General features: G+C 39.6%; 3 protein-coding genes across 3 annotated transcripts; 1 reads left to right on the top strand and 2 right to left on the bottom strand.

The window, feature by feature from the left end:
• Positions 1-51,605: 51,605 nt before the first annotated feature.
• Positions 51,606-53,161, bottom strand: LOC106089792 (protein SEC13 homolog). The gene is made up of 2 exons (XM_013255782.2): positions 52,744-53,161; positions 51,606-52,671 (listed from the first exon to the last, which is right to left on the bottom strand). The coding sequence occupies exons 1-2, from the start codon at positions 53,031-53,033 to the stop codon at positions 52,011-52,013; spliced, it is 951 nt and encodes a 316-aa protein (XP_013111236.1). The 5' UTR covers positions 53,034-53,161; the 3' UTR covers positions 51,606-52,010.
• Positions 53,162-53,857: 696 nt separating this feature from the next.
• Positions 53,858-61,944, top strand: LOC106089795 (phosphatidylglycerophosphatase and protein-tyrosine phosphatase 1). The gene is made up of 5 exons (XM_059362690.1): positions 53,858-53,918; positions 54,029-54,078; positions 54,407-54,550; positions 54,623-54,940; positions 61,707-61,944. The coding sequence occupies exons 2-5, from the start codon at positions 54,067-54,069 to the stop codon at positions 61,830-61,832; spliced, it is 600 nt and encodes a 199-aa protein (XP_059218673.1). The 5' UTR covers positions 53,858-53,918; positions 54,029-54,066; the 3' UTR covers positions 61,833-61,944.
• LOC106089797 (succinate dehydrogenase [ubiquinone] cytochrome b small subunit, mitochondrial-like) lies at positions 61,931-62,821 on the bottom strand. Its single transcript, XM_013255787.2, has 3 exons — positions 62,721-62,821; positions 62,344-62,650; positions 61,931-62,275 (listed from the first exon to the last, which is right to left on the bottom strand). The coding sequence occupies exons 1-3, from the start codon at positions 62,758-62,760 to the stop codon at positions 62,071-62,073; spliced, it is 552 nt and encodes a 183-aa protein (XP_013111241.2). The 5' UTR covers positions 62,761-62,821; the 3' UTR covers positions 61,931-62,070.
• Positions 62,822-72,089: the final 9,268 nt, after the last annotated feature.

Genomic DNA, 72,089 nt, shown 5'->3' with positions numbered 1-72,089 from the left:
CCAATTCGAATAAGAATTGCGCCTTTTAGGGGCTCAAGAATTAAAATGGAGAGATCGGTTTATATGGGAGCTTTATCAGGCTATAGACCGATTCGGACCATATTTGACACGTATGTTGAAGCTTATGAGAGAAGCCGTTGAAGAAGTCAAGATCCCAGATAGCTTTAAATGGCAGCTATATCTGGTTATAGACCGATTTGTATCAAATTTGGCATAGATATTAGAAGTCACAACTAAACACGTCATGAGAAATTTCAGCCAAATCGGATAAGACTTGCGCCCTCTAGTGGCTTAAGAAGTCAAGATTCAAGATCGGTTTATATGGCAGCTATATCACATTATAGACCGATTTAGACCACATTTAACACAGTTGTCATAACATAACACGTCGTGCAAAATTTCAGCCCAATCGGATTGGACTTGCGCTCAAGAAGTCAAGACCCCAGATAGGTTTATATGACAGCTAAATCAGGTTATGGACCGATTTCAACCATATTCAGCACAGTAGTTGGAAATCATTATAAAACACTTCATGCAAAATTCAGCCAAATCGTATAAGAAGTGCGCCCTCTAGTGGCTCAAGAAGTCAACATTCAAGATCTGTTAATGTGGCAGCTATATCAAAACATGAATCGATAAGGCCCATTTAGAATGCCAACCAACCTACACTAATAAGAAGTATTTGTGCTAAATTTCAAGCCGCTAGCTTTACTCCTTCGAAAGTTAGCATGCTTTTGACAGACAGACGGACGGACATGGCTATCCATATCTGGACCGATCTGGGCCAAAATGAAGAAGAAAGTCGAGTGACGTAACATATTGGGGTCTCCGAACCAATTTCTGCTAAATCAGACAATAAATGTCGCTTTAAAGATCTAAAACCTTAAATCGGCGGATCGGTCTATGTGGCAGCTTATCTAAATATAGTCCGATCTGAACCCTATTTTTGTCGGATTTTGGAAGGCCTAAAACTACTCACTGTTTCAATTTCAGCACAATCTGATAACAAATAAAGCTTTCATGGGCTTCAGACCATTTTTCGGGAAATCGGTCTATATGGCAGCTATATCTAAATATAGTCCGATCTGAACCACATTTGAGTCGGATTTAGGGAGGCCTTAAGTTACTCACTGTTTCAACTTTCAGCACAATCGGATAAAAAATAAAGCTTTTATGGGCTTCAGACACATCATCAGGAGATCGGTCATGCAGCTTTATTCAAATGTAGTCCGATCTAAACCATATTTGGATCGGATGTTGGGAGGCCTAAAATACTCACTGCTGTAAATTTCAGCGAGATCGGATAAAAAATAATGCCAGACCCTTTATCGGCAGATCGGTCTATATAGTAGCTATATCCAAATATGGTCCGATTTGGCCCGTTCAAGAACTTAACCAGCGAGCATCAAAAAGACGTATCTGTGCCAAACTTCAGCGCAATAACTAAATTTTTGAAGGCTGTAGAGTTATTACAACAGACGGACCGACAGACACACGGACATCGTTAAATCATCTTAAAATTTTACAACCGATCCGAAATATATATACTTTGTAGGGTATTTTGATATTTCGATGTGTTGCAAACGAAATGACTAAAAGAATGTACCCCCTATCCTATGGTGGTGGGTATTAAAATGGCATTATCATAAAAAAAAATTGATCATAAAAAATTGTTTTTTATACCCACCACCATAGGATGGGGGTATACTTATCTAGTCATTCCGTTTGTAACACCTCGAAATATTCCTCTAATATCCCATAAAGTATATGTATTCTTGATCGTCTCTGAGTAGATCTATCCATATCCGTCTGTCGAAATCACGAAAGCGGTCGGACGCGTTAAGCTAGCAGCATGAACTTTTGCATAGGTGCTTAATATTGATGTAGGTCATTGGGGATTATAAATGGGCTATATCGGTTCAGATTTAGATATAGCGCCCATATAAACCGATCTTCCAATTTGGCTTCTTGAGCTCCTGGATGCTGCAATTTTTGTCCGATTTGGCTCAAAGTTTGCACGTAGTCTTCTGTTATGACTTTCAATAACTGTGCTAAGTACGGTTCAAATACCTCTCAAATAAACCGATCTTATGATTTGATTTCTTGAGCCCTTACAAGACGCAATTTTGTCCGATTTGACTGAAATTTTGCATGCGAAGCTCTGTTACGTGCCAAATACGGTCCAGGTCGGTCTATAATCTGATATTGCTGCCATATAAACCGGTCGCTCGATCATCCTTCCTATCGGTTCCTAGAAGCTTTAATTTTTGCTGATTTGACAAAAGTTTGGTATGTATTTTGTATTCATTTTTAGCAGAATCCATGAAATCCACGGACGAACTTAGCACGCTTTTGTTTGTTTATATCTCCTACTATTTGTCGGTTGATCTAACGGCTATATTTCTATGCGCCCATCCGGTTGGTATTGTACGGGAAAGAATAAATTTAAATTCGAATTTTACTGAAATCGGCCACAATTTTAAATATCCGATTCGTACCATACTACAAAATACCTTTGATTTTAGTTCCATATTGTAATGTTCGGGCTCGTTACGATTTTTAAGTCTGGGGTTTCTGAGCAATGGCGTTCTTCTAAGGTGCTTGACCCCAAATCTACATATAAACCAGTAATGAAAGGCAAAAGTCGGACGGTGCATACTAAATATACCCTACACCACCTAGTGTATGTATTACTTTTTAAATGTAGAACTTATTTCGAAATCTAGTAAGACTTTAACTTGGATACCAATTGAAATAGCAATTTAGTACCTTGTAAGATTTTCCTACCATAGGACAAATGATTTGAATTCCCATATCTTTAAATGGCCATATCGGATAAAAGATTATTTGGGAGTTATATCGAAACCTGTGCCAATTTTATTGAGACATACTGGGACATGTAAAAGATACTTCTCACGCCCTTTATTATAGAGATGTGACCAAAATTGTGGATTTTACTGCCTTAAAAGTCCAAATCGGATGAAAAATACACATTGTAGCTTTAACTAAATTAGAACCGATTTTAATGAAATTTTCCGCACGTTTTGGAATGTCAATTTAAACGTCGCATGCAAAATCGGACGAAAATGTTGGATTCTACAGCCTTAAAAGGCCATATCGGGTGAAAGATATATATGGGAGCTATATCTTAATCTGAAATTTTGCACACATATGAGGATGTTAAATAAAACACCCCATGTTAAATTTTGTAAAGATCGGACGAAAATTGTGGCTTCTACAGCCTTAAAAGGGCATATCGGATGAAAGATATATATAGGAGCTATATCTAATCAATAGCGTTTGTCCTTGGGCCAATTGGGCAAATTTTAATACCATATTTGTTTTCTGGTCTTTAATACCTTTCATTTGGTACCCTTATTGTGCCCATCGGACCACTTCCGGATATGGGTGGTATTTTTGGGGTAAGGGGGAGGGTCCGCTTCCACCCGATATCTAAAATTATATAGCCTATGTTTCCTTCCGGACAAACGTACACAATCTATGAGAATTTTAAGATAATCGGTTCAGCCATATATCGTATAGTAGTAATGGGTCTAATGGCGTTTTTGAGGGTAGCGTGACCCCCTATACTTCGATCTAATTTTGTATGCCAGATTCGAAATCTACTCCCGAATACCTTTCATTTGAGCCACATATTGAAATAAACGTCCAATATGTGTGTTTGGGGGAGTTTTCGGGCTAGGGCCCGATGGGTACTTAGACTCAAATTTTGAAACCATATTCGTATTCTACAAATGCAAATTTTGCCCATGAACATTTCACTAAGGAACAGGGGCAAACTTCTCACATATCAATAACGTCCAATAAGTCTGTTTGGGGGAGTTTTGGGGTTGGGTCGGTCCGATGGGCACTTGGACTCAACTTTTAATACCATATTCGTATTTTGCAAATTTTGCCCATGCACATTCCACTAAGGAACAGGGGCAAACTTCTCACATATCAATGAGTGCAGTCCGATTCAAGTTTAAGCTCAATGATAGGGGGCCTCCTTTTTATAGCCGAGTCCGAACGGCGTGCCGCAGTGCGACATCTCTTTGGAGAGAAGTTTTACATGGCATAGTACCTAACAAATGTTGCCAGCAATAGGAGGGGAAAACCACCGATGAAAATTTGTTCTGATGGTCTCGCCCGGATTTGAATCCAGGCATTCAGCGTCATGCGGACAAACTAACCTCTGCGCTACGGTGGCCTCGTCTTCGTATTGTACTCTCCAATACCTTTCATTTGATACCTATATTGTCCCGATCGATCCGCTTTTGATTGTGAGTTGTGTTTTGGGCATAAGGGGGAGGGTCCGTCCCCCTTCCGATTTCGAAAAAATATATAGCCTATGTTTCCTTCCAGACCAATCTACACAATATGCGAAAAATTCGAGAAAATCGGTGAGGCCGTTTTTATGTCTATACGGAACAAACAAACTGAGTCCCTGAGCACTAAGTTATAAAGTTGTAATACCCTGAACCACAGTAGTGGTATAGGCTATAATTAAGGCTTTTAGGGACTCTAAAAATGTAATCCGAGAGTCGCTTTAGACCCATTCGGATCATACTTGGCACGGATGTTTGAAGTCAGAAGTCTTTGTGTCAAATTTCAGCCAAATCAGATGAAAATTGAGGCCTCTATGGGCTGAAGATGTCAAAACTGGGGATCGGTTTATATGGGGGCTATTGGGCTATCTCCAACGGCCTACATCGATAAGAAGTATCAGTGCAAAATTTCAAGTGGTTAGCATTATAAGTTCGAACCCTATCGTAATATCGACAGATGGACATGGTTAGATCGATGCAGAATGCCAATACGACCAAGAATACATAGGGCCTCACCTCAATATTTCGAGGTGTTAGTATATCTCCCATCCTATGATGGTGGCTACAACAACCAATATCATTAATTCTGAGTCATACCAAAGAATCACTTCATCCAATCGAAAATCTGTTTCCCACTATGAATTCATACATATTTTTAAGCCAAAGAAACCGTTCAATTTATGTGACAAAATTAGAGATACGAGTGTTCCATAGAACTAGGTCACCCGTTGCGTATACGCATTATTGTACCATTTATTGTTATGTATATGCTTATGTGTACAATCGAATGACCATTAAGATCGTATACGAGCACCTATGCCCGTGGGCATAGACGGTTGCCTCGTTATCGATCATCCCAATATTTAAAGTGTTGCATATAGAACACCAATATTAATATGCCTCCATACCGCTCGAACGTTGACAAAAGCTACACAAAAATCAAAAACCCAAAAAAAACAGAAAACACAAATTAAACTCAAATCAGCAACAATAAATAATTATTTCAAATTCTCACGACATTTAACAGTGTGGTTTCCGCTTTAGCTTTTCCTCCATTTAAATGGAAACGAGTTTTTTTTTTGCATTCCTCTGCCTTGTTACCCGCCCGCAGTTAAGTGAAGGAATCATATTTGCTTGATTAATTGGGTCTGCAGTAATAAACATCGGCCAGTTTATTTAAGGTGTCCACACTCACACACACACACACACACATCTTCACTGACTCATATCCTTTTCCTCCGAATTTGGAGAAGAGTGTATAAAATTGGTGAATATATGTTCGAATGCTCGCAGGTGTTTCATATTCGTTTAAATATAGGCCCACGGGTATAGTATTTTAACATGAACCATAATTAAAGGAATTTCTGTTTTTAGACTCTTTTGAAAATGAAGTGGTAGCTTAAGATTAATCGCTTTTGTGTAACCATTAATTCCGGCAAATTTTTGCCTGCAGCAATTGATATCTGAAATCCTATACGGACAATATATTTTTAGCTTTTGTGGTGAAATTTGACCCCTTAACACTTGTACAAAACAAAATGAGTGGGTAGAAAAGAACAAGGTCATGTCGATGGAGTCTTTCTGGTCTTCTATACCCACTAAAAGATTGGGTATAGAAGAAAAAGTCCATATTTATGGAGTCTTTCTACAGGAATTCCCTTAAACTTAGAAGGGTGAGTAGTGTTAGACCTCTTGACACTAAATGAGGTCAAAGGATCATATTTCCAGAATCCTAACATATCGACCTCACCTCACAATCTCAACATTATACACCATTGAATGAGGGCATTTTAGTTTAGCCAACACATCTAAATATTCCCCTCCGACCCTACAAAGTATAAGACGATTATGCAATGGTCGCTTGTTTGTTCGTCTGACCTTTTCTCTGTCCTTCGTTTATAATCCCACTACAGTCTGGTTGTACAAATAACCTTCCATCTATGCCAAATACTATCCATATCAGTCTATTTATAGTTGACACATGGGCAGATTTCCGCTTTAGTTTCATGAGCCCTACTGACTCGTCTTGAAATTGAAACAAGTAAAAGTGCGTTAAGTTCAGCTGGGTCGAATCTTATGTACCCTCCACCATGGAAAACGTTATATGTTCTTTGAATGGCTTTTTCAAATATAGAGTAGATACATCAAGGTATAGACCGATATGGATTATACTTGTTATGACAATTAGAAGTCCTGCAAAAATACTATATTTGAAATTTCAGCCAAATCGGGTAATAATCGCGCCCTCTAGAGTCTCAAGAAGTCAAATCGTGCTATCGGTTTATATGGGCGCTTCATTAGGCTTCAGGCAAATCGGATAAGAATTGCGCTTCTTAGAGGTTCAAAAAGTCAAAATCCGAGATCCACTGCCATATAAACCGGCAGCTATTTTAAAACATTGGGCGATTTGGTCCATTTACAATTCCAATCGACCTACACTAATAGGAAGTATTTTTGCAAAATTGCAAGCGCCTACCTTTTACCTATTCGAAAATTTGCATGCTTCGACAGAATAAAAGACAGACAGACGGACAGACAGACGGACAGACAGACGGACAGACAGACGGACAGACAGACAGACGGACAGACAGACGGACAGACAAACGGACAGACAGACGGACAGACAGACAGACGGACAGACAGACGGACAAACAGACGGACGTACACGGCTAAATCGACTTAGAATGTCAAGACTATACTTTTTTGGTTCTCACATCACTTTTTCGATGTATTACAAACGGAATCAAAATACCAGTATACCCCCATCCTATGCAAATGCAAATTTGCTCATTAACATTCCATTAAGGAACTAGGGCAAACTTCTCACATATCAATGAGTGCTTCCAATTCAAGTTAAAGTTCAATGAGGAGAGGCCTCCTTTTAATTGCCGAGTCCAAAGGACGTAGCGCAATTCGATACCTCTTTGGGGAGAAATTTTTAGATGGCATAGTACCTCACTAATTTCGCCAGAGGGTATAAAAAATTGGTCTGTTAACTTTTTAGGAAGGCTCACAGATGTTGGACACTTTATGGACGGGATTCTGGTGAGCCTCAATCCGAGGATAATACTAACTTACGCGTTGGTAGTTTGGTGGCTGGCGATGGAGTAGAGATTCAACGTAAGGACATTTCAACAAAGGTTTTAGATCGGACACCTGAGAGAACAAAAATGTGCTGTTGTAGCCACATTTTTATGTGGTGGTGACGATCCTCATCCAACTCCTGTGTAAGCAACATTGATAACGTTTAATAGACCTATCGCCGCGGGAACAAGGTGACCATTTGTCATTTAAAGGCGATAACTCGCCTTGTCATATCGAGCATAATAGTCACTCAGTATTTGTGCAAGAGCCGGTGCCACCTGGCCTCTCACTGAGACTCTCCGCTCGATATCGCCGATTGTCCGTTGCAGATACTTCGTATGGAGCATTCCACTATCCGCAACCTGTGGACGCGTTCGGTAGCTCGCAGCTAAGCTTCTACTGACAGCAATGAACACCACACAGATCCGACCTTAATATTCCATCCTGTGTGGTGCTTACAGCTATCCGGTGCTGGCGCTAGGTTTGACCAATCGCTGATAGTACATGCTACACGAATGAAAGCTAGAAGGGAGAAGAAGTCTGGGAGACTTTTTTAAGTACCATGAAACTTAGTTTTGTTTCTGGCTGTCTTACCATAACACTGTCCTGCAGGCGGAAATCCAGTATTTATGGAATGCCTGAGATTGTACAGGGTCAACGCATGGACGTCGAGTGTGAACAGAACGAGTGGTCTTGGACTGTAAGAAGGAGAAAAATGCCTTCTATGAGAATGCAACAATCTTCATCATCTGGGTCCTTAGCCATAGCGGAGTTTAGGCGAATAAGAAGGCTGACGAATTATCAATGAGGAAACAGTTGTAGTTAATGGCATTGGCAACGAACGCTCATGTGTCACTGTGGAACAGTTAACAGGTGGGAAGAGCGACGAAAATACTATTAGAAGATCCGGATCGTGCCACAACGAGACAAATTCTGAGATTAAGTAAGAAATACTCGTACATCAATATGGCTTTAATAATTTGCATAATTACAGGTCTCATTGGTCTAGGGGTACATTGTACAGAATAGATGTGACAAGTACTAGCGTGTGTAAGGCAAGTTAAGAAGAAAACGAGACGTTGCACGATGGGAGAAAATAGATAAAAATACTAAAAAAAGTAAGAACAGTAAAGATATCTCTATGGATGGTTAGAGCTGAGGTGTAAGCGAGATCGTGTGCAAAAATTAATGGCACTAGGTTGTCCGGGCGTCTTTTGGCAGGCCCTGAAAGTTGGTCACCTTGGTATTTAGAAATTGGTTGGGGCTGCCAAATCTTTGTTTGTGATTCGATTTCCAATTTTTTGCTGGATGGTGCTACAAAAACGGGAAAACTGTAATTTTCTGATACAGATTGCAAAAATTCTAAGCAAACAAGAAATAGAGATATCTCCACAACTTTTTTGAGTTTTGTAGACAAAAAAAAATTGGATAATTTATGCACCCAAATTCGGCACGGATATTGAGTGGTCTTATAAATATAAGTCACTGTTGAATTTTGTATTTAAAATTTCAACAAAATCGGGGAATAAATAAAGCTTTTATGAGATTCAGACCCTTAACCGGCACATTGGTCTATATGACAGCTACATCTAAATACGGTCCTATTATTACCATATTTGGGTTGGATGGTGGGTGGAATAAAACTACTCACTGTTTCAAATTTCAGTGAAATTGGATAAAAAATAATGCTTTTATGGGCTTCAGAGCCTTTATCGGGAAATCGGTCTATATGACAGCTTTATCTAAATATAGTCCGATCGAAACCATATTTGGGGCGGATGGCGAGAGACCTAAATTTACCCACTTTTTCAAATTTCAGTGAAATCGGTTAAAAAATAGAGCTTTCATGGGCTTCTGACCCTTTATCGGCAGATCGATCTATATGGCAACTATATCGAAATATAGTCCGATCTGAACCATATTTGGATCAGATGTTGGTAAACCTAAAACTATTCACTGTTTCAAATTTCAGTGAAATCGGTTAAAAAATAAAGCTTTTATGCGCTTCAGATACTTTAACGAGAGATCGGTCTATATGACAGCTATATCTAAATAGAGTCCAATCTGAACCATACTTAAGCCAGTTCTCTGAAGGCTTAAAATAACAAACTGTTTCAAATTTAAGTGAAATTGGGTGATAATTAAAGCTTTCATGGGCTTTAGACCTTTTATCGGCAGATCGGTCTATTAGGCAGCTATATATAAATATAGTCCGATATGAACCATATTGGGGTCGGATGTTGGTAAGCCTAAAACTTGAAACAGTGAGTACACTGTTTCAAATTTCAGCGAAATCGGCTAAAAAATAAACCTTTTATGGGCTTCAGACCCTTTATCGGGAGATCGGTCTATATGGCAGTTATATCGAAATATAGTCCGATCTAAACCATACTTAGGTCAGATGTCGGGAGGCTTAAAATAACTCACTGTTTCAAATTTCAGCGAAATTGGGCAATAAAAAAGCGTTTATGGTCTTCAGACCCTTTATCGGCAGATCGGTCTATATGGCCGCTATATCGAAATATAGTCCGATCTGTACCAAATTTGGGTCTGATGTCGGGAGTAGGAGACTACTCGCTGTTTAAAATTTAAGTTTTTATGGGCATTAGACCCTTTATCAGAAAATCGGTCTATATTGCATCTATATTCAAATATGGTCCGATTTGGCCCGTTCAAGTACTTAACTAGCGTGCATCAAAAAGACGTATCTGTGCCAAATTTCGGCTCAATATCTAAATTTTTTAAGCCTGTAGAGTGATTACTGATTACAACAGACGGACGGACAGGTGGATAGACGGACAGACTGACAAACACACGGACATCGTAAAATCGTCTTAGAATTTTACGACGATCCGAAATATATATACTTTGTACTATCGGAAATTGATATTTCGATGTGTTGCAAACAGAATGACTAAATGAATATACCCCCTATCCTGCGGTGGTGGGTATAAAAAAGGAAAACTGCAATTTTTTGATACAGATTGGAAAATTTTAAACAAAAGACGAATAAAGATATCTCAATAATTTTTTTGGAGTTTTGCAAACAAAAGTGTCCTTAAAAAACAAACATAAATACTGCCCATAATTTTTCAGAGAAATACCCCTTTAGGGCAAAAATGGTTTCAAAATCTGCATTTTTTAGTAAATTTTGCTCTGGAGGCTACAAATATTGTTAGGTTAGGTGGTTAACTTGAGTTTAGGGGACATATGGAGTAAAAAAACATCAACTCAAATGGGGGATCTGGTCCTTGGAATTTGAGAACTCGAGGGATTATTCCAATTTTTTAATAAAAATTCCCTATTTGAAGTGCATATAGCACCCGTTTCGAGTTGACATATCTTCTTCACAATTCACTAAAAATACATCTGCAATATGTCGCATGCTGAGTTCGGCCGGAATCTTGTATACCCTCCGCCATGGATCGCATTTGTCGAGTTCTTTGCCCAGTATCTCTTTACAGGCAAACAAAGGATAATGGATAAGAATTGCTAAGCAATTGTAGCTATATCAAGTTATGGTGTGACTCGGATCATAATTAAACTGATAGTTGAAGACCATAACAGAAGTTATTCTGTAAAATGTCAGCCAATTCGGATATGAATTTCACCCTTTAGGGGCTCAGGAAGTAAAATCGAGAGATCGCTTTATATGGGAGCTGTAGCAGGCTATAAACCGATGCAGACCATTTTTGACACGTATTTTGAAGGTCATTGGGGAAGCCATATACAAATCAGCCAAATCAGATAAGAATTGTGCCCTCTAGAGACTTAAGAAGTATAATCGGGAGACCGAATTATAATGGAGCTATATCAGGTTATGCATCGTTTTGAACCATACTAAGCAAAGTTGTTGGAAGTTAAAAAAAAAACTTCATGCTAAACTTCAGCCAAAATTGGATAAGAATTGCGCTCTTTAGTGGCTCAAGAAGTCAAGATCCAAGATCGGTTTATATGACAGCTATATCAGGTTATGCATCGATTTAAAATATGCTTGTCGCAGATGTTGAAAATCACAACAAAACACTTCATGCCAAATTTCAGCTAAATCGGATAAGAGTTACGCCCTCTAGTGGCTCAAGAACTCAAGATCCAAGGTCGGTTTATATGGTAGCTAAATCAAAACATGGGCCGATATGGCCCATTTACAAACCGACCTACACTAATAAGAAATATTTGTGCAAGAAATATTTGTACACCTATCTTTACTCCTTCGAAAGTTAGCATGCTTTCGACTGACAATCGGACGGATGGACACACCGACGGACATGGTCAGATCGTCTTAAAGTGTCATGACAATCAAGAATATATGTTCCCTATGGGGTCTTAGACGAATATTTCGAGGTGTAGTAAACAGAATGACGAAATTAGTGGTTGAGGGTATAATTAAGGTATTTAAGCAATTTTTTCAATATCCAAAAAAATGCAAAAAAATAGTCCTTTTTAAATCTTTTGACTTCCAAGCTGTATAACTGTATTTGGTACAGTTGTCGGAAGCCACGATAAAACACCATGTGAGAAATTTCAACCGAATCGGACAAAAATTGCGGCTTCCAGGGGCTCAAAAAGTCAAATCGAGAGAACGGTTTAAATGGGATCTATTTATATCAGGTCATAGAACGATTTAAACTATACTTGGCACAGTTGTTGCTAGTCATAACAGAACTCTATGTACACAATTTCAGCCAAATCGGACAAAAATTGCGGCTTCCAGGGGCTCAAGAAGTGAAATCGGGAGAAGGGTTTATATGGAAGTTATATCAGGGGTTTGAGAGAACACTTTGCGAAAAATTTCAGACAAATCGGACAAGAATTGTAAAATGGCTCTGTAATTGCATTCTTTCTTCTGTCAGTTATCAGCTGTTACTTTTAGCTTGCTTTAGAAAAAAAGTGTAAAAATAGTATATTTGATTAAAGTTCATTCTAAGTTTTATTAAAAATTCATTTAATTTCTTTTAAAAAGTCCGCAATTACTTTTTGGGCAACCCAATATATCTAAATCAAAAATGATGATTGATGATGAACTAATTTGATCGCTGAAATTGAAAAATCTTATGATGAACAACCGAGTCGAAAGCCTTTGAATGATCTAGTTCAACGAGAAAAGTAACATTTCCATCAACAATTTCACTTTTAATTGATTCCAAAACTTCAATTAATGCACTAACGCAACTATGATGACAACGAAACCCGCATTGTCTATTGGACAACAAAGATTCATGATGGAGATATTCGAACATTTGTATATGCAAAATCTTCTCGAAAACTTTCGAAAGGTAACATAATATAGAAATCGCATGGAAATCACTATTCGATTTAGGGATTGGGATTATCTTTGATCTTTTCCAAATAGTCCGCACTGGTGATTAGAATTGAATTAAGGAGATGAGTACAATAAGGTAGAAGGCAAGGAACTAATATTGTAATGAATTTTGGGTCAATGTTATCAAGACCAATAGCATTTAACTTGACTCATCTACGACAATGTAAAACTTCGTCGTGCGAAATACATCTAAACTCAAAACTGCAATCAACATTTGTGCTTTCCGAAAGCCTATTAGTGCCTTGGTAAAAAGTCGAGAAAATATATAAGGTCGGAATATTAACAAAAGTTTCATTCAATTCATTTATATCACCATGGTAATTAAAAATTGCCTTGGATTTTCCAATTCCGATATCGTTTATAACCTTCCACTTGCCTTTCACAGATTTTCTGCTGTTTCAGCAAACATTTTTGCTGTTTTTACTAACAAATTTCTATGAGTGTATACCCCCATCCTATGGTGGTGGGTATAATAAAATCGAACTACAATCGAACGTTAATACAATGCAAAATACAAAGCACGGTGATTTTTTTCTTTGGAGCATTTCCTTTGCCATTGCTCAACTTTCGGTACTAACGGCTACCAATACTAAGGTATTGATTCTATACCAGATTTGAGCCAACTTAGGGGAGTAGAATAGAAAACAATTATCTTGTTGTCACTTAGAGTGCAAAACAAGCCTACTACTGGCTTTGGTATGGGTCGGGTAGACATACCCAACCTCTTGCCAACCTAACTTAACCTAGTTGTCGTACTTTGTCATTTTTCAAGGATGCCTTTACAGCAGTCAACCTCTCATTCCAACAGCAATCTGTCTCGAAAATTATATATAATTTTTCTATCCACATTTAAAAAAAATTTTAATTTTAAAATTTAAGTTCAACGAAAATATTTGTGCCATATTTTACAATAAATTTCTAATTTTCTTTCATAGCGAAAATCGAATCCAATTTCCTGAACGCTCTTTGCTAATTACCGAAAAGAAATGGCTACACTGCTCCTTCACACACTAGACGAACGAAGGGACGGACACACTGAACCAAAAACACTACATCACTGTGCCACTGAGTAGGTTACATGTTGAAATCATGTAAAGCGAATAGCATTGCATTGCCATAATATTTTTCGATGAAAGAACATTCCTGCCGAGACATGCTTAGAATTTTAATAATTGCTCATATGAACTTGTTGGATATTTTCCTACTTTGCCTTCGTGCAGTTACGTGTTTTATTCTTTGGATTGTTTTTTTTTTTGCTGTTGTGTTGCTCCTTCTAATTTCATGCATTAGTTTTTGGTTTTTTCTAAGGACTAATTACTTCCTTGCACTTGTGATGCGCTTCGAGCACAACAACAACTGCAACGACAAAGGCATGTAAAAAAATTGCCAAGAAATGGCCAAATCAAATGAGCAACCATATTCGCGTGTGGCAAGGTGGAAACTCTACCACACCCTACTTGAGCTCTTGACATTTGTTTGCAAATATCTGCAATTAGGTCAACGAGATTTTGCTAATATTTGCGATAGCGATATTCTTTGTTGTGAATAAGAGAAGACAATAAAAAATGGAAAGTAAATCAAACTCCCACGTTTATATGTCATTAGCTGACCCAGGCCTTCTTTTACTTATATGGAACAAAGGTTTTCTTGGAATATTTATTTTCGACAATAAAGAGCTTTTAGTGAAATGCCATGCTACGAAAATAGTACATTTAACAATATTGATACCTTGTTGTGAATCCCATATGATCTTTATTGGTCTACGAATTTAAGTTTGGATGTAAGGAGATCTCCATTCTTAAAATACTTTATTTCAGCCCGATATTCTCAAAATAACTGATTTGGGGGTGTTTTCGGGGTTTTGGGGAGTGGTTCCCCAGACACTTGGCCCTGAAAAAATATCAGCATCGCGCTCTTCTATCAAATACCATTTATTTAAATCCCATATTGCCATTGGTTTTGAGGTGGAGTTTACAGGATGAGGCGTCCCCCAAACACATGGCCAGAAAATAGGTTATCAAATTCGCTTTCTAATCTCATCTGAGCCACATATTGGCATGGTCGACATATTTGAACCCTTAGGTGGTTTTTTGGGGAAGGGGTGATGCCCTAAATACATGGTCTTACATTTGGATATCAAATTCGCATTCTACTCCCAAATAGCTTTATTTGAGCCCCATATTGTGATGGTCAGTTGCTGTTTGTGGGGTATATTGGGAAAGGGGTAGACCCCCAGAAAACTGGTGCCGAAAGTGGGTACAAGTTCTTGGTCTACCCCCCAATACCTTTCAATTAAACTCCACAATGACATGGTCGGAAAATATGCCCGATTAAGGGGTGTTTTGGGGATTGGGGTGGTCCCCCAAACACTAAGCCCGGAAAATATATCAGCAACGTGCTCTATTCTCTTATAACTATATATAATTTATTTGATCCCCATATTCCCATTGGCCTCGAAATTGGATATCAAATTCTTTTTCTAATCTCATTTAAACTCCTTATTGTAAAAGTCAGCATATATGTCCGGTTTGGGGTATTGGCCCTAAAAACTAAAAACTTTGAACCCAGGCGTTCAGCGTCATAGGCGGACATGCTAACCTCTGCGCTGCGGTGGCCTGTTAGGACGATCAATAATATATGTACTAACTAGGAACTCTGATGTATGTATCGAAGTGTTACAAACGTATTGACGGAATTAGTATACCCCCGTTCTATGGCGGTGGGCATAACAATGGATGCCTGTAATAAAGTGTCATTAAATATTGAATCTTGTAGCGGAATTTCCTACTTACCTACCTATTTTCTGTTGCTTTTCTTTTTTTTTCAAAATTAATTTTGCTTTTTTCCACATTCCTCAAAAGGCTCTTTGTCCTCGTTAAGAATGTTTGAGCGAAAACTTTCCTTTCATTGACCATTGCAATTGTTTTTCACTACAACAAAATGCAATTTCATGTTCTGCTTCATTTAGGCCATAAAGTCCAAACTCAAAAGGAAACAAATATGGTGCACCATGGCCAAGGCACAAACTCCACATGAGGTATTTCCTTCGTCTTTTATCTTAAATTTTAACTTGAACCTTTCTCCTTTTAAGTTCAATGAAATTTGATTAATTACCCCTTGGGGCCTAACCCGAAGCTAATGCCATGGGCTTGTTCGCTGACGAATGTAGCTGTATTCCTTTAATTGCAATTGTGGTCCTTTTTCGAGGGCAAGGATTGCCCAGAGTGAATTAGACCACGAAATGGAGTCCGAAACAATTTAATTGCCTTTGTCATGCATTGAGATAACGCCGCGCCACAAACACGTTTAGGCACGTCATGGAAAATATTTCATAAGCCAAGATGGCATGAAATGCTTGAGCATGTTTGAAAATTATCAACACGTTCTCAAATTAATGCGGATGACTTTTAACGGCCATCAAACATATCATAACTAAAAACGTTTCCTTGGCATTTTCACCGAGGACATGTTAGATGGCAATCGAGATTTGAATTCATGTAAAGAAGGTGTTTTATTTTAGAAATGCCATTTGATTATGAAGATAAGGAAATGCTAATGCAAATACATGAACATTCTTTTTATCTCAATGTCCTTTGTGAATCATTGAAGCCTTTCAGGAAGGCTCTGAAAAAATGCATGTGCTTTTTGTAATGCATTGAAAAAATCATATCCGACTCCAGAACTAATTCCAGAAAGTCTGAAAATGGAATCTATGTCGTTCTTTCTGAAATTGCAAACAAGGGAGTAAAAGCTCTAATTAAAAATAATTAAAAAACAAGTAAAAGCGTGCTAAGTTCGGCCGGGCCGAATCTTATATACCCTCCACCATGGATCGCATTTGTCGAGTTCTTTTCCCGGCATCTCTTCTTAGGCAAAAAAGGATATAAGAAAATATTTGCTCTGCTATTTAGAATCGGGCGATATCAAGATATGGTCCGGTTTGGACCACAAATAATTTATATGTTGGACACCTGTGTAAAATGTCAGCCAATTCGAATAAGAATTGCGTACTTTGGGGGCTCAAGAAGTACAATAAAATAGAGAGATCGATTTATATGGGAGCTGTATCGGGCTATAGACCGATTCAGACCATAATAAACACGTATGTTGATGGTCATGAGAGGATCTGTCGTACAAAATTTCAGGAAAATCGGATAATAATTGCGACCTCTAGAGGCTCAAGAAGTCAAGATCCCAGATCGGCTTATATGGCAGCTATATCAGGTTATTAACCGATTTGAACCTTATTTGACACAGTTGTTGAAAGTAAGAATAAAATACGTCATGCAAAAATTGAGACAAATCGGTTAGGAATTGAGCCCTCTAGAAGCTCAAGAAATCAAGTCTCAAGATCTATTTATATGACAGCTGTATCAGGTTATGGACCGATTTGAACCATACTTGGCACGGTTGATAAATATCATAACAAAACACATCCTGAAAAATTCCATTTAAATCAGATAAGAATTGCGCACTGTAAAGGCTCAAGAAGTCAATACCCAAGATCGGTTTATATGGCAGCTATATAAGGTTATGAACCGATTTAAACCATACTTGGCAAAGTTGTTGGATATCATAACAAAATACTTCGTGCAAAATTCCATTCAAATCGGATAAGAATTGCGCACTGTAGAGGCTCAAGACGTCAAATCCCCAGATCGGTTTATATGGCAGCTATATCAGGTTATAAACCGATTTGAACCATACTTGGCACAGTTGATAAATATCATAACAAAACACGTTCTGCAAAATTCCATTCAAATCGGATAAGAATTGCGCACTGTAGAGGCTCAAGAAGTCAAGACCCAAGATTGGTTTATATGACAGCTATATCAAAACATGGACCGATATGGCCCATTTACAATACCGACCTACACTAATAAGAAGTATTTGTGCAAAATTTCAGGCGGCTAGCTTTACTCCTTCGAAAGTTAGCGTGCTTTCGACAGACAGACGGACTGGCTGACGGACGGACAGACGGACGGACGGACGGACTTGGCTAGATCGACATAAAATGTCGCGACGATCAAGAATATATCTACTTTATGGGGTCTCAGACGAATATTTCGAGTAGTTACAAACAGAATGACGAAATTAGTTAACCCCCCATTCTATGGTGGAGGGTATAACAATAAAAAATGTTCGCCCGTGACTTCACCATAGATCGCATTTGTCAAGTTCTTTTACCGGTATCTGTTTTTACTCAAACAAAGGATAAAAGAAAATATGCTATGCTATTGGAGCTATATTAAGTTATGGTCCGATTCGGACCATAATTGAATCGAATGTTGAAGACCATAGTGTAAAATTTCAGCTAATTTCCATCGGCCTTTGGTCTTCCCGGTTTGCGTTTACCACCGTGTTTGCCTTCAAAAGACTTCTTTGCTGGAGCTTCTTCATCCATTGTGACAACATGACCTAGACAATGCAGCCGTTGTATTTTGATGCATGTAACTATGCTATCGTCGTCATACAGCTCGTGGTTCATACGTCGCCTATATTCTCCATTATCGCAAACTGGTCCATATATTTTGTGAAGAATCTTTCTCTCAAACACTGCCTTATCTGCTTTCACAAGTACCCATGCCTCACAACCATATAACAACACGGGTAGTATCAGTGTCTAGTATAGTGTAATCTTCACTAAATAAGGTTACTGACTGTCTCAAAGTTGTGGTTTCCAACTTTCTCCATGTTCTTTATCTGCTCGGTTGTGCAAGGATTTTTGGGAGTTGAAACCATCCATTTCGTCTTATCTCCATTTGCTGCCAGACCCATTTTCACTGACTCTCTTTCGATTCTACTACTTCCGGTGACCGACCTATGATGTCGATGTCGTCGACATAGGCGAGTAGCATGTGCTCTCTTGTGATTAATGTGCCATATTTATTCACATCTGCATCTCGTATATGTTAAAGAGATCACACGATAGGCTGTCTCTCATTGTCTGAAAGCTCGTTTGGTATTGAATGGTTCGGAGAGATTTTTTCCTATTCTTACTGAGAAACGCGTATCAGCCAGTGTCATCTTGCAGTGTCTTATTAATTTTGCAGGGATACCAAACTCAGATCGTACCGAAGGCGGCTTTGTAGTCAGCAAAGAGATGGTGGGTGTTGATTTGTCCTTCTCGGGTCTTTTCCAGGATTTGGCGCAGTGTGAATATCTGGTCCAGGGTGGATTTACCAGGTCTAAAGCCGCATTGATAGGGCCCAATTATCTCATTGACTTAGGTTTTAATATTTCACACAGTATGCTCAAGAGTAGCTTGTATGCGATGGGGAGGAGACTTATTTTCCTGTAGTTGGCACATTCCGTCTTGTCTTCTTTCTTGTGCACGGCACATATTATGCTGAGTTACCAATCATCGGGTATGCCTTCTTCCAGCCAGATTGCGCAGATAAGCTGATGCATTCGCCTTTCTCAGCGTGTCGCCTCCGATCTTAAATAGTTCAACGGGTAACCCGTCGGCTCCTGCTACCTTGTTGTTCTTTAGTCGCGTCACTGCTACTTGGACCTCATTCTGAGTAGGAGGTAAACATTCTATACCATCATCAGGGATTGGTTCTGCGGTATCCTCTTCGCCGCCCACATCGGACACTAGCAGTTGGGTAAAATGTTATTTCCATATCCTCCTGTGTCTTTTACCAGATTTCCTTCTTTGTCTCTGCAGGAGGATGTGCTTACACCAAAGCCATCGGTGTGATGTTTAATTCTTTGATAGAATTTCCGGACTTCATTCTGACTCCTGTACATCTCAATTCGCTCACACTCACGTCATTCCAGTTCCTTTATCTTTCTGCGGAATAGAAGTTTCTCCTCTCCGATTTTCTCCCGATACCTTTCCCTGCAGGATTGCTCTATATGCCGCATTCTTGGCTTCAGTAGCATCTCCGGCTTCCGGTACCCAAGTACGGATTTCGCGGCATTTTCCATAGAGTGGGCAATAGTTTGCCACTGCGCCATTATATCAACAGAACAAGGAGTGGTTTCATCAAGCAACAGGTGTTTGCAGCTTTGTCCAGCTTCCTTGCAGTTGCTGATCCTACTTTCCTCACCATGTTCAAACGGGGGCGAACTTTTACTGCAACAAGGTAATGATCCGTATTCAGTTTCGCTCTACGGATCGATCGTACATCTAACACGCTGGATGAATGCCTTCCATCTATCACAACGTGATCATTTATTTCCTCATGTTTTGATCGGGTGACAGCCATTTGGCTTTGTGAAAAATTTTATGGTGAAATCTGGTGCTGCTAACTACCATGTTTTTGCCGCGGCAAAATCTATCAGCCTCAACCCATAACTGGACGTTATCTCGTGAAGGCTAAACTTTCGGACTGACCGAGATCGATCTATAGGCAACTATATCCAAATCTGAAACGATCTAGGTCAAATTGAAGAAATATATCGAAGGGCCTAACACAACTCACTGTCCCAAATGTTGGCAAAATCGTACTGTTAATGCGCCTTTTATGGGTGCAAGACCCTAAATCGAGACATCGGTCTATATGGCAGCTATATCCAAATCTGGACCGATCTGGGCCAAATTTAAGAAGTATGTCGAATGGCCTAACACAACTCCCTGTCTCAAATTTCATAAAAAACCGGATAATAAATATGGCTTTTATTGGCCTCAGACCTTAAATCGGCAGATCGATCCTTATGGGTGCTATAACAAGATATAGCCCATCTTTGAGCTTAACCTATCTATGGAAAAAACAAGAATCTGTGCAAAGTTTTGCAAATTTGCATTTGGAAATATTCCTATGGCTTTCAGAAGCTATTTTAAAGGATATTTAATTGTGGTCACATTTTCTTTTTGTCAATAATAAGTAAAAAAGGAACTCTAACAGGACGGCGGCTAAACCAACAACTCCAATTATAAGAAAATTAATCATTAATTCGATGGCGACGTAGAAGGGCCATGGCGAAATATCCTTCATGAAAGAACTAAGGAACAAAAAAAAAACCAAAAGAACTCCCCAAATATGTGATGGTGGTGTAGCTCTAAAATTATACAATTATTGATTGCATGAAAAGCTTACATTCTTGGCTCCAAATGGGCCTAAACTATAGCAAATGTGCTCCAAAAGAGGAACAAGTGACCCAGTGCGAGCTCACAGCAAGTTGGCCAAATACAAAAAAAAAAACAACACTATTTGGTGATTATGGGTTAGAAGCAAAACACCAACACATCACCAAATAGCTTTGCATACAGAAAAAAAACTACCAAAAAATGCCCATACACACTTTCCAGAGAGTTAATTTTGTTGTTGCTTTCTGGGAGTAGGTTTACCAAATTCCTTAAGATTATTCACACCCCCCTCAAACTCCGAGGACACGCATTGGAAGTAGCCTAGTGGGTGGATTGACTCCAGAGGCAAGTTTTTTTGCAAACTCCAACCAAATAACAAATTCTCTTTTCTAGTCACACAGATTCAAACTTTCGCTCACTCGCCAAAGTTCAAGACACCCAAAGTATGAAAAAAAGAACAACAACAGAAAAGGACTTTGGAAAACTGATGACGGCGTTCTAACATGCAATCCATGACATCATCAATTTCGTACTTTGGCCACAAAGACCCCCAGCAGAGAGTTTTTCTTCTAAATGTTGAGGTTGTTGCTGGTGTTACACGAAAGTGTCCGTCCGTCTGTCCGTCCATCCACCTTGGCGCTGGTTATCAAGGAAAATGGTGGTAGGTCGTGAGTTACTTTTTGAATGCAGAGAAATTATTCGTTTTTTATTTATTTATGATTAGCATGCATATAAAAAAATACACAAAGTTTTGGACGACCAAACATTTTGTCTTCAAAGTTGATTGGTGTTTTCACATACGCACATCCACCTGTTTTTCCAAAAGCCACTTTATTTTGCATGAAAATTTTCAATTTGTTCTTTGGGAGTTTTGTTGTTGAAGAGAGCGAGAGAGAGAGAGTGAGAGAGAGAAGACATTGAGGAAGTCTGACTTTTTCATAATTTAATTGACTTCGCACTCTGTAAAACACATTCATCGAACAATTAAAGAGACATTGACGACAGAGGTCTGAAATTAAAGTCACGTATATCACACTTGAATTTTATTGCAACACAAGATGATAAGAATTGTTGGTCATTAAATATACTTATGTCGTATCTTTAACCGGGAGATAGGAAAGGAGTTTCAACTTGATGGTTAAATAAAACATGCTCTCAGTTATACCCCCGAGTTCCTTGGTTTAGGGAAGAAAAGGTAATTATTACTACTCTGAGATAAGGTACGTCATTACTTTAGTCACACAACGGCAACTCTGTTGCACATACATACTCTCTGTATCAGATTACCATCTTCATCTTTACAGAAGGGTGTACCTGTAGCAGAACCATCATCCGTCTAATGGTTTTATTTGTTAGTGCAATTTTACTTCTTTCGAAGTAAACGTTTTTCCTCTTTCCTATCTTTCTTGTTTGCTTAAAACTCTGGAATGACTATTAGAACTGATGATGAGGAAGGAACTGACACTGGAGAACTGCAGAACTGATACCGGAGAACGATGCCTGTACACCGGTAGAGACAATCTCCGTCAAAAGGCGGATGACAAGGGAAAAGCTTCAAATATTCTCTGGAAACTGGTGATAAATGAAGTCCTATTGATCTCAACAGGAATGTCACGAATTTAATAGCAATGGCAGCGCCTTTTGTGGGACCAAGACTTTAAATCGAGATATCGGTCTTTATGAGAGCTATATCCAAATCTGGACCAATTTGGGCCAAGTTTCAGAAAAATGTCGAAGAGTCCAACAAAACTCACTGTCTCAAATGTCGACGAAATCGGCAATAAATACGCCCTTACGGGCTCAAAATCCTAAATCAAGAGATCGGCCTATATGGCAGCTATATTCAAACCTGGACCGACTTGACCAAATTGAAGAATAATGTCGATGGGCCTAACACAACTCACCGTCCCAAATTTCGGCGACATCGGACAATAAATGCGCCTTTTGTGGGCCCAAAACCGTAAATCGAGAGATGGATCTATATGGCATCTATATCCAAATCTGGACCGATCTGTGCCATATTGCAGCAGTATGTCGAGGGACTTAACTCACTGTCCCAAATTTCGGCGACATCGGACAATAAATGTGCCTTTTATGGCCCAAAACCTTAGATGGAGATATCGGTCTATATGGCATCTATATCCAAATCTTGACCGATATGGGCCAAATTGAAGAAGGATGTCGAAGGGCCTAATACAACTCAAAATGCAAATTTTGCCCATGAACATTCCACTAAGGAACAGTGGCAAATTTCTCACATATCAATGAATGCAGTCCGATTTAAGTTTTAAGCTCAATGATAAGGGACCTCCTTTTTATAGCCGAGTCCGAACGGCGTGCCGCAGTGCGACACCTCTTTGGAGAAAGTTTTACATGGCATAGTACCTCACAAATGTTGCCAACATTTGCAGAGAAAAACCACCGCTGAAAATTGTTTCTGATGGTCTCGCCAGGATTTGAACCCAGGCGTTCAGCGTCATAGGCGGACATGCTAACCTCTGCGCTACGGTGGCCTCCTCCTAACACAACTCACTGTCCCAAATTTCAGTGAAATCGTTTAATAAAAATGGTTTTTATGGGCCTAAGACTCTAAATCGGAGGATCGGTCTATATGGTAGCTATATCGAAATCTGAACCGATCTGGACCAATTTGAAGAAAAAGGTCGAAGGGCCTAACACAACTCACTGTTCCAAATTTCAGCAAAATCGGATAATAAATGTGGCTTTTATGGGCCTAAGACCCCAAATCGGCGGATCGGTCTATATGGGGGCTATATCAAGATATAGTCCGCTATAGCCCATCTTCGAACTTATAGACAAAAAAACAATATGTGCAAAGTTTCAGCTCAATAACTCTATTTTTAAAGACTGAAGCGTGATTTCAACAGACAGAAGGTCAAACGGAGGGACATGGCTAGAGCCTCTTAGATTTTTACGCTGATCAAGAATATAAATACTTTATAGGGTCGGAAATAGATACTTCGACCACCAACATCCTTCGGTGGTGGGTATAAAAAGGAATACGGAGGAAAGAAACCGAAAGGCTCTGTGTGCATTTTAACCAGCAGGATGATTCACTGAATCTACACTGCTGTTAGGATTCGAAAAACTTGACTGTATCACTGAAACGTTAAGGTGCACATCGCACCGATTTTTTTGTTAATGTCTATGTACGGTATAACTTTGCTGGCATAATACCAAGGCCTAGGTCTCTATTCAAAACGTTCCTGAAAAAGGAATACGGAGGATAGAAACCGAAAGACTCTGTGTGCATTTTAACCAGCAGGATGATTCTCTGGATCTACACAATCGATATCGGCTGTCAAGATTCCAAAAACTTGACGGCGTTGTAATCACGTAAGCGTTAAGATTCATACCGCTTACCATACGGGCAGGTTTGAGAGGTATATAAAATATGCAAACTTTTGTAATATTTGTAGCTGTAAAGCCAAGGATCCGCTCAAGCTAAGAAAGTTCGGCCTGCTGAAGGAGGACGGCTACGACCACTTTCTGGGTGTAGATACTATTGACGCGGAAGGTATATTGAGGAATGTCTCAGACTGCCAGGCACCAAAACCGATTATCAAAAGGATCTTTAGGATTCGCTGTCACAAAAGAGAGAATTGAACGGCAAATGCTTTGTTAGAGGACGATGGGATCTAGGTTTTGACTTAAGGCTCCAAGTTGAAGTCAGGGACGGAATTTAGGGGTCTCCTCCAATGCAATCGATATCAGACCTGCTGAAGGAGGCCACTTTTACTGTGTAGATACTATTTACGCGGAAGGTATACTGAGGAATGTTTCGAACTGCCAGGCACCAAAACCGCTTTCCCAAAAGAGAGAATTGAGCTCCGGAGGTTTTTTTAGGATGATGGGAACTAGGTTTTGACTTAAGGCTCCAAGTTGAAGTCAGGGTCGGAATTGGGGGTCTCCTCCAATGCAGTCGATATCGTTATGTTACTTAGACTGCTGGACGAGTGTAAATACCTTCCGGCAGAGGTTGTTGTTGTCGTTGTAGCAGTGTGTTGTATACTGGGGCAGCAGCCCTTGCCAATAAAAGACGCCATCAGGTCAATCCGGTATGTACAACCGGCTGCCATGGTAGGTGATATCCGCATGTGAAAATGTGGGAAGTGATTTAAAAGTATCAAAAAAAGTATGGCGGCGTTCAAGGCTTTGGATTCGAGGACAGTGAAGTCGAAGTGGGTGGTGGAGTATTAAGAATCCCTGAACAAATTGTTCCTCAAAACGATGATATTTCGAAAAATCATAATCAGACCTAATGAACATATTGTAGTAGGAGTGGAGGCCAGAACGGAGTTAGTGTTGAGGTGGGAACCTATACATGTATACCGGATTGTCGGGACTCTCTGGCTTACTTCCACTGAAGGAGGACGAATAGGTAGCTGGCTTTCGGTTAGATGTCATTGAGCACTATGCCAGTAGTCATAACCGTAACTGTGCCAGAAGTTATACGGAGGAAAACATAGAAATACCGCATAATTATTAACGTATATCTTGTCTTGATGAGGATGAGTACAAGACGATCCTTTTTTCTTTATGTCTACAGGGACACAGGCTTTCCATCCTCTGAAATCGGGAATGATCCTGCAAAAGCATCTCTACCAAGTCTTCTCAAAAAGTAAAGCCAAAGATCCTGATGGCACCGTAGCGCAGAGGTTAGCATGTCTGCCTATGACGTTAAACGCATGGATTCGAATCCTGGCGAAAACATGAGAAATAATGTCATATTCCCCTTCTAATGCTTGCGACATTTGTGAGGTACTATGCCATGTAAAAACTTCTCTCCAAAGAGGTGTCGCCTTGCGGTACGCCGTTCGGACTCGGCTATAAAAAGAAGGTCATTAATCTTTTGAATCGGACAGCACTCAGAGATATGTGAGTAGTTTTGTTTTAGAGCCATAGATCCTTCTCAGATGGCACCGTAACGCAGTGGTTAGCATATCTGTTTATGTAGCTGAACGCCTGCGTTCGAATCCTGGCGAAAGCATCAGAAAAAATTTTCAGCAGTAGTTATCCCCTCCTAATGCTGGCGACATTTATGATGTAATGTGCCTTTAAAAAACTTCTCCCCAAAGTGGTGTCGCCTTGAGGCACATCGTTCGGACTCTGCTATAAAAAGAGGTCCCGTATCATTGAGCATAAATTTGAATCGGATAGCACTCATTGATATGTAAGTAGTTTGCCTCTGTTCCTCAATGGAATGTTCAAGGGCAAAATATGCAAATATTTTAGATCCTTCTCAGATACAGTATTTTTTAAATACCGCAGGTTCTTGATGGATCAAACTTATGCCAAATTACGATAAATGAATCGCAACCCACCCAACGTCCTTTCATTTGAATTCAATATTGTCCCGGTCAGCCAATATATCCGTTTGAGGGACTTTTTTGGCGGAATCCTAAATTCGGATTTCACATTAGTATTTTAGCCAGAAAGTTCCTTCTTCCTAGTCAAAAACTGTACTTTGAATGGCCTTTCATTTGCATCCCATTTGTCTCGATCGGTTGTTTAGGGGTTGGTGCAGACCTTACACACTTGGCCTAAATTTGCTATCTACTCCCAAGTTCCAGTTCCATTTGTGGGGTTTTGGGTGGTTGAAAAGATTTATGGGAGAAGGGAGGTCTCCTGAGACTTAGTGGATATTTTTTGTATCAAATTCGTATTCTATCTCTAAAATACCTTTAGTTTGAATCCCACATTGGCCCAATCGAACTAATTTACGTTTAAGGGCTTTTTTAGGTTAAGATGCCCTCTGAGACTTGATGCCAAACTTTGATATTTGATTCGTGTCCTTCTTCTGAATTTCTTTCATTTGAGTCTAATATTGTGGCGATCGGTGTACATGTCCTTTTTAGAGGTTTTAAGAATTGGGCTGCCTCCCAAAGACTTCACCTGAAATCTTGATATAATATTCGTATTCTACGACTGAATACCTTTCATTTAAGTTCCTTATTGTCCCGAATGGTCTATTTCCCATTTGACCCAACCCAACAACTTGCGAATATTCACATCGTGAGTTGAGACAGGTTCTAAATGAAATGAGAACCTAAAGTGGAACTCTTTCTGACTTCCAGTGTGGGATACATACACAGATGAGGTTCTATATTCTCTTCTTCCTCGACATCCTCACAGCTTCGGCAAAAGTCGTTACATGCAAACTTCGGCATCTTTACCAATTAAACAGTGACTTGTCACGACGGACACAGTCATCACCGGACACAGCAAAGCGTAGACCTTTTCAAGTCTAGATTGCGCCACATAATTTTGAAGTATTCACAATCCACATCACGTGACCATCTGTCATTCGTTAACTTTCGGGCTTAGCTTACATGTTGCCAGGGGCATACCCGCAGATTACAGTTCCACTGGATTGTGTTAAGTAGTTACTAGTCTCGCAAACTCGTCTATTCTACTAATCCCTGGGATATCTACGGAGCCCACAGTGGCACTGAGGTTAGCGAGTCCGCCTATGACGCTGAACGCCTGGGTTCAAATCTTGGCGGGACCATCAGAAAAAATTTGGTTTCCAGTCCGAATTTTCCAGCATTCGTGAGACACTAAGCCATCTAAAAATTTTTTTTCCAAAGAGGTCGCCGTTCGGACTCGCCTATAAAAAAGAGGCCCCTTATCATTGAGCTTAAACTTCAAGCGGACTGCTCTTATTGATATGTGAAAAGTTTGCCCCTGTTCCTTAATGGAATATTTATGGGCAAAATTTGCATTTGTATCTCTGTGTCCCGGCACTCAGAACAGGGGAAAGCTTGGAACTGTTCAGCCATCTAGTTAAGAGATTCGCGCCAGTCGAGCGTGATTTTTTGAATTCAAAAATAAGTTTTTGTGGAATTTAATAGCTACCTGCCTGCCTGAAATGATATTTATGCCAATCCAGTTTGGAAGTCTATGTAACTTCTATTACCAGGGATACTGTAGATCCAGTTTGTTCTATCAAGAATAGTGGTACAGTCCTTTTTATCAAAAAGCGGCAAAGTCAATGTGTAATGCACGCTGCCTGGAACATCGAGTATTGTATCAAGGATAACATAGCGTCCGTAGCCGCCACATGACCAAGGAGAAAGCTCCCTTAGACTCATAGCAGCAGTCGCAGCAATGTGTCTAGCCATAATGTCCAGAGGCACTAGGTGAAGCATTAAACTCAGTGCATCAGATGGTGTCGTCCTCAATGCGTCTGTCTTACACAAACAAGCCATACTTTGTTCAGTAGATGAACTTTGAAGCGCCGTCCACCAGACCACAACACCATAAAAGTCTTACAACTGCAGTATATACCCAGTGCATGCCACGCGGCTTAAGCCCAAACTTTAGCCCATATCCCAAACTTTCGGTAGCCCATTTCGCCGCCGCAGTAGAGGAAGTTGCTCCCCCTTGTTCAGCCGATTTTAAGTTAATACGGAATAAAAAAAAAACGCATATTTTTATATATAGGATTGAGATTAATAAAATCAAGACCATAATGTTTCCTAAAACGCTGAGTTGTCTTTGTATCTATGTGTTTAGTATTGCTCTCCGATTAGATACCTATGAAGGTTACATATAATTTTTTTAAAGTCAACCACTGTGCGCAATTTATGAAAGCAGCACAAAATAAAAATTGCCATGTTGATACGATGAGTAGGAGAGCTCTTACCCAAGGAGCATAGCTTAACGCGTGTCCGCTTGGTCTATTTAGTTTATGACTGTAATTCGTGTGAATTATTGAAGCTAATGCGCTCGTATATGAGAGTTGAAGAAAACTTATTACAAAACTAAAATGAAACAGTGGCCCTATTAACTATACAAACACGAGCCAAACACAAATACTTGCACAAAAATAAAATGTCCGTTTGTCACAAAGAGGAATTTCTTTTTATGCAATTGTTAAACATTAGGGTTACCTTTTATTAAGTGGCTTCTTGTGAAAACCAATCAAACCGCCTAATTTAATAAAGGCCAAGATGGATTACCTTTTACATAATCAGTCTGTGTGAGAAATGCTGGGTATGTCTATGGTAATGGTCCAGTAGAAAAAGAGATGCCATAATTTTCGTAACCGCCATGATTTGACGATTTGATATTGCATATAATTATTGCCAAGCATTTTGATATGGAACAATGAGCGAGCAAGGTGGCGTATGGCGTATGATATATTTATTGTACATATATCATACGCACCCATGTCCCCAATAGGATTTGGATGAAAAGTTTTAAATTATAGAAATTCATCTTGAAAGTTAGATAGAGTTAGGACATGGAAGCCATTGAACAGCCAGCGGTCAGTCGGGTGGGGGGATTGGGTCCTGCTGTAACTAATTCATTTCCCATTACAAACAAGTTTTAGTTTTAGAAACTATGTAATTTGTAAAAAAACCATGGTTAAAGTAATTTTTTGTTGTCCCATAAATTAACTTTAAGATAACTTTCGTATTCAAAGACAATAAAAATAAAAAGTAAAAGCGTGCTAAGTTCGGCCGGGCCGAATCTTATTTACCCTCCACCATGGATCGCATTTGTCGAGTTCTTTTCCCGGCATCTCTCCTTAGGCAAAACAAGTAATAAGGCGTTAAGTTCGGCCGGGCCGAACTTTGGATACCCACCACCTCGGATATAAATGTAAACCACCTTTCGTCAAAATCCGGTGCAAAACTCATACCTTATACCCCATAGCAGCTATATGAATATATGTTCCGATTTGGACCAAATACTAATTAGTACACGTCATTGTTCAATTGTATATAACAAAATATTGGTCTTTTAGTAGTTATATCTAAAAATAAACCGATCTGAACTATATATGACACGGATGTCAAAAAGTATAACATAAGTCAGTGTGTAAAATTGGATTATAAATGCGCCTTTTTTGGGGCCAAGACTGTACAAATCCGAGAGTGGATTCTGTAATGGACTGTATATCTTTAAGTGTTTGACTCCCAGAAAAGTATTTCCAAATAGTAGATCCGTATTCAAATAGAAATAGAAACAAAAAATGAAACAAAGGTACAGGTTCAGTTTGATGTGTTTGAACAGTTTTATTAGAGATTACTCCTTACCGCCTCCTGTCAATGATGCTGCACAAGTGAGTTCTATGAGGCTAAGTCAGCATAAAGCTGGGTTCATAATAGTTAATTTCAGCTATTAGGTGAAAGTTGGAGTGAGACAAATAGGCTTATAGTACTAAATGAAAGCTTTTATCTGCGCTGCAGGCTAAAGCAATGAGTTGCCATATTCTAGCATTAATCATACAAATATGTAGGGGAAATTCAATACAGTATAATAATTCATTTGACTTCATTTAAATTCATTTAAGATAATAATGGTGTTGAACTGGTTTCAACATGCCGGCCGCCTTGCATGAATGCAACATTAGTAGCGACAAGCTCCAGAAATTGTCCAGCCGAATATTGTGCTCTGGGCTATAGGCATACTTGAGGAAGTCTGGATCATCCCAGCTCGCAATATTCTTGGTATTTGGTCATTAGCCAGCAAAATTTCGACGTTGCACGGATTGTGGAAGTTCGGATCTGCTAGATCGGTAATGTGGTCGTATATGGCACGCAGCTTTGGTTCGCTGATTGGTTTGGGGAGAGTTGTTCGGAACTTTTTTTGGACCATACCTATGATCTGGATTTTTGCTAAAGGATCTTGGTATGATTCCAAATTCAATGTGCAGTACTCCTTGTTATCCTTTCTGGTTGTGCGAAGATGCAGTCGCTCGACTAGGGTTTGAAGAATCATTGTTTGAACCTCACCGGAATTCATGAGAATTCTCGTTTTTGCTGGGCCATCGGGTGTTGGGATCCTAGCTAGCAATGTTGGAAGAAAAACGTGCTGTCTTGTCCGATGGCTTAGCCGTTCTCTGAAGTGTAGGTGCGGTTCCTGATCTTGAGCTTTGGATTTTGCACGGTGCTGAGTGCTGTTGGGTTTGCGACTGTTGCACGAACGGCCATTTTTTTCGATCTTGCGTGTAGTGTTTTGGGAGTGTTGATGCATATGTTGAAGAGTGGCTTTAGGAGTTGAGGATTGGTCCACATGTACCATTGTATGGTGGTTGAGTTGACATACCATGCACTTATTTCGTGATGGACACCAATTCCGGGTATGAGCGGTACAGAGGCAATTAAAGCAAAATCCCTTTTCTCTGATTACCTCTCGTCTCCTTACCACAGACATTCCTTGGAAGGCGGGACAATGTTTGAGGAAATGTCGATCCTTGCAAATTCGACATTTGGGTGTGCTAAAGGTTAAGTTAAAAATGTAAGAATTATTGTATGTGTGAACGGAATAGGCTAAGGCTAACGTCTAGGCATTGGGTAGGATACATAGTTTCACCAAAGGACGAATCAATGTTCCGTTTTGTGTGCGGATTTCCGCTACACGTACATTGGAATCTTTACCAGCAATGCAAATCTAGTTAGGTTTGGGCCTATTTCTCGAGATTTATACCAACAATTTTCCTAACTGTTATAAACCTGCATGAGGAAAATATTTAACAGATACAGTTTATTGTCCGAATATTATGGGATCGGCTTCTACATGCAATTTTCCTTATTTAAGCAACTTTTTTGCGCAATTAAAAAAAAAACGATGGACCATGTACAAATCCGAGAGTGGATTCTGTAATGGACTGTATATCTTTAAGTGTTTGACTCCCAGAAAAGTATTTCCAAATAGTAGATCCGTATTCAAATAGAAATAGAAACAAAAAATGAAACAAAGGTACAGGTTCAGTTTGATGTGTTTGAACAGTTTTATTAGAGATTACTCCTTACCGCCTCCTGTCAATGATGCTGCACAAGTGAGTTCTATGAGGCTAAGTCAGCATAAAGCTGGGTTCATAATAGTTAATTTCAGCTATTAGGTGAAAGTTGGAGTGAGACAAATAGGCTTATAGTACTAAATGAAAGCTTTTATCTGCGCTGCAGGCTAAAGCAATGAGTTGCCATATTCTAGCATTAATCATACAAATATGTAGGGGAAATTCAATACAGTATAATAATTCATTTGACTTCATTTAAATTCATTTAAGATAATAATGGTGTTGAACTGGTTTCAACAAAGACTTTAAATCGAGATATCGTTCTATATGGCAGCTATATACAAATGGTGATCGATCAAGACCAAATTGCAAAAATATGTGGAGAGGCTTAGCTTAACTCTCTGTCCTAAATTTCGGCAACATCGGAAAATAAATAAATGGGCCTTTTATGGCCCCAAAACATAAAACCGAGAAATCGGTCTATATGCCTGCTATAACCAAATCTGAACCGATCTGTGCCATGTTGCAGAAGTATATCAAGGGGTTTAACTTAACTCACTGTCCCAAATTTCGGCGACATCGGATAATAAATGCGCCTTTTATGGGCCTAAGATCCTAAATCGGAGGTTCGGTCTATATGGCAGCTATATCCAAATCTGGACCGATCTGAGCCCAATTAATGAAAGATTTCGAAGGGCCTAACACAACTTACTATCCCAAATTTCAGCAAAATCGGATAATAATTGTGGCTTTATGGGCCTAATACCCTAAATCGGAGGATCCAAATCTGGACCGATCTGAGCCAAATTGACTAAGGATGTCGAAGGGCCTAACACAACTCACTTTCCTAAATTTCAGCAAAATCGGATAATAAATGTGGCTTTTATGGGCCTAAGACCCTAAATCGGAGGTTCGGTCCATATGGCAGCTATATCCAAATCTGGATCGATCTGAGCCAAATTGACGAAGGATGTCGGAGGGCCTAACACAACTCACTGACCTAAATTTCAGCAAAATCGGATAATAAATGTAGATTTTATGGGCCTAAGACTCTAAATCGGTGGATCGGTCTATATGGGGGCTATATTAAGATGTATTCCGATATCGACCATCTTCGAACTTAACCTGCTTATGGACAAAAAAGAATCTGTGCAAAGTTTCAGCTCAATATCTCTATTTTTGAAGACTGTAGCATGATTTCAACAGACAGACGGACGGACATGTCTAGATCGTCTTAGATTTTTACGCTGATCAGGAATATATATACTTTAAAGGGTCGGAAATGGATATTTCGATGTGTTGCAAACGGAATGACAAAATGAATATACCCCTATCCTTCGGTGGTGGCTATAAAAGGAGAGGCCATAATTTTCGTAACCGCCATGATTTAGCGATTTGACCGACCGACTTGAACGAGCATGGTGACGTGTGGCGTATGATGTATTCATCGTATATTTATCATACACACCCAAACACAAAATTTCAATAAAGTTTTTTTAAACAAAATTTCATTGCAATTGTCTCTAAAGACAAAATTTTAATGACATATTTCAAAGACAAACTTTTAATGAAATTTCTTCTTAAGACAAAATTTTAATAAAATTTTTTAATGTTTTTGTTTTTCAATTCAAGCACGGAGACTTTCAGTTATATCGTCATTCTGTGCCCACGAACATTCTATTAAGGAACAGGGGCAAACTTCTTACTCAATCAATGAGTGCTGTCCGATTCTAGTTTTTAAGCTCAATGATAAGAGGTGTTTTTTTATAGCCGAGTCCGAATGGCGAACCGCAGTGCAACACCTCTTTGGGAGAAGTTTCTACATGGCTGCCATACCATTTTTATACCCACCACCGAAGAATGGGAGTATATTCATTTTGCCATTCCGTTTGCAATACAACGAATTATCCATTACCGGCCGTATAAAGTAAATACATTCTTGATCGTCGTAAAACTCTAAGACGATCTAGCCATGTCCGTCCGTCTGTCTGTCCGTTGTGGAAATCACGCTACAGTCTTTAAAAATAGAGATATTGAGCTGAAACTTTGCACAGATTCTTTTTTTGTCCATAGGCAGGTCAAGTTCGAAAATGGGCTTTTTCTTGATATAGTCCCCATATTGACCGATCTGCCGATTTAAGGTCTTAGGTCCTTAAAAGCCACATTTATTGTCCGATTTCGCTGAATTTAGGGCAGAGAGTTGTGTTAGGTCACTAAACAACTTTTTTCAATTTGGCCCAGATCGCTTTAGATTTGGATATAGCTACCAATCTCTCGATTTAAAGTCTTTGGCCGATAACGGATGCATCAGCCGAAATTTGGGACATCCTTCTTTAATATGACCCGTATTGGTTCGGATTTGGATATAGTTGCCATATAGACCGATTTTAGATCTTGTGCCCATAAAAGGAGCATTTATAGTATGATTTCGCCAAAAATTGTGGGATAGTGAGTTGTGTTAGGCCCTTCGACACCTTTTTTATACCCAACATCGAAGGACGGGGGTATATTCAATTTGTCATTTCATTTGCAACCCATCGAAATAACCATTTTCGACCCTGTATAGCATATAGTTTCTTGAACCTCGTAAAAATCTAAGACGATTTAGCCATGTCTGTCCGTCCGTCCGTCCGTCTGTCCGTCTGTCCGTCTGTCCGTCTGTCCGTCCGTCCGTCCGTCCGTCCGTCCGTCTGTCCGTCCGTCTGTCCGTCCGTCTGTCCGTCCGTCTGTCCGTCCGTCTGTCCGTCCGTCTGTCCGTCCGTCTGTCCGTCCGTCTGTCCGTCTGTTCGTCCGTCTGTCCGTCCGTCCGTCTGTCTGTTGAAATCGCGGCTTCTTCTTGCACGGATTCTTTTTTTGTCCATTGACAGGTTATGTTCGAAGATTGGCTATATCGCACTGTATATAGACCGAACTGCCAATTTAGGGTCTTAGGCCTCAGATCGGTTTAGATTTGGATATAGCTGCGATATAGACCGATCTTTCGAATTAAGCTTAAGGCATCATAGAGGGACATGCTAACCTCTGCGCTACGTTGGCCTCCTCGTCCTGGCATTTGGTCAAGTCCTAGCTCTGTGTAGTGTAGGTCGGATGTCTTATTAGTGTGGGTCAATTGGTATTGTTGTCATATAAAGCGATATCGGATCTTGACTTCTTGAGCCTCTATAAGGCGCAATTCTTATACGACTCGGCTAAAATCTTGTATAAGGTGTTTTGCTATGACTTCCATTAACTGCGCTAAGTATGGTTCGAATCGGTTTACAACCTGATATAGCTCACATATAAAACGATCTCCCGATTTTTCTTCTTGAGGCTCTAGAACAAATCTGATTATCTGATTTTGCTGAAATTTTGTTTAGTTGTTTCTCCCATGACCTCCAATATACATGCTAAATAAGGCCTGAATCGGTCCCAAACCTAATTTAGCTCCCATATAAACTGACCTCCCGATTTTATGTCTTGAGCCTTTATAGGGCGAAATTTTTAACAATGACATCTACTATGGTCTCCATCATCCAAGTATGGCCCGATATATTGTAGCTCCAATAGCAAAGCAATTCTTATCCATCATCCTTTGTTCACCTAAAAAGAAATACCGTGCAAAGATCCCTGACAAATGCTAACCAAAAATTAAAGCTTCTGGGAACTGAACAAATCGGACAAAATTGCGGCTTGTAACGACTCAAGAAGTCAAGTCGGGATTTTAGTTTATATGGGAGCCCTATCAGGTTAAAGACCGATTAATTTATTGAAAGTCATAAAAAAGCTCTACATGCTCAAAACTTGGGGCTTGTAAGGGCTCAAGAAATCAAATCGGAAGATCAGTTTATATTGGAGCTATATCAGGTTATAAACCGATTCGGACAGCAATTGCCACAATTATTGGAAGTGATAGCAGAACACTATATGCAATTTCCAATGGGCCATATTGGTTCAGTTTTGGATATAGCTCCCATATAAACCGATTTCCCAATTTGACTTCTTGGGCCCATGGAAACCACAACCTTTGTCCGATTAGGCTGAAATTTTGTGCATGGTGTTCTGTTATGTCTTCCAACGACTGTTCTAAGCCCCTGAAAGTCTGAATATTCATTCGATTTGGCTGAAATATTGCACAAAATATTCCGTTATGACTCCTAACAACGGAGCCAAGTACGGTTCAAATCGGTCTATAGCCTGATATAGCACCCATATAAACCGATCTCACGATTTGACTTCCTGAGCCCCTGGAAGACACAATTTTTGTCCGATTTGGCTGAAATTTTGCATATAGTGTTCTATATAGACTTCCAACTACTGTGCCAAGTACGGCTAAAATCTGTGTATAACCTGATATAGATCCCATATAAACCGATCTCCCGATTTGACTTCTTGAGCACCTGGAAGCCGCAATTTTGGAATCCGATTTGGCTGAAATTTTGTGCATGGTGTTCTGTTATGACTCTCAACAACTGCGCCAAATACGGTCCAATTCGGTCTATAACTAGATATATGGTGGTGGGTTCCCAAGATTCTGCCCGGCCGAACTTAGCACGCTTTTACTTGTTGAGCACTCAAAACATCGATTTCATGAGTCATCCGCCGTATAGTCCTGACTTGGCACCGAATAAAATGCAAATGCAAATTTTGCCAACGAACATTCCACTAAGGGGCGAACTTCTCACATATCAATGAGTGCAGTCCGATTCAAGTTTGAGCTCAATGATAAGGGACCTCCATTTTTTTAGCCGAGTCCGAATGGCGTGCACAGTGCGACACCTCTTTGGAGGGAAGTTTTACATGGCATAGTAACTCACAAATGTTGCCAGCATTTGGAGGGGAAAACCACCGCTGAAGATTTTTCTGATGGTCTCGCCAGGATTCGAACCAAGGCGTTCAGCGTCATAGGCGGACATGCTTACCTCTACGCTACGGTGGCCTCCCTTGGCACGGAATGACTTCTTTTTATTCCCGTGCGTTAAACATAAAATGAGAGGTCAACGTTTTTCGACACCTGAAAAAGCGGTTGATGCGTTCAGAATGCATGTTTTGGAGATACCTCAATCAGAGTGGCAAAAGTGCTTTGACAATTGGTTCAAACGCAAGCAAAAGTGTATAAGTCTTAATGGGGATGATTAATATCTGTTTTTGTTCTCTAATCCCGAAATATAAAAGGCAACCCGTACCTTAGCTCCTGCTGTATCTGTGGCTCCTCCGATTTAACTTCCTCAGGACACATAAGGTGTATTTTTCATATCTATTGAAAATACAAAATGTTCAGTCAGATTACACATTAAAGGCGTCAATGGCAAGACAAACAAGTAAAATCGTGCTAAGTTCAGCAGGGAAATTTAGTTGAAGGGCATAATTTTATTCTACATACCAAACTTCTTTCAAAACGGCAAAATTAAAGCTTCTTGGGACCGAACCGAGGCTTCCAGGAGTTCAAAAAATCAAATCGGGGGATCGGTTTATATGAGAGCTATACCAGGTTACAGACAGATTTGGACCTTACATGACACAGTTTTTGGAGGAAAAAGGAATGAAAGTTGTGGCTTCCAGGGGCTCAAGAAGTCAAATCGGGAGATCGGTTTATATGGGAGCTATATCAGGTTATAGACCGATTTGAACCGCTCTTGATACAAATGTTGGAGGTCATAACAGAATACTATGTGCAAAATTGTAGTCAAATCGAATGAAAATTGCGGCTTCCATGGGCTCAAGAAGTCAAATCGGGAGATCGGTTTATATGGCAGCTATACCAGGTTATAGACCGATTTGAACCGCACTTGACACAGTTGTTAGAAGTCATAGGAGAATACTATGTGCAAAATTTCAGCCAAATTGTGGCTTCCAGAGGCTCAAGAAGTCAAATTGGGAGATCGGTTTATATAAGAGCTATACCAAGTTATAGACCCACCACCCCATCCTATGGTGGTGGGTATAAAAATTAAGTTTTTGATAGACGAGCTATCTTCTTATTAAATTTCGATGGAGTTTTTTTTATGTGTCATATAAACGAATCTAATAATTTGATATCCAAATAAGTTTTGTGAAAAGACCATTGTTTGGGTATGCAAAAACAATCTGCTTTTACTATTTTATACCAATTTTTTGAAGATTTTAACTTAACCCTAATATACCACCGCTTTCGCCCACACAATATTCGCGTACTTTCAAAGAAAAACTCTTTGGTAGATTTTTGTTTTGATTAAATATTAATTGTTGGCGTCGTTATTTAAGTTGTTCGTCGCAAACTACGCCGCTCTACTTAAGGCAAAAATTGTTTTAGACCCTTTTCCAATTCTTCTTTTTTTCTTTCTTGTTATTCTTACTAGTGAGGTTTCTTAAATCAGAAAACATAGTGCTAAACTCTTTTCGTGAGGGCCACCAAATGGTGCGTTGTTGTTCGCTGTCAAAGGTTAATGGAAAATACGTCCAATGTTTAAGGCGCATAGGGTAAGCTTTTCAACATATACACGTTATATGAATGACATTGTGTTTAAAGCTGGAATTAATTAGAAAAGCTCCATCGTTGACAAGGACATGAGTTGGATATAACATTTATTTGTAAAATGCACTTGATTTAGAACAGGAAATTTGCAAGGATCTAATGCCTGAAAGCAAACACACTGATACATTTTCAACATACACTGAAAAAAAAAATGTCACTAGCAGAATGCTACCAATTCCAATATCAAGGCCCTAGTAGTGAAAATCGGGCCACACATAAGTATGGAAGCTAGGAGTAGTTATGAACCGTTGAATGGTGCGGACGTTTTGTTATCTCACTCCGCAAGAATATTCTGTAATAGGTAGTTATTTTCGGGAAAACAGGTTAAGCCACTCAAGGATAGCTAAAATTGCAAATTTTGCCCATGAACATTCCACTAAGGAACAGGGGCAAACTTCTCACATATCAATGAGTGCAGTCCGATTCAAGTTTAAACTCAATGATAAGGGGCCTTCTTTCTATAGCCGAGTCCGACAGTGCGACACCTCTTTAGAGAGAAGTTTTACATGGCATAGTACCTCACAAATGTGGCCAGCATTAGAAGGGGAAAACCACCGCTGAAAATTTTTTTTGATGGTCTCGCCAGGATTCGAACCCAGACGTTCAGCGTCATAGGCAGACAGTCTAACCTCTGCGCTACGATGGCCTGCAAGGATAGCTACGATAGTGTTATCCATTAGGCGGTTGATGATCTGTGTCTGTTTCTAGTCGAACGACATATCTAGAGCCCGGGAGTAGGCTTAAAAAGGACTTCAAAGGCCGCATCATGGTGTCCGCTATTGAGACTGGTAGAGCGGCTGTGCCAGGCTACAGACGACTGGCCTTTTGACTAAGACACCTAACTCAAGTCTTAAAGACATGGCCGAACCTATTTTACCTACGCATGCCTGGACCATCGGCCTTTTCTGGCAAATCAATATGCTCTTTAAGAGGTTGGAATAATAAAAGGAGCATGGCTCTCAGATTTTTTGAGAGGTTTGGTGCGAATGATCCAAAAACTCTCCCTTCATTGGACTCGAAGATTCGCTACGCAGACTAACCCAAAGGCTACACGTCTAGATTTGGAAACAGCCCAGCAGTCAGCCAAAAGGGTGCGATCACCTGGAGCCCATCCCATGCCTAAAAGAACTAGGGCGAACAATAGACGGGTCCAAGAACCGTTGCTAATGTCGCTAGGGATAGTTTGGTGATGGCGGTTGTCGAGAAGGGAGAAGAAGAGGGCTGCATAACTAGAAAGAATTGGAATGGTATCTTGCAGAATTGGAGTGGTATCTTGCGGAATTTCCTGGGACTCCTCCAGTTTGTGACGATGCAGACTGGTATCGGGGCCGATTCAGACTAATTGCCTTCGGAGATCAACGCTCAATTGAAATGTATCGTTGCGCCAAAGATTGGTGAGATCTGGCCAGGTGCAGCACTGGATTTAGTCAAGTAGGAAGATATTCCTTCTCGACCCATGGCACACGCTTGGATACCAAGGATTGCCTCAGATCCTGAATTCATACTTAGGAGACTAAGGGACTGTAATCCTAATCTTTCAACCACTGACTGGAAGATTTGTAGATTGAATGAGGCTGTTGATGACCGGAGACAATATACGTACAAAACTCCGGTAAGCCTGAAGGAATTGTATCCTAAGGATTCAACAAGTGGAAACTGAAGGCGTATAAAAGCGGGATGGAGATCCTGAATCCATACTGCTGTCTCGCAGACCTCAACAAGTCTGTAGGAGTTGTATCTTTCGGATTCAACAAGTTGAAACTGAAGGTGTATAGAAACGGGTTAAAGATCCTGAATCCATACTTTGGGAGACTATGGGACTGTAATCCTAATCTTTCAACCACTGACTGGTAGATTGAATGAGGCTGATGGTGATCGGAGACATGCAGTATTCGTACAAAACTCCGACTGTCTCGCAGACCTCAACAAGACTGAGTTGTATCCTAAGGGTTCAACAAGTTGAAACTGAAGGTTGGGGACTCCGAAGGCGACTCAGCAGTTGTTACTGAACTATCGACCACATATGGCGGACTGCAGGAGACTGAAAATCCGGTTGACATGTATAAACAGGAGGGCAAGGCTTCGAAACGGCACCCAATAAGCTATAAGTGGATGGGTCATCCGTTGGGATTGGGCTCAAGGTGTGCACCTGCGGAGCAGGACGGAACTCAAAAAGGTAAAGGGTGATTTTTTTGAGGTTAGGATTTTCATGCATTAGTATTTGACAAATCACGTGGGATTTCAGACATGGTGTCAAAGAGAAAGATGCTCAGTATGCTTTGACATTTCATCATGAATAGACTTACTAACGAGCAACGCTTGCAAATCATTGAATTTTATTACCAAAATCAGTGTTCGGTTCGAAATGTGTTCAAATTTTGACAAATTTTGTTCAGCGATGAGGCTCATTTCTGGTTGAATGGCTACGTAAATAAGCAAAATTGCCGCATTTGGAGTGAAGAGCAACCAGAAGCCGTTCAAGAACTGCCCATGCATCCCGAAAAATGCACTGTTTGGTGTGGTTTGTACGCTGGTGGAATCATTGGACCGTATTTTTTCAAAGATGCTGTTGGACGCAACGTTACGGTGAATGAACACATTTCGAACCGAACACTGATTTTGGTAATAAAATTCAATGATTTGCAAGCGTTGCTCGTTAGTAAGTCTATTCATGATGAAATGTCAAAGCATACTGAGCATCTTTCTCTTTGACACCATGTCTGAAATCCCACGTGATCTGTCAAATACTAATGCATGAAAATCCTAACCTCAAAAAAATCACCCTTTACTTCAATAGCAGCAGCTAGTGTGGTTGTAGCAGTGTGCTGCGTTCTATTTTTCATCTGGGTATTCAGATTCAGGAACTCTGCGACTAAGATGAGTCACATCCAGAGGGATCTGGGTCTAAGTCGAATGGGTCTGGCTGGGCAGTTAAACAGGTGACGTGTATCGTGTGGAGCAGGACGGAACTCAAAAAGGCACTCCAACAGCAGCAGCTATAGTGTGGTTGTAGCAGTGTGCTGCGTTCTACTTTTCATCTGGGTATCAAGATACAGGAACTCTGCGACTAAGATTAGGTGAGTCCAGAGGGATCTGGGTCTGAGTCGAATGGGTCTGGCTGGGCAGTTAAACAGGTGGCATGTATCATGTGGTCCCTGGTCACAATCGGAACATACATCCTGCACGTCGGCATCAAATTTTGCTCTGTAGGAGTTGATGGGGCTGCATCTGCCGGATCGTAATTGAGCTAGAACTACACTGTTTTGCCGGGTGCAATCTAAGGCGGTCGTTCTCCAATGACCACATTCATCCGGTAGCTATTCACTGCATCTGCTGCCGTGCCTGCATGAATATTGTCCAAACCCGCTGGATATGCCGCTTAACCTAGAGGTTGTCTCTTGTAGCGCTGAACCTAACGCTCTAGATCATGTAGATATACCTTAAGGCTTCCGGGCAGTGGATACCTTCGGGTGGGATCTTTGTCTTCGCACGGGTACGATCTTTGTCGATCTACCTTAAGGCTTCTGGGCTGTGGATAGTTTTGGGTAAAATCTTTGTCTTCGTACGGGCAGGATCTTTGGACCACATAAAGACTGAGGAATCGTTCCCACCGCAAGTGTCCAGTGTGCTAAGGATGAATGTTTCCATTGCATTCTCAATTGCCCCTGGATGAGTAAAGAAACTCATCATGACAACATTGAACGAATCTTGTGAGGATGAACTCCTGGCGGACTCAGAAGACGAGGCTGACGCAACAGTGGTGAAAATTCTGAATTCCGACTATAGTCCGGTTTCTGCAGGTAAATCTCTACCATTGTAAAGCCGCTTTGACGGCACTAAAGGTCCTTCTGATGGCAGGAGGATTTGACCCTGTTCTTATCCAGGAACCATGGGTGTGTGGAGGAATGGTTCTTGGACTAAGAATTCCTAGGTTTAAACTACTCAAGGGTACGGGAAATGGGAGACACAGTGCTTGTATTCTTGCGAAGTGTAGTCTAAACGTTTTTTTCCTTCCGTCACTAAGCACAGAAGATTCAATAGAAACCAGCCTTGAAATAAACAAATCTCATTACTGGCTGGCTTCCTTATATATGGGACACGATTCAGAGATGCCGCCTTCAAGACTTAAGTTGCAGGGATAAAGAGCCTCATTGTAGTGATGTTAATGCAGAAATGGGGAAGTTCGGATATAAGCGAAAGGGGTGAGCAGCGAATATGTCATAAATTGCAATCTGGCGATTTAGGATAAAGGAAATAAACCAAGATTTATTACCAGAGACAAGCAGGAGGATATAAGTGGATGACCACAGCTTCTCTGATCATCGTTATATTAATTTAAGCACAGGAGAAAATGCTGCAAAAGTGGTCCCCCGGCTTAACAGAAGAAAGGCGGAATTTGATATATTTCGCACACACTCTGTACGACTATCCCTTCTAAACCAGAAAAGAAAGTGGAAACTACGGAGGACATAGACATTGCGGTAAAGTGGATCATGAAGGCCCTAAATAACTCGCTTGTATCAGCATGTCCTAGAGCCAAGTTAAGGGCAAACTGCGACCGCCATGGTGGACCCCAGAACTGGTTTGTCTAAGGAAGGGCTGCAGAAAACTCTTTAACAGTGTGAAAGCCACAAGGACACCTCACGATTGGGACGTCCATAAGGGTGAGCTAAGAAAATACAAGGTCAAGCTGAAAAAAGGCTCCGTGGAGGATACATCTGAAGCCACTAGGCTAAGGAGGATCCTATTCTCGAAATCTATAACGGTGGGATGTGCACACTGTCTAGTGATACACAGAACTACTCGTTGATACACATTTCCCGGGAAACTCTCCAACGGGCTACGTGCCGCCTAAAGAAGTTGTCGCTGATAAGCATTAGTCGGTGTCCAAGTCGAAAATACTTTGGGCCATAAAAAGTTTAGTTGCCAGGCCCTGATGATGTGTCACCATTTGAATTACATGCTGTGTCTGATAGACTGGTTCCCTGGCTTTGGGAGATATACTCTGCCTACATCAGAATGTCATATATACCTGTGGGATGGAGGGACACGTTAGTCATTTTCATTCCGAAGGCAGAAAAACCCTACCACACGAAGGCGAAAAATTGTCGTCTTATTAGTCTGTCATTTTTTATGCTGAAGACTTTTAAAAGGTTTATAGAAACATATCTTAGGTCAAAACTCCCTGGAGATCGCCTGTTGCGGCAACAGCATGCATATAGTAAAGACAAATCCACTGAAACAGCCCTTCACGACCTAATCGGCTACATAGAGGGTTCTCTCGCTGTCAAGGAATACACAATGGTAGCATTTCTTGACATTGAAGGTTTTTTCAATAATGCAAAACCGACATCAATCATGAAGGAGTTGGAGTTTCTAGGCATCAACTCTACCGTAAGAAAGTTGATTAATAACTTACTTACTGAAAGATGTATTACCGCAGGCTTGGGATCTGTGGATCTAAAAAGATGGGTCAGTAGAAGAACATCTTAAGGTAGTGTACAGTCTCTTTTACTTTGGAATATAGCCATAAAAGCCATAAAGTGGTCGCATATGCTGATGACGTGGCAATTGCGGTTAGGGGAAAGTTTCCCAACAATCTAAGAGATATACTTCAGGAAGCTCTACGTGCAACAGCACAGTGGTCTGCCGAAGGTGATCTAGGAATAAATCCGTGTCAGACAGAAGTAGTTCTTTTCAGCAGGAGATACAAGTTGCCTACAGTGAAACCTGTCTCCTTGGGAGGAGAGAATGTTCCATTTACAGAAAGCTCAAAATACCTGGGTGTTTTGCTGGACAGGAAATTGAAATTCAAATCCAAAATTTTTGAAGTCAACTCTTGTCCTACACACCTTCAAGAGAGCCATTGGCAAATGTTGGGGATTTAGACCTCGTGTCAGGCATTGGGTATATACTGCAGTTGTCAAACCTATAATGATATATGGTGTTGTGGTCTTGTGGACGGTGCTTCAATCAACAAACAATGTCCGATGTTTCAGACAGAGTAGATGAGCCGCTTTTTGACAAAAGATACTGTACCACTATTCCTGATATAATCGATTGGAACTACGATGTCCCTGGTAACAGAAGTTACATAGACTTCTATACGGATGGTTCCAAACTAAACGGCCAGGTGGATTTTTGGGTGTAATCTAAAGATCTAGACCTGGTCATATCGAAAAGGTTATACAACTACTGCAGTATGTATCAAGCGGAGATCCTCGCAATTAAGGAAGTGGTCGAATAGCTAAGATATAATGTCATTACGACAATTGGCATAAATATCTTCTCAGACAGCCAGACAGCCATTCCCTGGAGAACGTATTTCTGAACGCAAAAACCGCCCTCGACTGTCACAGATCTCTCAACGAGATGGCTGAACAGTTCAAAATGCACCTGTTCTCGATGCCGGGCCACAGAGATATCCCAGGGAATTGTAAAGCAGACGAGCTTGAGAGACAAGGAACTTCCTACCGTCTACCGCTTTGCTGTCATTGGCTAGTACCAACGTCTTAGTCATTGTGTCCGTCATGACAGGTCACTGTCTTATCGGAAAACATGCTGACAGACTGAAGGTTGCCTGCAACGACTTTTGCAGAAGCTGTGAGGACATCGAAGAAGAAGAGACTATAGAACACCTTCTGTGTGTGTCCCGCTCAAGCAGTCAGAAGGAGTTCCACTTTAGATTCTCATTCCTTTGAGGACCTGTCTGATTTAGCTGATGTGAACATTCGCAAGTTATTGGGCTTTTTAAAGCGATGTGATTGGTTCAACGGTAGGAACTAGAAGGTATCTTCCTTCTTCCTCTGGTGTGGTATCACAGACTGCCACTTAAACCTAACCTAACCTACTCGGTCAAGAAAAGTGTTACACTCATAGAAAAAAGTTTGCTGAAAATAGCGATCACTGCCTGCTGAATATTAGTAGTTAGTGAATATTAGTAGTTGTAGCAGTGATTCTGCTATTACAGCAGTAGTACTGCAATTTCAGAGTAGCAGGCTTACTGCTGAAAAATCTGTTGTTTGCTGAAAATGACTGCTGCTTAATTATGAAGGGGATGTTAAAAGAAACAAGTTAAAAGGCGTAAAGTTTGGCCGGGCCGAACTTTAGATACCCACCACCTCGGGTATATATGTAAACCATTTATACCGTTCGGATTATAAATGCGCCTTTTATGGGGTCATGTTTTAAATCGAGAAATCAGTCCATATGGCAGCTACTTCCAAATCTGGACTGATTTAGGCCAAGTGTCAGAAAAATGTCGAAGAGCCTTACACAACTCACTGTCCCAAATTTCGCAAATTCGGACAATAAATGCGTCTTTTATGGCCCCAAAATCTTAAATCGAGAGCAGCTATATCCAAATCTAGATCGATCTATGCCATATTGCAGAAGTATGTTGAGGAGCTTAACCTAACTCACTGTCCCAAATTTAGGCGACATCGGACAATAAATGCGCATTTTATGGCCCAAAACCTTAAATCGAGAGATCGGTCTATATGGCAGCTATATCCAAATCTGGACCGATTTAGGCGAAGTTGCAGAAAAATGTCGGAGAGTCTTACACAACTCACTGTCCCAAATTTTGACGAAATGGGACAATAAATGCGTCTTTTATGGCCCCAAAACCTTAAATCGAGGGATCAGTCTATATGGCAGCTATATCCAATTCTGGACCGATCTGAGCTAAATTGAAGAAGAATGTCGAAGGACCCACCACAACTCACCGTCCCAAATTTAGGCGACATCGGACAATAAATGCGCCTTTTATGGGCCCAAAACCTTAAATCGAGAGTTCGGTCTATATGGCAGCTATATCCAAATCTAGACCGATTTGTGCCATATTGCAGAAATATATTGAGGAGCTTAACCTAACTCACAGTCTCAAATTTCGGCGACATCTAACAATAAATGCGCCTTTTATGGGCCCAAAGCCTTAAATCGAGAGATCGGTCTATATGGCAACTTTATCCAAATCTGGATCGATCTGGGCCAAATTGAAGAAAGATGTCGAAGGGCCTAACTCAACTCACTATCCTAAATTTCAGCAGAATCGGTTAATAAATGTGGCTTTTATGGGCCTAAAACCCTGAATCGGCGGATCGGTCTATATGGGGGATATAATCCGATATAGCCTATCTTCGATTTTAACCTGCTTATGGACAAAAAAAGAATCCGTGCAAAGTTTCAGCTCAATATCTCTATTTTTCAAGACTGTAGGATGATTTCAACAGACAGACGGACGGACATGGCTAGACGGTCTTAGATTTTTACGCTGATCAAGAATATATATACTTTCGGAAATGGATATTTCGATGTGTTGCAAACGGAATGACAAAATGAAAATACACCCATCCTTAGTTGGTGAGTCACATTTCGAATGTATACCAACGGATAGATCAGGTAGCTTCTTTACGATAATATTCCACAAATTAAAATCATATCTTCCAACAAAATTTCTAAAAAAATGCCTAAAGTATTCAGAACATCAGATTTTGTTAGTTGAAATAGCAGTAAGAAATGCTTGCTAATACAGCAACTCTATGTTTGCTGAAACAGCAGTAATGTCTGCTTTGCCATTTTCAGCAGACAAAAACTGCTGTTTTAGCAAACATTTTTGCTATTTTGAATAACAAATTTGGTTGAGTGTACATCAACGTACCCATTATTCAGCTCGCAACACCCTAAGGCACTTCAAACCAACTAGAAAAATGTTTGTATTGCAATAAAAAATGCCAAATATTTCCATTCCTCCGAGGTAAACTTTTATTTATTGACCATTACGACCTTTGACCTTTTTCCATTAATTCTTAATTTCTTAGCACTCAGCGCAGGCAAACAAAACAACAAACCAGAAAACAACCATCAATAGTTTTAACGATAAAAGTCATTACTTTACCGAAACTAATTTCAAGTTCCTCAGGTTCCCCATGAGCCTGCCGCAGGCAAATGGGGGATATTTAAAAGAAATTGCAGATGATTAGCGCTATAATGTTAACTCAATTTGGAGTGCAAGTGTGGAACACTTGTTAATACAAAGTATGAATATTTCCTGTTCCCTTTTTGCACAAGAATTTGTGGTACTGGTACTAGTGAAATATCCTGCACGAGTTACTACGTAGCGCTACAAGGCTATTACCGACCTAACACTGGCATCAAGAGCGCGCGACGAAATAGTTTGGTAAATAAGAACTAGCTTTAATTATATCTAACGAGGAAAATGTGCGTTGAAACAAAGGTAGAAAAAATCTTTTGAAAATTTTGTTCACCGCACAGTGGGGAATAAACCTATAATGATTAAGAAATATATAGTGATCAGTGTTGCCATTCAAGAAAAATATTTCCTGCCAAAATTTAAGAAAACGTATTTGTTTTTCTTAAATTTTGGCGTTAAGTGTGGCCGGGCCGAACTTTGGATACCCACCACCTCGGGTATATATGTAAACCACCTTTCATCAAATTCCGGTGAAAAATGCATACCTTGCCCCATAGCAGCTATATCGAAATATGTTGCGATTTAAACTAAATACTTATAAGTACAAGTCATTGTTCAATTGTGTATAACAAAATATTGGTGTTTTTAGTAGTTTTAGTGTTTTTATTAACCGATCTGAACCATATACGAGACGAATATCGAGAAGCCTAATATAAGTCACTGTGTCAAATTTCAGTGAAATCGGATTATAAATGCACCTCTTATGGGGCCAAGACTTTAAATCGAGATATCGGTTTTCATGGGAGCTATATCCAAATCTGGACCAATTTGCGCAAAGTTTCAGAAAAATGTCAAAGAGCCTAACACAACTCACTGTCTCAAATTTCGGCGAAATCGGACAATAAATGTGCCGTTTGTGGGCCCAAAACCTTAAATCGAGAGATCGGTCTATGTGGCAGCTACATCCAAATCTGGACCGATCTGGGATAAATTGAAGAAGAATGTCAGTTGTGTTAGACTCACAACTGTCTCAAATTTCGGCGAAATCGGACAAAATGCGCCTTTTGTGGGCCCAAAACCTTAAATCGCGAGATCGGTCTATATGGGAGCTATATCCAAATCTGGACCGATCTGTGCCATATTGCAGAAGTATGTCGAGGGGCTTAACTTAACTCACTGTCCCAAATTTCGGCGACATTGGACAATAAATGCGCCTTTTATGGGCCCAAAACTATAATTCGAGAGATCGGTCTATGTGGCAGCTATATCCAAATCTGGGCCGATCTGGGCCAAATTGAAGAAAAATGTCGAAGGGCCTAACACAACTCACTGTCCTAAATTTAGGCAAAATCGGATATAAGAAAAGATTTGCTCTGTGATTAGAGCGATATTAAGATATGGTCCGGTTTGGACCACAATTAAATTATATTTATGTTGGAGACCTGTGTAAAATGTCAGCCAATTCGAATAAGAATTGCGCTCTTTGTGGGCTCAAGAAGTAAAATAGAGAGATCGATTTATATGGGAGCTGTATCGGGCTATAGACCGATTCAGATCATAATAAACACGTATGTTAATGGTCATGAAAGAATCCGTCGTGCAAAATTTCAGGCAAATCGGATAATAATTGCGACCTCTGGAGGCTCAAGAAATCAAGATCCCAGATCGGTTTATATGGCAGCTATATCAGGTTATGGACCGATTGGTACCATACTTGGCACAGTTGTTGGATATAATAACGAAACACGTCATGCAAAATTTCATTCCAATCGGATAAGAATTGCGCACTCTAGAGGCTGAAGAAGTCAAGACCCTAGACTTCAAGACAGGTTATGAACCGATTTGAACCATACTTGGCACAGTTGTTGGATATCAGAACAAAACACGTCGTGCAAAATTTCATCCCAATCGGATAAGAATTACGCACTCTAGAGGCTCAAGAAGTCAAGACCCAAGATCGGTTTATATGGCAGCTATATCAAAACATGGACCGATATGGCCCATTTACAATACCAACCGAACTACACTAATAAGAAGTATTTGTGCAAAATTTCAAACGGCTAGCTTTAGTCCTTCGGAAGTTAGCGTGCTTTCGACAGACAGACGGACGGACGGAAGGACGGACAGACGGACGGACATGGTTAGATCGACATAAAATTTCACGACGATCAAGAATATATATACTTTATGGGGTCTAAGACGAATATTTCGAGTAGTTACAATCAGAATGACGAAATTAGTATACCCCCCATCTTATGGTGGAGGGTATAAAAATCTGTGAAAAGTTTCAGCTCAATATCTCTATTTTTAAAGACTGCATCGTGATTTCAACAGTCAGACGAGCAGACGGACGGACATGGCTAGATCGTCTTAGATTTTTACGCTGATCAAGAATATATATACTTTATAGGGTCGGAAATGGATATTTCGATGTGTTGCATATGAAATGATAAAAGGAATGTACACCCATCCTTCGGTAGTGGGTATAATACTCCAAATCCGTTTACAAGTTTTCATACCCACCACCGAAGAGTGGGTCATTTTGCCATTCCATTTGCAACACATCAAATTATACAATTTCAAGGCTACAAAGTACTAGATCGTCGTTTTATTTAAATAAACGATTTAAAGGTATCCGTCAGTCAGTTTGTTGAAATCACTCTGCAGCCTAAAGTTCAAAAATGGCCTATATCTTGATATGAAACTCTTTATACCGATATCCCCATAAGAAATCTTAAGTTCCTAAAGTCGTAGTTTTGCCCCGATTTTAACGACAAATGTGTCGAATTTGAATAAAGCTATCTCCCGATTTAAGTGTTTGAGCCGAGAAATGAATTTTTTCCCCCCATTTTCGGCATTACAGTGAGTTGCACGGACCCCTCATCATATGAGTGTGGACCAGATCTGACCATATTTTATGCATCCGCCACATAGCCCTTTCTCCGATAGAATGCATAGAACACACAAAAGGTATTACCCAGACCTCTGCTACCCGTGGCACGGAGGTTAGCATATCCGCCTATTACTCTGAACGGCTGGGTTCAAATCCCGGCGTGAACATCATTACATTTTTCAGAGGTTGGTTCCCCTTACTAGTTTAGGTTAGGTTAAAGTGGCCCTTTTTTATACCCTCCACCATAGGATGGGGGTACTCTAATTTCGTCATTCTGTTTGTAACACCTCGAAATATGCGTCTGAGACTCCATAAAGTATATATTGGGTTGCCCAAAAAGTAATTGCGGATTTTTTAAAAGAAAGTAAATGCATTTTTAATAAAAATTTGAATGAACTTTAATCAAATATACTTTTTTACACTTTTTTTCTAAAGCAAGCTAAAAGTAACAGCTGATAACTGACAGAAGAAAGAATGCAATTACAGAGTCACAAGCTGTGAAAAAATTTGTCAACGCCGACTATATAAAAAATCCGCAAGTACTTTTTGGGCAACTCAATATATTCTTGATCGTCATGTCATTTTAAGTCGATCTAGCCATGTCTGTATGTCCGTCTGTCTATCGAAAGCACGCTAACTTTCGAAGGAGTAAAGCTAGCCGCTTGAAATTTTGCACAAATACTTTTTGTTAGTGTAGGTCGGTTGGGATTGTAATTGGGCCAAATTGGTCCATGTTTCGATATAGCTGCCATATAAACCGTCATTAACTGGGTCACACCTACCAACTGGCGGTATGTACAAGTTGTATAGCTCTATCTCAGCAGTACCGGACATGACTGCTATCCCCATACACTCCATACTACACGGAATGGTATATCACGAAGGCCAATCCCCCACCTCCATTCCTAAAGCGATCCTTAGGTTGCACAATGCATCCGTGACAACTGTGCAGGCTGCAGGTGTTGGTCAGCTTTTTCACTATCTCGTTGATCAAGCCCCGCAGACCATTGCAATTCAATTGCAAGAAGGATATACACTGGCCCGACAATATTGGGGTTAGGGTACTGCTGTTGCCTAGATTGCCGTATGGGAGAGGTCGAAGGGGTCACAAAGTCCGACGATCTGTCAGAATGCCGCTCTACGAACTGCGACGGACTGTTTCCTCAGTTCTCACCCGCACCACCTCCATCAGGAGAGAAAGATCCCACCCGTGCGAAGACATAACACATGCTGTCTAAGCAATACCTTCTGAGCTGAGCTTATCACAAATCATCATTTTGAGGATAAGTATCCACGGCCCAAAAGTCTTAAGCCATTTGTGACCAGGGACCACACGACACGCGTCATCTGTTTAACTTCCCTGCCAGACCGACTCGACTCAGACCTCAATCCTTCTAAACGCACCTCATCGAGTGGAGTCTCAGTGAAAGGTCGGGTGGCACCGGCTCTTGCACAAATACTGCGTGCCGACGATGCTCGATATGACAAGACGAGTTTTTGGGGCTTTTATATAACCAATGCCACCCTGTTCCCGAGGCAATCGGTCCATTGGAACGAGCTTGCTCGCCTACAGGATCTTGACGTAGATCGCCACCGCCACATGAAAATGTGGTTACAACAACAACAACACGATTATAATTACAAAAAAGTCCCATGTCAGCCGGTTGTACGTACCGTATTGACCCATTTCCAAACGCTGCGGCCTCAGCGTACACTGCTACAATAACAACAGCATCATAAATAAAAAATACAAAACCGAAAATTCTTTTAATACAAGAGAAAATATGTTTTTTATATATAAAGACTTTTATTTGTAAGGTTGTCCTGACCATATAGTAGTTTCGTTTCGATTAAATATACATGTGTAACTTACTAATTAACAAACTCTAGAAATGTTTCCATCACTACTGAAAGAAATGCGGCAAAGAGAAAAACATACAATCTGTCTTTCTTAGCACATACATATGTGACAAATACATGGAAATATTTAAAGCAACTTCTTATCAAATTTTTATGATGGAACTGCATTGGTAAAAAATCATGTTACTAACATTTTCTTTAAGAATTGAGAGATAAGGAGACGTTCAACATAATTCCGTTTCTTCCCCTTCCACTCATTTGATGCAATATGAATGGTATGGCATCTTTTTACAGTGTACGTTGCTCTGATTGCTGACCGCCTGTTACTGAAGCATCATCATTGATACACGTCCATTGATTTTCGTTGTTCTCTTTCCACAGCGTAACCTTATTATCTCCGCCAGTGACGGCTAAAATATTACCAGTCATGGACCAACTGACCGACCATACAACATCATCGAATGTATGTAAAATTGTTGGCGACCATGTTGTAAAATCTGTGCTATTCCAAATAATGACATGGCGATCTTGAGAAGCGGAAGCTATTTGAGAACGTGGCAGTCCTATAGAAGGAGCCCAAGCCACATCACGAACCCAGTCGGAATGAGCCTCTAGGCGACTTTCTTCCACCCAGCGGTCACTTTCTTCACGCCATATCTTTACGCAGTTGTCGCAGCCACCACTGGAAAGACGCTTAATACCGGCACTGCGTGTTGAAGACTTTTGGTCAAAGGCTGGCTCTGGCACAGTGGAGGGACACCATGTTACAGCATTGCAACCAATCGTATGGGCGTTTGGAATCTTTTTACAATCCCATACACCATACTCCGTGTTGCATGACAATATGGATATAGAACCATCTGAACTGCCACATGCCAACATGAGGCCATATTCCGCTGGAGCAAATGCCACAGAATTAACTGAAGAATCATGGTTGCTGTATTCATAACTAAAGAACGACAAGAGAGCATTATTCAGTGACATCACACACATATCGTGCTTTATCAGCGCTTATACTTACATTTTTGTCCAATCATTAGCGCCACCCTCCTTCCAGACAATCACTTTGCGATCGTAAGAACACGAAGCTAAAATATTGCCAAACTTTGGATGGGCCCATGCAACTTGCCACACTGGACCCTGATGGCCTTTAAGATCAGCAACCAAGACCTGATTACCATTCTTGACATCAAAGATTTTCACTGATCCATCGGAAGAACAAGTCGCTAAATGCATGCCATAATAATCCAGTACGGCATTGTGGATCATATCCTCATGGCCAGTGTCAATAGTATTAATTAAACTAACCATTTTTAATGTGTTCTAATTAAATTTGCTCTATTTTTTTGCTTATTTATCTGATGCGGCTTAATTATTTTATTTCTCAGCCTTTCCAAATAGTTTGACGTGGAGAAACACTAATGTCAAGCAGGAATAATGCCACCTAGAACGCGCAAAAAACCTCGAATGACTACATAAGGCAACTCTATGAGAACTGTCTCACAAGTACATGTGGCGTGTGCACACGTAGTGATTTTATAAATAATCGATAACATAATGGATGCTGCATAGATCCGTGGGCCGATTTGTATAAAGGCCAAAGAGAATGAGCGCGTTGAGCTCTGCTTTTTAGCGTCGCGATGCAAGAATGCAACTCTTCATACAAATCTCACAAAAGCAACGCGGAAAAGTAAACAAAATTTCAACTTTGTCGCTTGAAAGGGAGTGTCATTCTGTGCTGCTACACGTGAAGTAGTGTTTTTAGTTCTAAAAGTTAAAAATTGCTTAAGCTTTTTAAGATAGTATATTTTAAAGAAAAAAAACCTTCCTGATTTCGTTAAGTAGGACATTCTCTCATTAATTATGGTAAATTTTTAATAAAAATGTCATTTTGTGATTGTTATTTTCGTAATGTTTTAAAAAAAGTAATTGTAAAAAAGGGTTTTCAGCGATGAAAAACGAACATAGTACCAGCCATAAAGTACAAAATTCATTTACTGTCTATTAATACTTGCTCACGACCGTTGTCCACTGTATCTTTATGCTGGAAATTCAATAGTCTGACTTGCAAAGTTTCACTAGCTAGTTATCGATATCGATTTTTGTTTTGATATTAATAATCGATTGTTCTCCATGTTTACATTATAATTTCGTCTGGGATGCACATTGCATACCAATGATCAAAGATTAATAATTGTAAGTGCTGCGGTAGATTATATAAATTAAAATTCTGAACAAGAACCAAAATTCACTATAATTTCTACGAAAATACATTAACGTTGTTCTTTTATTGTTGTCCATAACAGTTATTTCGTTTGTGACGTGTAGCTCATAAAGCAAAGGCATGGAAATGAGTGTAAGTAACGATAGGGGAGATGTGCGTGTGTGTCACTTATTTACTGAGGGCTGTGGTATCTTTTAGCCAACAAGTGTTGCCTGCTAAGCTTGTGGGAGCTTTCACCACACCACCATCTCTGAGGTTTAATAGTTAATATCTTTGAAACCAGTTTTCATTGATGAGCCCGACTGTTAACAACAGCGAGTTGTGTATAAACATTGGGTTTTGTTTTTATTTTAAAGCAGTGCTAGTGAAAGTTATTCAAATACACATATTTACTTATAATCTAAATAAATGACTACACATTGTTAATTGTTAAATTTTTGCTTTTTGTGTCCACCAAAAGGCAGCTATGTTTGCCCGAGTATCCTTCTATCCAACATTGCTTTATAATGTGTTGATGGAAAAGGCCACCGCACGCAATTGGTATGATCGCATCGATGAAAACGTTATCCTGGGAGCTTTGCCATTTCGTTCTCAAGCAAATGAGGCAAGTTTCAATATGGCTTAGTCTATGAGCCCATGTGCAATAACAGAACTTTCTATTTTTATGTTATTTCAGCTTATCAAAAATGAGAACATGAAAGCCGTTGTCTCCATGAATGAAGATTATGAATTAACCGTATTTTCAAATAACGCACCCAAATGGCAACTTTTGGGTGTGGAATTTCTTCAATTGGCTACAACTGATATATTTGAGTCACCGTGTCAGGATAAACTTTTCAAGGGCGTTGAATTTATGAACAAATTTCTTCCCCTTAGTAAGCGCATAAAGAATCTAAGCACAACATCATCACCGGAGAATGCGGGAACTGTTTATGTTCACTGCAAGGCAGGCCGTACACGTAGTGCAACTTTAGTTGGATGTTATTTAATGATGGTAAGTATTGGCAATTGTGTGCCTTGATTAACACCTAATGGTAGAAAATAAATAAACAAATCAAACATAAACAAAAAACAAAAATACCCCACTCGGACTTTTCAAAGTTAAACCATGGCGATTGAGATGGATGTTTTTAACGCGTGTAGGAATTTAAATATTCATTTACGACCCTTGTTGCTATGCTATGCCCTTAAGCAAACACCGTGTGATCAGTGAACAATTGAATTGTCCACACTAGAAATAAGAGAGATTTTGGTGTGGTGTATGGGCGGTGGCATCATTGGTCTTAAAACAAGGCTGTGGAAGAAACTTGATCGCCTACATCAGTAGTGCTAAATTGGACCATACGAAAGGAACATTTGAACCGGAGCCGCGGGCAACAATTCCATGATGTTGTTTTTAAAAAGTAAATAGCAAAGCTAATTTATCAATCTATGGCAGCCGGTTGTACGTCCAAATTGACCCGATGAAGTCATTCATCGGCAAGGGCGGCCGCCGCCTCACACAATCCCATGGCAGCCGGTTGTACGCACCGGATTGATCCGATGGAACCCACATCGGCAAGGGATGCCGCCTCAGTGTACGTGTTCGTCGTCTCTTCGTCATGGGAGAAGCACATCCCGTAGTGCCTTCTCCGCAGGCTTCTAGTCCGTGCCGGGATAGAAAAGAACCCCTGACCCTATTTCTGTTCGGTTTGCCAGAACCGTCTCCATCATCGGTCGGTGTCGGTGAGGTGTAACCGGTGCATGGAGTGGGTACATTTCCGATCTTGCTCTGCGAACAAAGCCAGCAGTGGATCACATGCGTCGTCGTCGTCGCCTTCTGCGTCCTCGTCGTCGGACTATGTGACCCCCCACCTCTCCTGTACGGCAATATACGCAACGGCAGCATCCCAACCCAAATATTGCCAGGCCAGTGCCGGGAAGTGTATCGTTTTTGCAGCTAAACTGCAACGCACTCCGCGGCAAGGTCGATGAGATTGTGGATTTCATGAGTCGGAAAGATATATTGGTCGCAGCGATCCAGGAGAGAAAGCTGACCAACACCTGCAGCTTGCACAGTTGTCACGGATACAATGTGCTACGTAAGGGCCGCTCAAGGAATGGAGGTGGGGGATTGGCCTTTGTGATATACCATTCCGTGCAATATAGACCCATCTCGCCTGCGCCTGGAGCTTCATAACCTCTGAGCGCCGGACATTTATCAATCATAAGAAGGCCGATTGAGCTGACTTTAGAGAGTATACCAATCGCCTCTTCAGTAAACTGCCACCCCCTCGGATGTGCTAGTGGCCGAGAGGAAATTCAGAGACATCATTAACGCAGCAGCCGCTCGCTTTATACCAACCGGTCGAATAGCCCAAGTGCTGACCAATTTCCCGGCGCAAGCCTACTCAACCCAGAATCAGCGAGCTGAATCTGGAAATAAACAGGAAAGTCAACGAACATAAGCGGAATTTGTGGCTGGAACACTTGAAGCAATGTAACTTAGGCACTGGTGTAGGCAAACTGTGGTCTACTGTTAAGTCTCTCGCGAACCCTGGTAGACGGCATGAACAGCCATCACAATTTGCCGTGAGCGAAGCTACCATTGTCATCCGTGGCGCCAAATCATCTAAGACCCCGACGGAATCTCTACATTGATGTTGAAGAATCTCGATTCATCTGGAGTTGAGTACCTTACTACTGTCCTCAACCTGTCTTTGAACACTCTTATAGTTCCCGATGTCTGGAAAATGAGCAGAGTGATCCCGCTACTGAAGTCTGGAAAGCACCCGAGTTTGGGGAGTCGTACAGACAGATCTCCCTTCTCTCACCAGTGGCAAAGACGCTTGAAGCATTACTCCTCCCGAGCCTCGTAGGAGAATTTCCATTCGCCGAGCATCAACATGGATTTCGGAGACTGCATAGCACAACAACAGCTTTGCATGCCATAACCGCAATATCAGCCCAGGCCATGTTATAGGACGGTCCTCGTGGCACTATCGAAGGCATTCGATAAGGTCAGTCATGCCAAATTATTTGAGGACATCGCTAACACGTCCCTCGAGCCAGACTTGAAACGCTGGGTCGTGAATTATCTGTGTGGTCGCCAGTCATTTGTGGAATTTAGGGATAAGAAGTCGAAGCACCGTAGAGTGAAACAGGGAATTCCCCAAGGTGGGGTGATATCTCCGGCACTGTTCAACCTCTACCTATCCTCCATTCCACCCCCTCCAGACGGCATAGAGATCGTATCATATGCGGACGATTGTACGATCATGGCATCAGGCCCCCCACCCATTGCTGACATCTTCGATAGGTTGAACGTCTATCTCAACGAACTTGCCTCATATTTCGCTGCAAGAAATCTGAATGTATCTGAGGTGAATACTGAGCTGACTGTGAGGTCGATGGAGAAATGATTCAAGTGTCCCAAAATACTTGGCGTCACATTTGACAGCTCTTACATATCTCCCCACATGCTACAGCAATTTGCGATAAAGTCAAAAGTAGAAACAAGGTCTTCAAGTCACTTGCTGGCAGCACTTGGGGTGCAGACAAAGAAACCTTGTAACCCACGTACAAAGCAATTGGCCGGTCTGTGATAAGTTATGCAGCGCCAGTGTGTTCTCGTCAGCTTTGTGACACGCAGTGTAATAATTTTCAGATCGGACAGAACGGGCTGTCTCCTCAGTTCTCATGTGGACCACCTCCATCTGGAGACAAAGATGCTACCAGTGCGAAGACATAACCACATGCTGTCTAAGCAATACCTTTGGGCTGTTATCGCAGAGACCATCCAAAGCATCATCTTGTGGATAGATATCCACCGACCAGAAGCCTTAAGGTAGATCTACATGATCTAGAGCGTGAGGTTCAGCTCTACAAGAGAGAACCTGTAGATCAAGTGGCATATCAAGCAGGTCTAAACAACATTCATGCAGACACGGTAGAAGATGCTGTAAATGGCTACCGGGTGAATGTAGTCCTTGCTCCATTGCCCCAGAAGAAATTGACCTTCCCCGGCAATCCAGAGTAGTTCTGGCTCAATTACGTTCCGGCCGATGCAAACGCCTCAACTTCTACAAAGCAAGGATTGATGCCGACGTGCAATATGTATGTCCCGATTATAACCAAGGACCGCACGACACCCGTCACCTGTTTAACTGCCCAGTCATACCCACTCGACTCAGACCCAGATCCCTGTGAACACACTCCATCTTAGTCGCAGAGTTCCTGGGTATTGACACTCAATAGAATCAAGCAGACAAAAGATAGAACACTTGATGTGTTCTACAACTGCTACAACAACAACAACACACTACTAAAACAACAAACAATTTGGAAATTTCATTAAAAACTTTGAATGAATGATTCAAATTTAAGAGTTTGTAGATTAAAAAAACTAAGCTTACTACACCGAATGCATATACACCTGTCCACAACCATAGCTTAAATGAAGAGCAATGCTAGCCTGATCTCTGCCCATGAGTTCGTCTAAGGTTAATGTCTAATGTTTATATATGAATATAAAACATGACAAAGAGAGAATACAAATGTCAACGTAATGCGGGCTTATAAAGTTATTTCTACTGATAATGTGAAAGATCAAATAGTAAGTTGCTTTTTCTATACTTTGAGTTATGGTATTTGCGGAAAATTAGCTTGAAATAGAAATACCATATATTACTCAGGGGATACCTCTCTCATACTTATGACTGCTGTCCGATTAAAGTTGTAAGCTTATAAAAAGGGGCATCCTTTTTTATGACGAATCCGAACGGCGTTCTGTATAGCGACATTACTTGGTAAAGAAGTTTTAACATGGCAGGATACACAAATGTTGGCAGCAATACTAAGGATTAGAATTCTATTCGGCTTTTCATGTGAAAAACTGTTTTTGTTTGTTGTAGCCACATTTTCATGAGGAAGTGGCGATCCTCGTCATTGTGGCCATTGGTTTTTTAAAGGCGCCTATAACTCGCCTTGTCATATCGAGCATCATAGGCACTCAGAGAGCCGGCGCTGCCCGGCCTCTCACTGAGACGGAGAGCTCGATGCCGCTGATTGTCCGTAAATGCCGTTACAGCTACTCCGTATGGAGCATTCCAGCAACCACCTGGTAGCTCGCAGCTAAGCTTCTCGTGACAGCTATGAACATCTCACAGATCGGACCATAGAGTTCCAGCCTGCGTGGTGCCCACATTTATCCCGTGCCGAGCAACTGTCTAACTTCATATAAAACAAGTAAAAAGGCGTTAAGTTCGGCCGGGCCGAACTTTGGATGCCCACCACCTCGGGTAGATAGGTGAACCACCTTTTGTCATAATTCGGTGAAAAATGCGTATTTGATGCCCCTATAGCAGCTTTATCGAAATATGGTCTGATTTGTTGCAAATTCGACACGTATATTGAGAGGTCTTATAAGTATAAGTCACTGTTCAATTTTGTGGAACAAAATATTGGCCTTTTTGGTAGCCATATCCAAATATAGACCTATCTGAACCATATACGACTCGAATGTCGAAAGGCCTAACATAAGTCACTGTGTCAAATTATGGAGCCAAGACTTTAAATCGAGAGATCGGTCTATATGGCAGCTATATCCAAATCTGAACTGATATGGACCAAATTGAAGAGGGATGTCGAAGGACCTAACACAACTCACTGTCCCAAATTTCGGCGAAAGCGGACAACAAATGCCCCTTTTATGGGCGAAATAACTTATATCGAGAGATCGGTCTATATGGCAGCTATATCCAAATCTGGACGGATCTAAGCCAAATTGAAGAATAATGTTTAGGTGCCCAAAACAACTCGCTGTCCCAAATTTCGGCGACATCGGACAATAAAAGCGCTCTTTATGAGCCAAAAACCTCAAATCGAGAAATCGGTCTGTATGGCAGCTATATCCAAATCTGATCTGTACCATATTCCAGGAAGATGTCGTGGGGCCTAACACAACTCCCTGTCCCAAATTTCGGCGACATCGGACAATAAATGCGCCTTTTATGGCCCAAAAGCTTTAATTGAGAGATCAGTCTATATGGCAGCTATATCCAAATCTGGACCGATCTAGGCCAATTTGAAGAAGGATGTCGACTGGCCGAACTTAACTCACTGTCCCAAATTTCAGCAAAATCAGACAACAAATGCGCCTTTTATGGGCCCGATCTAGTCCAAATTTAAGATGGATGTCGACTGGCCGAACATAACTCACCGTCCCAAATTTCAGCAAAATCAGACAATAAATGCGCCTTTTATGGGCCCAATACCTCAAATCGAGAGATCGGTCTATATGGCAGCTATATCCAAATCTGAACCGATCTAGACCAAATTGAAGAAGGATGTCGAAGGGCCTAACAAAACTCACGGTCTCAAATTTCGGTGAGATGGGATAATAAATGCGTTTTTTATGGGCCCAAAACCTTAAATCGAGAGATCGGTCTATATGACAGCTATATCCAAATCTGGACTGATCTGAGCCAAATTGAAGAAGGATGTCAACTGGCCTAACATAACTCACGGTCTCAAATTTCGGTGAGATGGTATAATAAATGCGTTTTTATGGGCCCAAAACCTTAAATCGAGAGATCGGTCAATATGGCAGCTAAATATATCCAAATCTGGACCGATCTAGGCCAAATTGAAGAAGGATGTCGAAGGGCCTAACACAACTCGCTGTCCCAAATTTCAGCAAAGTCGGATAATAAATGTGGCTTTAATGGGCCTTAGACCCTAAATAGGCGGATCGGTCTATATGGGGGCTATATCAAGAAATAGTCCGATATAGCCCATCTTCGAACTTTACCTGCTAATGGACAAAAAAATAATCTATGCAAAGTTTCAGCTCAATATCTCTATTTTTAAAGACTGTAGTAGAGTGATTTCAAGGGACAGACGGAGGACATTGCTAGACTGTCTTAGATTTTTACGCTGATCAAGAATATATTTACTTTATGGGGTCGGAAATGGATGTTTCGAAGTGTGATTCAAACGGAATGACAAAATGAATATACCTCCATCCTTCTGTGGTGGGTATAAAAAGGCATTCGGCGTCGTAGGCGGACATGCTAACCTGTGCGCCACAGTGTCCTCCCCCCATATGGGTTAGATTAATAAATTTATCGTAATGGCTGGTCTATGTTCGTTTTATACATTTGAAAACACATGTTTTTTGTAATTGCTTTTTTGAAACACTACAAAAATCCGAATGATAACATATTTTTATTAGGGTTGCCCATAAAGTAATTGCAGATTTTTCATATAGTCGGCGTTGACAAATTTTTTCACAGCTTGTGACTCTATAATTGCATTCTTTCTTCTGTCAGTTATCAGCTGTTACTTTTAACTTGCTTTAGAAAAAAAAGTGCAAAAAATGTATATTTGATTAAAGTTCATTCTAAGTTTTATTAAAAATGCATTTACTTCCTCCGCAATTACTTTTTGGGCAACCCAATAAAATTGTTTCATCTGCAAGTTTTTTTGCTTCGAAATCTTTTGTCGGTATGCCGTTTCTTTTTGGTCTTAAAATCTTATTAAGATTCCATTGTAGGATATCGTCCGGCTTTAGACCATTAGACCTATTCAAACTATTCATAGTCGTTTTTCTAAAAAAGTAATCACGAAAAATTTTGCAAAAAGCGAGCATAGTACCAACCCTAATATACAAAATAAACAGCGAACACAACTGTTTGAAATTAATTGCTAGGTACATAATAAATAAATTTAATATAAATTTAAATTAACCCTAATTATTTTATATTTATTTATTTTTTCAGAAAAATGGTTGGACTCCCGAAAAAGCTGTGGAGCATATGCGTAGCTGTCGACCACACATCTTGCTGCATACCAAACAATGGGATGCCTTAAGAATATTCTACAAACAAAATATTGAAAAGTCATGATAGCCCAAAATAGAAATTTCGTTAAGGTGACCAACTGTTGAACACTACTATACATTATGTTTAGCAACAATAGATAGAAAAGCAATAATGCATTTTTTATGTCATTGTAAAATTATGTTTTTATTTTTTTTTGTTTGTTATGTAAATAGTCAGTCCTATAGGTTTGTTAAATAAAAGCAAAATTTTGAAAAGCAACAGAGAATATGACAATTGTCAGCCAGTTACTCGAGGAGGAAATTCATTTGTGAGCTTGATCTCTTTGACCTCGTATAGCCCACAATTGTTTTATCAGTTTAACAATGCCACAATCTTTATAGATCAAATGATGAATACCAACTAAGGTTGCCACAGAGAGAACGATATTAGAAGTTCGCGCTAAAACTGGCAAAACATTGCCCACCACCGATGAGCGTAAATAGTCTTTACACATGGACTCGCATCCCCTAAAGTATTAACAGTTAATACCAATCACATGTTAAAAGTATTTAAACTTTGAATATATACAAATTACCAATAGGTATGCAACGTAGCCACAAAACCCAGAGCCATTTCCACCACATTCGATTCGCAATAAAAAGCCAAAGGTACTAAGAAAATTAGTGAAGCCCCAGCCATACGTTCTAACTTCCACAGGCCGGTATATTTACGACTGGACGGATATTCTTTAATGGTTGTTGTTCTTGTTCCACTTTGACGTTTTGTTGTCACATAAAAATTAGGTGTTTTCCTTTGGCCCAAGGTGCTTAGGATTTGAAATGGTTTTCTATGGTCATCTAAATATTTGGCTCCATATTTTCCCCATTGTTTTGTGGCAATTGCTGAGCAGTATAAGAATGAAAATTTCAAAATCGACACTGCAGACCGTTTAAAAATTGTCTTTTTACTTACAGCGAAACAGTCCAAATTTACTTCTTAGGTTTGTCAACATTATGTTAGTATTTTCCAAATAAAAATTCCTTTCTGGTTTTATATGACATTTAATGCTAATAAGCACTTCGATTGTTTTGATCTTGAAAATAATTTACAGACCTAAACACTTAATTAAAAATATGTATTATTATCGTTGTTAATTGAATTCCTGCGTGTAATAATGAGTTATTATTTAATGACAGTTATCTCCTTACCTCTACCAAAGGTAAGGTATCGTGGATGCTTGGAATTTAAAATATGGAAGCCTCGAGCAGGAGAGGAACGTGGAGGTTTTCCCCGACATATGAGAATATCTCTAAAATTTACCAGTTAGGGCGGTAGAGGTTCTCTACCATAGCGGTATTCCTCTAATCTCAAGATGTTACGTGACTACGTGTCTATTAACATTCCAAGGTTTATAGTTAGAGGTAAACTGTTCTGTCGCTCTGCGGCACGGTGTTCGAACTCGTCTATAAAAAGGAGGCCCCTTATCATAAAGCCTAAACTTGAATCGGACAGCACTCATTGATATGTGGGAAGTTTGCGTCTGTTTATAGTCAGGATTATTCGACTTTATTCGAACAGATCCTGTATGATACCTAGGCTCCTCAAGGCCAAATCAGAATGAGCGCGTTGTGCTTTGTTTTTGACTGTCGCGTTGGAAAATGCAACTTTAGCGTGTAACAGGCAACTTTGCTAAGTCTGATAGGCAACTCAACTGAAGTTGGGTTGCAGTCCATAATCGATCCATAAATAAAATTATGGACTTGAATTCACAAATGTTAGACACAAAATGATCAATATCATTGGAATGCAAAAAAAGCAAGAGAATGAACCACTACAGCTCAATAACGGTAAAATTAAAACATAAATAACCCTGCAAACATTTTTTATCACAAAATAATCTTCAGCGAATCTTACCAAAAAGGTTATGATCGCGGGCGACCTCGTCTAAGAGTCGTAGACGATTCACCCGTTTTTGTTGTTGTTGTAACCACATTTTCATGCGGAGGTGACGATCCTCGTCAAGCTCCTGTAGGTGACCAAGCTCGTTTCGGTTCAAGGGACCGATCGCCGCGGGAAAAGAGGGGCCATTGGTTATTTAAAGGCGCCAATAGTTCGCCTTGTAATATCGAGCATCATAGGCACTCAGTATTTGTGGAAGATCCGGGGCCACCCGACCTCTCATTGAGACTCCGCACGATACCGCTGATTGTCCGCGACTGGCGTTGCAGCTACTCCCTATGAAGCATTCCACTATCCGCAACCTGTGGACGCGCTTGGTAGCTCACAGCAAAGCTTCTCAAAGTTGCAGCTTGTGAGGTGTACACAGCTATCCCATGCCGGAACAATTCTCCCGTCTTGAGGAGTTGTGTCCTCAAGACGACTCTTCTGAATGAGTGTCCGCGAATCTTCCATATAAGTTGCAAACGAGTAAGTCAGAAGAGTCTTAGTAGATCTAAGAATCGTGAGGATGCGTAAAAAACTTGTGTTTTGGAAGATTAACAAAATACAATACACTGACATCTTTATACCGGCTTTAACAACTGTTTGCGTGAGACCACCATTTTAAATCCGCCTTGGTTATTCGCTTGGAATATATAAAAATGTCGTCATGTAAGCCAAGTGAGAATTCTGTTTGGTGTATACGTATAAAAATAAAAACAATCGGGAAAAGTTAACTCAGCCGATTAATAAACAAATGTAACAACCCCCTTTGTTAGCGGAAATGGTACAATGGTGTTAGGCTGCGGCTTAGCTCGCCGGATGGGGAGGTTCTTCTTCCGCTTAAGGCTGTACATTTAAATTCATTTTGTACCTTTTTAATTCTACTGTTTTTTTTTTTATGGACCGGAAATGGGCTATTGATATTAAGTCGGAAACGGATATGCTTTTTACATTTCGTTCTGCCATACACACATTCATTTTTAAATTCAACGATAATTCGGATTCCGCTATAATGAGACTTGGATGTTTAGTCTCCAGGGCAATCCCACCCCATATGACATTTCTGTCATCCGTGATATTTCCGTTGCCCAGATATAATTGGAAATATCCCAAAATCGAACCATCAATTCTGACTCACATAACCGCTACTTTTCAGCCTTAAAAAAAAGATCTAACACATAATTAGTTAGTATTATATATCAAAATTCACATTTTTATTTTCTAAGAGGGACTAAATTTATAAAAAAAATAATAACAATTTGGATTTTCTAGGAATATTTAACAAGATCTTATAATAAAACAAAAATATTTAACAATTAATTCATAAGTTTTGGTCTCCATATAAACATTTGAATAATAATTTCTTTACATCCTAAAAATAATATAACAATGAGAAAATTTAATACCATATAAAAATTATAAATGTCCCTTTTTTTTAAATATTAACAAAGCATATATCTTTATAGTTTTAATCTTTAGAAAATTCTTTAAAATATTGATTATTAATAACAATTAGGTTATTAATATTTTTTTTTAATAATTATGTTGTTTACATTTTTAATATTTTTTTAATTCTATAGGGTTTGAGATTAATAGATTAGAGAGATTAGATTAGAGATTATAGCAGACATTTAATTTTTTTTTAATAAATGTTTTATCCAATTTTTGTATTTTTTTTTTTGTAATGTTTTTCTGTTTCTTTTATAATGATAATAATGTAGGTTTCATAGTTTTAAACATAACGATCACATTTTAGTAGTAAAGAAAGTTTTAAATATCTTTACACATACATGTGTGCATATATCATTATTTTCTTTTTAGACAATTATTATTATATTTTCATAGTATTATAAATAAATTTAGTGCAACTTCAAGCTGTGATACTAGTATTTATCCTATTTTAGTTGTAATTTAGGTTAAGTTTTAATTAGTTTTCATATTGGGTCTATCACGTTAGATGTGTTGGTGTTAGTGGACATATAAAAGGTTAGTTTAGTCGCCACGTGTGGGTCTCAGACTTACACATTTTGTGAAATCTGCCTTTCTTTGATAAAAATTTCAAACGGTCCATATTCGGTTGAATACAGTACCAAAAAAAACAGGGATGTCGTGCAGCACTTGAAGAAACTCACCACGTGTGGCTAACCTTAAAAGTGGTGTGTGTGCAACACCAGATGGCTCTGTTGCACGGTGGAACCCTAGTAAGAATGCCACAAATAATGATGTCACATATTATCAAAAATTATGCATAAAATACAATCCAGAACATTAAAACACGTTGAAATTTATGCAATTTCAATTTCTCTTTAACCTTAATTAAATTCTCCTCTTAAAATTTCATGTCACTTCCATACCACGTTTCTTAAAAAAAGAAATGTACCATATTCACACATGTTTTAATGTTCAACACCATAAATCCATTTAGAATTCACGAACTCATAAATGAAAGAAATTAAAAAGAAAACTTTTTCCTTACCCGCACTTGCCGGGGCCAAATACAAAAATCACTTCACAAAAAAATGACTTCAAAAGAAATTATCTCTGTCCAAGTAGAAGGCACACTAGTAAACGATGTTGACAGCTTGATCCCAAAAATTGAAAGAGGATCTCAAAAAGCACAACCATCAATCATTTCATCTAGGACCCCCATGCCGCTTACGCTGTTACGTCGTAATGACTATACAACTCTGTGCATGTTACACAAATGGCAACCCCTATCGTACGTGATACGCCTATGCATAGGTCGTGCCACCGAAATTCGTCTTTGTGAATGGCCATAAAAAGAAATGACAAAAGAAGAAGAAGACATACACAACAACCGCCAAAGAAATGAAAAATAATGTATTTCTTCAAAGTGGTCGTCACAAAGCCAATTATTTTTATGTAGCCTGTAGAGTAAAAATAATTGGGAAAGGTGTGTATATATCATCCAGCAAATACATGTCAAACTAGGCTGTCGTTTGCCCTTGTTGCATGCATTTCCAAGCAACCAAATACCTGACAGAAAATAAGCAAAACATATGCAAACGAAGGGTAAGAAAATTGCAATGAAAACAAATAATTGCTAGAAATAATGTATATGAAAATCTATTTGTGTCTATCTTTCACAGAAAAATATGTCAAGTATGCAAAATGAAGGCAATTTTCAAGCGCCTACTATAAGAGTTTGTTGCGGTTAACGTTGTAAAACATATGTATGTGGATGCTGAAATATAATATCTGTGTTGGTCATAGATGTTTCTTTACCTGTACATCGCCTATGGGTAATCGAATGTGTGTGCAATAAATGTCCAATTTTGTCTGCTTATGATGCTTATGGCCGTTCACAGAAATAATCTAACATAAATCTAATAAGATGTCTGCTATCTGTGACCATATAAAAAGACATGTGTGTATGTTGTGCTGTGTGGGCTATAAATACATGCATGGAATACAAATGGGGGATGGATGGATTGTGATGACACTTTCGACATGTTTTCCTATCTCCCACATAAATATCGCCAATAATGAATGCTGAATAAAAGAAGAACAGCCATCCATATGCATCCATTTATGAAAGATAAGGCACTTTGTAAATTTCGTCTTGTATACCAAATACTAATTCTTTTCTCTAATTACAGGTATCTTTTCCAATGTATCAAATTTTACTAAAGTCGTTTCTCTTTCTCTACTATAGGTGCTTTATGGACAACTGGTACAATAACAACAAAGAATGTGATTCGCTCAAAGGCCGCTATATGACCCAATGACTCGGTGATGGAATACCGACATGATATGTGGTAAGAAAAAAGAAGAAAGTTGTAATGTCAGGTAGATCTGTCTGTTGCCCTTTCATACCCTTAAGTGTTGAGCATGAACGATGCCTATTAGTTGTCCCTTAAGTGTTTCCACCTCATATTGACAATTTCCAATTACCCTTCGTATTCGGCATTTCAACCATGGCCTACAGAATTTCGCGTTTATCCCTTTTGCAAAATTACTTTGCACAAAATTCTTCCTAAAAACTTCCTGTCCAGGCTGAAACTTTGTAACTCGACTTCTTCGGTTGTAAGACCGTACATTACGTTCATATGCCTCGTGTAGTTTCTCATTGATCTTTCTGTGTACCATTTGCATTTTATCGGACTTCGGTAACACATCTATCTCACCGTCTTCCAAAGCGTTCAATTTCCTTAATATTTTATAAGCGTCCGCATGTGTTATCATTTGATAACCCGTGAGAGCAAAATATGGAGATGTACTGTTACGACATCAAAAATAGAAATTATATAAAAACAAACAAATTACAATTAAAACTACAAATCAGCAAAATTATTTGGAACGACATTTAAGATTCCAAATAATTTTATACATTCGATTTTGTTATTTCCAAAATTCCAAATAATTTTATACATTAAATTTTATTATTTCCAAAATCGGATATGTCATCACAAAATATTTTGCATCAACCCAATTGTTAAATTGTTTGTAACGACAATGTTGCGATTCCAAATAATTTCACTCTTTCAATAAAAATGCTTTGTAAGACATTTTGAATCCAACACTTAAAATTCCATAGACTTTTATAACACTGTTTCGTTCCCAACAACGATGGAAGCAGGAAACGAAACAGACTTAACAAATAAGCAAGAACCAAAAACGCTTTGTAAGATATTTTTAAGTAACATAAGTCATTGTGGACAACTAACATGTAGAATGAAATAACATTAATAAAACAGAATTATTCTCACCTCCAAATCGCTTGGACGTTTTTTTATTTTGAGTTGCCCTATCGAAATAATCGAAGGGATTACGATTCAATTTTTTTTTTATTTCAATATCGAGTTGAAATAATAAGTGGCGCAGTCGGTAGGATCCGCGCAAAGGATCCTCGGTGTAAATTAATTAAACCGTACCCCTTTGTTCGTTTTTACGCATTAACGCGGTGAAAGAACTCAATGTGCATTCAATAAGTTAAGTAAATCAATAAGCAAATGAAAGTGAAAGATAAGAAAATTAAACAAATCAATTAAATAAAGAAAAACTGTTTATTAAAATAAACAAAGATATTAAAAGAAGAGTTTTATTTTAATAGAACAAATAAAAAAAAAAAAAAACACAACTGCTAAACGATCAAAAAAAGAAAAAACAATTGCGAAACGAACATACAACAGTGAAATCTAAGATCAACAAAGACTACAACACAAAGAGGAAGTGTCTATTAAAATCTAATCTGTGAAATTTCCCAAGAAAAGAACCAATTCCAATATTGACAACACAGGATGAAGATCCACAGCAATCAACTGACATCAAAATTTTAGACGACAAGAAGCCAACCCAACATCTAACAACATCTAATACCAAAAAAGAACCAATTCCAATATTGACAACACAGGACGAAGATCCACAGCAATCAACTGACATCAAAATTGAAGACGACAAAGTAGCCAACCCAGCATCTAACAACATCTAAGTAAGCCTAGATCTAATTCTATATACGCTTTATTTATATTGTGAAATGCATTCTTAAATTTTATGAAAATATTACCGATTTGTCCTTTGAATCTAGATAAATTCATTAAGGTTAATTTTTATTTAAAAGTAAGAAAATTCTCTCAATATATTGCTGCGATTCCCATTTTAATAAAAATTAATAAACAAAAAGAGAATATCTTTGAACAAAAACCTTGGGTAAAATTTTTTTTTCCTTCTCTAAAGTGACATTCAAATTGATTAATTAGTTTTTCTTTTGTTCGATATTTTGTTTCAAAATTACGAATGTAGAAACATATTTAACAATTACACTAGACAGCGGTAAACATTTTTTTTTTCCCCAGTATAAACTTTTCGCTTGACGATATGGCTACTGACACTTCAAATCCACCTCCTCTATCTGTTAGAATTGATCCCCTTAAATATTTAGGAAACCTTCCAGAATTCAGTGGAGACTATAGAGATCTCCAAACTTTTATCAATTTAATAGACAGAGTCCACCCTATCCTTAGAGCTTACGATGAACCATCTCAATATCTGTTCTCTGACATCATAAAAGGCAGACTAAGAGGGAAAGCTAGGGAAATTGTTGAGATAAATTGCCAGGCCGAATCCTGGAACGATGTAAAACAGATCCTTATAAATAATTTCGGCGACAGACACAGCTTAGAGGAATTGTTCGACAAACTGAAGAGCGTGACGTTCAGATCAAATAGTGTTGAATTTTATAATGAAATTAAAACTGGCCTTAGGAGTTTAAATAACAAGACGATTACCCTACTAGGATCGGGCCCAGCAACAAGTGAATGTGCTAGGAATAACATGAAAACGGCGTTGGGGATATTCAGGGAAAAATTGCCCGAACCCATGAAGACTATAATAACATGTAGAAATCCAGACTCTCTGGAAACTGCTATGGATATACTGTTTCAGTCCGGATATGCTTATACTACACAGGCAAATGGTATCTTCAATTCTAACACGAGACAACCGAACAGATCAAACAATTCATACCAAACCCAATATAAAGGTCAGGAAAATAAAACAGACAAGCGTCAACCCCAGAATAATAACAGACAGCAACAAATTAATTCGTATCAAAATAATAGATATAATCAAGGAAATAATAGCTACAAACCGGTACAAAATCAGGGCAATCAATATAATAAAAGCTTTCAGGGTAATAGTTTTCAACAAAGGGATAACAATTACCAACCAAACAAATACAATGGAAACCCTCCTAAACAGCATAATAATCAATATTATCCTCAACAAAATATTCGAAACCCTAACTACTACCAAAGAAACAACCTACCACCTGCAGAACCAATGGATATAAATATGGTGCAGAACAATGATCAAATCAACGTTAATAACCAATATACTTATGGCAACAATTGGGAGGAGCAGATCACAAAACAAGAACAGATAGAATACCAAGGACCCCCTTCTAATTACCAACCAGCAGATAACCCGGCTCGAAATAATATCGAATCATCCCAAAATTTTCTTACAGTAGCCTCCGGGGAAAATTACCCCATATAATCGTGAAAGATTATTTAAAGTTCATTATAGATACCGGAGCAACTCATTCAATAGTGAATCCCGGTTTATGCGACCCAAAATGGAAAATAAAGACAGGACCCTTGACCTTGAAAACACTGCAAAATCGCGTCGAAACCACTACCATTTACCGTGTTCCTTTATTCTCTGAACTAGGAGATGATAAGGAAAATTTTGACCTAATAGAATGTAAATTCCACGATTATTATGACGGAATAATTGGGAATGATGTTCTAAAACGTTTTGGGGCAATAATAGACTACACGAGCGACAGTTTGATGATAAATGATAAGAAAATTCCCTTATTTTATGCGGGCACACACACAGTACAATTTATAATACCAGAAGAAAATGGACTTGTTCATTTTTCAGAACAACGAAACAACACGGGAAGCGTAATCCTAAAAGAAGGCATATACAATGTCCAGAATTTTAAACTTGAAATACAAACGTCTATAGATAGTTTAGACCAAATCTATCTTAATACTGATGCAATAACATCAGTGAATTCCAAGAACTTTTATATTGTGAATGAAGAATTTCAACAAACAGAACCAATTCTTCAACAGATCCGTACATCGCACATGAATTCAGAAGAAAAATCCCAAATATTAAGAATTATAAAAGAATACCAACATGTATTCTATGAACCAAATTCTAAGCTAACCTTTACTGGTGAAATAAAGCACAAAATAGATACGATCGACAACATTCCAATTTGTACAAAAACATACCGATACCCCTACATCCATAAGGATGAGGTACAAAAGCAGATACAGGAGATGCTTGACAACGGAATAATTCGACATAGCAGCTCACCGTATTCCGCACCAATATGGATCGTTCCTAAAAAGGAAGATGCCAGCGGTGATAAAAAATGGAGATTAGTCGTGGACTACAGGAAATTGAATGAAGTGACCATCAACGATCGGTATCCAATACCAAACATTGATGAAATCCTCGATAAATTGGGGAAAAGTATGTATTTTACTACTTTAGATCTAGCAAAAGGATTTTACCAGATCGAAGTCGAAGAATCTGATGTGCATAAAACTGCGTTTACTGTGGAAGGTGGGCACTATGAATTCTTAAGAATGCCCTTCGGACTTAAAACAGCCCCCGCGACCTTCCAACGACTAATGAACACTGTATTGAAGGATTATATTAACAAAATATGTCTCGTTTATCTTGACGACATTATAATATTTTCTACTTCACTTCAAGAGCACATAGAGTCTTTGAAACTTATCTTTAATTGCCTGCAGAACGCGAACCTAAAAGTTCAACTAGATAAGTCCGAATTCTGTAAAAGAGAAACACAATTTCTTGGACATATCGTAACTCAAGATGGTGTGAAACCAAACC

The sequence above is a fragment of the Stomoxys calcitrans genome, chromosome 2 (genome assembly GCF_963082655.1).
Source record: "Stomoxys calcitrans chromosome 2, idStoCalc2.1, whole genome shotgun sequence".
Lineage (NCBI taxonomy): Eukaryota > Metazoa > Arthropoda > Insecta > Diptera > Muscidae > Stomoxys > Stomoxys calcitrans.
Note: the sequence above shows the minus strand (reverse complement) of the source record. Positions and strands in the feature narration are given on the sequence as shown.

Excerpts from the sequence above, each read along its gene's own strand:
- LOC106089792 (XM_013255782.2), bottom strand. The coding sequence starts at position 53,033 with ATGGTTAGTTTAATTAATACTATTGACACTGGCCATGAGGATATGATC. Across the intron at positions 52,672-52,743 it reads GCTAATGATTGGACAAAAAT|TTATGAATACAGCAACCATG; the intron begins GTAAGTATAAGC and ends GTCGTTCTTTAG.
- LOC106089795 (XM_059362690.1), top strand. Across the intron at positions 54,551-54,622 it reads TTCGTTCTCAAGCAAATGAG|CTTATCAAAAATGAGAACAT; the intron begins GCAAGTTTCAAT and ends ATGTTATTTCAG. Across the intron at positions 54,941-61,706 it reads TTGGATGTTATTTAATGATG|AAAAATGGTTGGACTCCCGA; the intron begins GTAAGTATTGGC and ends TTATTTTTTCAG.
- LOC106089797 (XM_013255787.2), bottom strand. The coding sequence starts at position 62,760 with ATGTTGACAAACCTAAGAAGTAAATTTGGACTGTTTCGCT. Across the intron at positions 62,651-62,720 it reads TAAATTTGGACTGTTTCGCT|CAATTGCCACAAAACAATGG; the intron begins GTAAGTAAAAAG and ends TATACTGCTCAG. Across the intron at positions 62,276-62,343 it reads GCTACGTTGCATACCTATTG|GGGATGCGAGTCCATGTGTA; the intron begins GTAATTTGTATA and ends TTAATACTTTAG.